Here is a 69,057-nt window from a genome sequence, read left to right on the forward strand (position 1 = left end):
TGCCGCACCAGCTCTCAGCAGACCCCAGTGCTCCTGAACGCAAAGCTCTGACCCTGCTGATGCGCTTTAGGCTTTAGGCCTGCTTCCAAGGTCCTAAAGGCCAGGCCTGGCCGGGCGCGGTGGCTCAAGCCTATAATCCCAGCACTTTGGGAGGCCGAGACGGGCGGATCACGAGCTCAGGAGATCGAGACCATCCTGGCTAACACGGTGAAACCCCATCTCTACTAAAAATTACAAAAAACTAGCCGGGAGAGGTGGCGGGTGCCTGTAGTCCCAGCTACTCGGGAGGCTGAGGCAGGAGAATGGCATGAACCCGGGAGGCGGAGCTTGCAGTGAGCCGAGATCCGGCCACTGCACTCCAGCCTGGGTGACAGAGCAAGACTCCGTCTCAAAAAAAAAAAAAAAGGCCAGGCCTTTCTGAGAGGACTAAGGACATTTTGGTGAAAACTGATTTGGTTTGTATGACAGAGGGGCTCTTTTGTTGACTGATACTTTCCTTTTTAAAGACACAGAAAAGGCTGGGCACAGTGGCTCATGCCTGTAATCGAGACTATCCTGGCCAACATGGTGAAACCCTGTCGCTACTAAAAATACAAAAATTAGCCAGGCATGCGGCATGTGCCTGTAGTCCCAGCTACCCAGGAGGCTGAGGCAGGAAAATCACTGGAACCTGGGAGGCGGAGCTTGCAGTGAGCCGAGATTGTGCCACTGCACTCCAGCCTGGGCAACAGAGCAAGACTCCATCTCAAAAAAAAAAAAAAAAAGGACACAGAAGAACACGGAATGTGTTTGATATGAACCAAGTATTTTGAGATCCTGACACCTGCAGAGACCTGAAGACACTGAGGGGGCACAGGATGGCTCAGGCAGCACCTCACTCTGGAGTGGCGTGCTTCCTTCCTGGCTCACCACCCAGCCACACCCACGGGACAGGCTAGGATGCTCCCAGATGCTGCAGCACTCAAGGAGGTCCTGCTGGGAATGCCAGGCAACCTCAGGCAGATGAGGGAGCCAGGGCACTTTGAGCTCGAGGCACAGACCCTCATTCCAGGGGTGCATGCCTCTCATGCAGGAGACACCAGCTCTTGGTGACACGGGCCACAGGCATCCACTCCTGGCTGAGCTGGAGAGAAAACTGGCCGGGAAGCTGATCAAATGTCTCCACGACAGTTTAAAGCAGCAGCCGGTGGGGCTGGAAAGATTGCAGGGATGCTGGTCTGGAATCCATCCTGCACTGGGGACTTCCAGAGCATGACCTGTCCAAGAGGGGCTGAAGGCCACCGGCTCTCAGGACCCCAGGGGTCAGGGCCACCTAGTTGTTTCCTTGCCCACAGGAGAGCTTACCGCAGCAGGTGGGACTGGACAGCCCTCCTCTTCCCTCCAGCTGCAGCCACTTCCTCCCGTGCATCCACTCTACACCCTTCTCCGTGGTGATGGCAAACTACACAGCAGCTCAGAGCTGCCTTTAGACCCCTGGCCCTGAAACTGCCATGGCTGAAGGTTTCTAGAGAGCACCTGTGGCCCCCCAGGATGGCTGCACAGGCTCCCTGCCTGCTTGGCCCTCCGTGACCACCCTAAGGTCCAGCTCGGTGGCCCAAATGCCTGCCCCCCAGGCCCTGTGCCCTGCAGCCAACAGCTCACAGCCATGGGGCTGTCCTTTGCAGACTCGGCACCCACATGCCCAGCCTGGGCCTCTGAGGCCTCCCCTGCTGGCCTGCAGCCATGCCAAGTGCTTCATCTGGTAGGTCTAGGCATTCTCAAGGGACAGCTGTTCCCAGGGTCGTCAGCCAGATCCCAGAAACTAAGCCCCCGCCTCCCTCTCCCCCAAATGAAACCAGAGCTCCCAAGGGGCTGCTTGTGGCTCACTCTTTAATAAATGCCCTGAAACATGGAGCTCACACTTCAGTGGGAAGGGGGAAGCCAGTGGGTGAACAGGAGGCTGCACCCCACGACTGACAGCAAGTCACTCTCACTGCAAACACAGGCAGTGCCGAAACCCAGCACACATATGCAGAACTCTGCTCTGCTGGCTTTTGAGCCCTGAGCTGGCCCTACCCCACGCTCCTGGAGGGCTCTGAGGACGAACAGAGGTGGGGAAACATGGACAATGGGCACAGCCTTCCACAAGCCTCCAGCATGGGATACCTGGTGGCTCAGCCCTGTGTGCTCCTCCATGCACAGAAATCCACATGCCACCTGATCCAATGTCCCAGACCCCTCTAAACCACGCACAACCCCACCCTGAGACATGCTGGAAACAAGCACAGTGAAACAACTCCCAAAGCCCGAGCCCCAGCCTGCAGACCCTGGACACCGCCCAGCTTCCAGGCACAGGGACCAACCCCCCATGAGGCTCATGCTGGGCAGAGTGGGGTGCAAGGCACAGAAGCTGCCAGTGCTGGCCAGAGACACTGTCCCATCCTCCCAGACAACCCTGTGTGGAGCCACAATTGGGGCCCGGCGCCACCTGGAGCTCAGCACTCACACAGTGGGCTCCTCTGGGGCCACAGGAAGCCGAGCGAGAAAACAACCCACGTGCCTGGGGCCCTTGAGCATGGGCGGGGCCAGGCAGGGCACCTACAAGGGGGACTTTCCCAGATGGGAACCAGGGTTCCCACCCAGTAGGCACAGCAGACAGATGGAATGGGAAGACCCCCGACAGAGGACAGAGGCCCCAGGCCCCAGCCTCCCCATAAGCCTGCACCAGCCAAGGCTTCGGGCTACTTGGAGACTGTAGGCCACCAGTCTGGCACAGATGCGGCTAAGGCCACCTGAGCACCCTCAGAGGCTCTGATGTGCAGAGGACCCTTGATCTTCTCTGACCACAGCAGGGCCAGCCCCACGTTGCCCTGGCCGGCCCTGAACTTGCCCACAGTCTGTCCTGACGCAGTCAGCACCGTGGCACCGGGGGTGATGCCACTGGCAGGAAGGGGGTCCAAGAACCTGACAGGGAAGAGGCGCTTGCGGATGACGCCCATGTGGTGGGTGCGGGCTGTCAGCTCCTGGCCGATGTAGCAGCCTTTGGTGAAGCTCACGCCGTTCATGAAGGCCAGGTTGGACTCCAGCGGCAAGGCCACCCCAGGAGGCAAGTCTCCGACCCCCTCAGGAACGCCTGCAGGGATCGGAGGAGGGAAACCAGCGAGAACTGAACATCATCTAGCCCTACCCATGCAATCCAGTCCTGCGCGCCCACCCTGCCCATACCTTGCAGGTATCGGTGCTGGTGATAATCCCACAGGTCCCCGAGCCGGCCCCCCGACACCAGGGCTGGGCCTTCGTCCTGGGTGAGGAGCCGCCACCCCATGCGTGCTGTTCGCGGGTCGCGGATGAGGATGGCAGCAGCCCCTGCACTCTCCTGCAACGGTGCATTCCCGCAGGCCTCAGGGGAACTGGGCAACACCGCCCATACTCGCAGCTCCGGGTGCGGCTCCACCGTGACCTTCCGCCGGATCCTGTACAGCGCCAGGTGCTTCTGCAGTGCGCCCTGCACGGAGCTGTCACACTCCAGGAGAAAGCCAGACACCTCCTCCGAGTGTTCCTGGAGCCTGCAGGGAGAGAGGCAGGGGTGCATGCCAGCTCACCAAGTGCATGGGCCAGAAAGGGCTGCATGACGGAGCTAGCCTTACCCGGGCAGAGGAGTACACCGTGGACCAATGCGAGGAGCCCTGCCCTGGGCCACAAGGGACTGCACCTTCAAGGCAAGCGCCTGGGTCACCACGAGCAGGGAGCCACGCCCACAGCAAGCCACGCCCATAGCCACACCCGGCAGCACCTCCCAAGGTGCGCATCACAGCTAGATGTGAGCACCATGGAGAACAGCGCAGAGTGCCGTGCCCACAGCAATGCCAGGATACGTGCAGACAATGCACATCAGGCCAGGCAGGGCACACCTGGACCAGCGCATGGAGAGCCCTGCCCACAGCCACGCGGAGCTGCGCCTCCAGAGCTCTCCTCTAAGCAGGCAGAGACAAGCTCACAGGGGCTAGCGCAGACAGACCCTGTTTGCCCAGGGACTGGCAGAACTACAATAGCCTGCCCAAGGGCATCGTCTGTAGTAGTCCCAAAGCCTAGGGAAGAAATGACAACAGTCCACTGGATGCGGGAGCAGGGACGGGCAGGGCCCCACAGCGGAACGGTATGCACAGCCACTGAGAACCAGACCTGCCTGTTCCAGCCCAGGGAAGCCATCGAGGAGCCCGAGGGTCCTAAGGTGGGCAGGAGGGAGGAGCAAGGAGCCCAGGAGGAGGTCAGGGAGGTACAATATGCCTGAAGACCACTCTACCTATGTCCACCACCTGCCTCCCCAAGTCAAGTCTCAGAACCCAACCCCAGAGCCATTCTGACCTGCACTCCAGGCAGCCCTCCTCAGAGGATTTGGGCAGGCACCACACGAATGACCCCTGACCAGATGGATGGTGGGGAGAGGAGAGGCCCGGGCAGTGTGGGGCATGTCAGGTGGGGGGCACTAAGTGGAGATACCTCGGGTGCAGCCACCTCCATGGCTAGGGTTGATTGCAGGTGTGGACTGCACAAGGCTTCACAGACCGGTGAGAGCTGAGACAGGGAGGTAATAAGACCCCCAGAGGGCCTACCAGAGAGGAGCCCACAAGCTGGTGGCCCAGCCCCTTCCAGCCAGAAGAGGGCTCAGTCCTTGCCAGCCGCCCAGAGCTTCAGGTGCCAAGTGGGGGCCTGCTGCCCTCATCTCTGCAGTCTCACTCTACCCTGTGATCATGCCCACGTGCCAGCAGCCACAGAGAATGTTCACACTCATCACCCAGAACCAGTGGGCACAGGTCTCACTGAGGACCCTGATGCAGGGAGGGTGGGCATGCCAGCTGTGACAGCCAGTGGAGCTGGCCCGCCCTCCAAGACAGTGGTCACAGGACATCAAAAACAACACTGGCAAGGGAGGGGAACATACGTCATTTACACATGTGGGGCTAAGATGATGGGAGGAACAGCAAGGACAGCACAGAGGGGCAGCCGCAGGTGTGGTGCGAAAAGGTCACCACGCCACCAGGGAAACACAGGCAATGTGTCCCAGACAGACGCAGTGGCAAACCCAAACGCTGGCCAGCACAAGGAGAAACCAGGTCACTGGCATGCTGCTAGTGTGGAGGCAAAACGGGCGTCCCTCTGGAAGACACGGTGCAAGTCCTCACAATATCAAACAAGCAACTACCCTGTGACCTGGCTCTCTCACTTCCGGGCATGGATCACTGAGAAATGAACACTGCAGTTCACACAAAACCTGCTGCAGCGAAAGCTCACAGCAGTCAGCTCTACTAGTAATGGCCAAAAGGGGAGAATCAAGGTGCCACCACACGACAGGGGACTTCTCAGCAAGAACAGGGAGCCGGAGATGGACAGAAGTGGGCGGATCTGAGGGCACTATGGTGAGGGAAAAGGGTAAGGGCAAAAAATAACAGGCCGGTGCATCCATCTATGACACTCCTGAAATGACACAATTTTACAGCTGGAGAACAGGTTTCGGGGTGTTGGGGGTGCCCATTCAGGGGCAGGAGCAGGAAGCCGCATGGGCCTGATCATGGCCACAGGTATTCGCATGTTAGAAAATCACAGTTATACACATGCATGCACACACGCACAAAGTAAGACACGCAAATCCAGAGACCCCAGATGTGCCCTGTGTGTGCAATCAGGGGAACTGGGGAGGGGTCTATGCGATCTCCTCCCACAGGTTGTTTTGGTTTTTTTTTTTTTTTTTGCAACTTCCTGCAAATCTATAATTATTTCAAAATAAGAAGTGGGAAAAAAAAAAAAAAAACAAGGAGCTTCCCCTGCAGAGGTGTCCGAGCACTACAAGAGGGAAGGCAGCAGGCAGTCCTTTCATCCCAGCCATCTGACATCAGCAAGTTTTTAACCACATGCATGCGTATTTGTATTTTTAAAGTCTACATTAGGGTCAGCAGACAAAGATGGACTAAAACACAGGTGAGCAGGGGACCCGGGCGGAGGGACAGATGTGAGGTCATGGGCACAGGGTGCTGGGCACCGGACAGGCAGGGAGGAGCTGAGCAGCGCCAGGCAGAGTAGAGGGACAAAGTAAGGGAACTAGAGTGGAGCTGAGGGATCGCAGGTCCAGGTTCTAGTAAGCTGGGCACACAGGCACAGGGGAGGCCACAGAGTCCTACAGGGCAAGGGCAGGAGCTGGGGCAGGACAGGCAGGGTGGGGCCAGGGTGCCCCATGGGTCCATCAGTCGAGAGTGGAGCCCAGAGAAGATTAAGCTGAGGGCCCCTGCACTCTGAGGTGGGGCTGGCTCAGCTGCCTGCCTTGGCTGGAACCCCCACCCATGCTGAAATCCCCTGCTGCCCCCATCTGCTGAGCACTCCCTGGCCTCCCACAGGGTGGATGTCCTCACAGGACCCAGGTTCTGGGGTCAAGGGCACTTTCCAGCCCTCTGTGCCGGTGACTGTCTACCAAGCAGCTTCTCAGGACCAACTGAGCTGGGACGTGACCCCCAGGCCCACCCCAACCCCTGCCACACCTGAAGACTGCCAGGAGACTAGCCGCAAAGGAGAGCCCTGGCCTGGGGAGCTTTCTCAGCCTCATCGTTATCCATGGTGGGGGCTGTCCAGATGCTGAGCAGCACCCCTTGCCTTACCACATCCCATCATGACAACCAAAAATATTTCCAGATACCACCGAGGGGCACAGGGGACAGGGTTGCCAGAGAAAATACAGGGCACCTGGTTAAATCAGAATTTCACATCAACGACCAATGACTTTTTTAGTGCACCCCAAATACCGCACAAGATGTACGTACAAATCATCCGTTGCTCGTCTGAGATGGACCTGGGTGTCCTGTGCTTTTGTTTGCTGAGCCCAGAAGCCCCGGTGGGAGTAAGGGTGCAGGAAGTGGAGGGAGATCAGGGGTGGCTCTGGCCCAGCCAACTGAGAGAAAGGGTCCCCTAGCCATCAGACCCAAGGGTTTCCAGTCATGTTCAGGAAAACACTGCCCTGGGGCCCGGCCTGACAAGTCTCTCCTGCCCCTCAGTGCTGGACAGACACAAGGCCACAGCCCTGACACTCTTGGGCCTGCTGAGCCCTGCACTGAGTCCACATCCTTGCCCCGGCCAGATCACAGCAAGGCCACTGGACCACAATCCTACCTGCGACATGACCCTACAGCCTCTCTCTGCCTCCTACGTGAAGAGAGATCAAAACCAACTGACAGAAAAGGACCCCAAGGAGGCCAGGCATGGTGGCTCATGCCTGCAATCCCAATACTTTGCAAAGCTGAGGCAGGAGACTCGCCTGAGCCCAGAAGTTCAAGACTAGCCCGAGCAACATAGTGAGATCTCAACTACCTGTAGTCCTGGCTACTTGGGAGGCTGAGGTGGGAGGATCACTTCAGCCCAGAAGTTTGAAGGTACAGTGAGCTACAACTGTACCACTGCACTCCAGCCTGGGCGACAAAGCAAGGCTCCATCTAAAAAGAATGCTGGCGCGGTGGCTCAAGCCTGTAATCCCAACACTTTGGGAGGCCGAGACAGGCAGATCACAAGGTCAGGAGATTGAGACCATCCTGGCTAACACAGTGAAACCCCGTTTCTAATAAAAAAATACAAAAAACTAGCCGGGCGTGGTGGCGGGCGCCTGTGGTCCCAGCTACTCGGGAGGCTGAGGCAGGAGAATGGCGTAAACCTAGGAAGCGGAGCTTGCAGTGAGCTGAGATCCAGCCACTGCACTCCAGCCTGGGCGACAGAGCGAGAGTCCATCTTAAAAAAACAAAACAAAAAAAAAATTAGCTGTCAAGCTATGAAAAAACATGGAGGAATCTAAACGCATTATCACTAAGTGAAGGATGCCAATGTGAAGAGGCTACAGATGCATGAGTCCAACTACAGGACATTCTGGAAAGCGTGAAACTATGGAGACACTAAAAACATCAGTGGTGGCCAGGAGTTATGGGAGATGGATGGATGGGCAGGGCACAGAGGATTTCAGGGCAGTGACACTACTGTATGTGATGCTACAATGGTGGACATGTGTCATCATACATTTGCCTAACTTATTAACACACCAAGCCAAGAGTGACCCTCATGAAAACTATGCACTCCAAGTGATGATGGTACGTCAACACAGGTTCATCAATTGTGGCGAAAACAGCACTTTGGTGGGGGATGTTGATGATAGGGGAAGTTGTGGGGTAATATGGGAAATCTCTGCACATTCTGCTGTTTTGTTGAGAACCTAAAACTGCTATAAAAAGCAACTCCCATTAAAAGACAACAACCAAAAAACTATAGCTTCATCTGAAAGAAGGCACTACATCCAGGAAACAAGAATAGGGGGCTTTAAGGAAGCAATGGCTCAGGATGATATATTAGCAAGTATCAGAATTGAAATAAAAAATCTTAGAGTCAGAAAAAACCCACAGAGGAATGATGGGCAGGGAATGACCAGAGAAGCAGGAACACAAGGAGGCTTCCAGCGAGAGGTGGCCCCTGACCTGTAGGCTGCCCTCTCCCCAGAGGAGTGACCAGAGAGGGCAAACCACAGAGAGAGAGGTCAACAGCCAACAGCAGCCCGACAAGGAAAAGAGTGTAACCTCATGAACTGAACTAAACATGCCCAATGAGCGCAGCCCTAAGCCCACCCATGCCACAGAGCTGGGAGGGGTGGCATCTGGACACCTGTCGCCCACCACCCCCTGGGGAGCCAATTGAGGTGACCTTGTCGTGTCCTTCTTCTGATGGCTGAGGAGAAACAGGGCCATGAATTCCAACAGAACTGAAGCTACAGGGTTTCAAGTATTATTACACGGATGCTGAATCCCATGGAGGATGGTCCTGCCCCACCCAACCCCTCAGAGTGGAGCTCCCTGGCCTGTGACTTTGTGTCACATCTCAGAAGCGAGACCAGAGGTGGATGATATCACCCCTCAGTGCTGAGCTGGGGAAGAACAGAGCCACCTCCAGTACCCTCAGCACTCAGAACAGTGGCGGACACACCAGACACCCAGCACAAGCGAAGAAAATTAACTCCTCCTGCAGACCTCGAGGACAGAGACCACTACAATGAGAGCAAATAGAAAGCCACAGAAAAGCCACCAAGCATATGCTTGGTAAGGGGAACTGGGGCCCAACAGATCTACAGATAAGCTCTAGACTAGGCAAGAAAGGATGAAGAGGAAAAAACCCTGAGACGCAGAAAGGACAGACAGTTGACCCTTTAACTATGCAAGGGCTAGGGGCACTGGTCCCCACACAGTTGAAAACCCACCTTTAAGCTTTGACTCCCCAAAGGCTTAACTACTAACAGATTCCTGTTGACTGGAAGCCTTATGTATAACATACGCAGTCAAGTTGCACATATTTTCTGTTTTATGCTATTATATACTGTATTACAATACAGTAAGCTACAAATCCCAGAAAGAAAATCCTAAGGAAGAGGAAATGCAGTTCCTCTTCACTGAATGGAAATGGATCACCATAAATGTCTTCATCCTCATGGTCTCCATGTTGAGTAGGCTGAGAAGGAGGAAGGAGAGCAAAGGTTGATCTTGCCATCTCAGGGTGGCAGAGGTGAAGGAAAATCCATATATAGGTGACCTACGCAGTGCAAAGTCAGCTGTACTTTATACCATAGAACAATTATTAAGAACAGGAATTCAATAGAACTAGGACTCAAAGGGAAAAGAATAAAAGAGGACTATAGAAATATGGAAGGGAATTTGGGGACCAAAAACAACATCACTGTAAGGCTAACATGTGAACAGCACAGTACTGACATAGAAGGCTCAAAATAATCAAAGACTATAGTTCTTAAGATGAAGAAATTAAAGTAGCTAGACAAAATGTAATGAATACATAAGACAAACAATGATGACTACATCTCTGAACTGGGACATGAAGATTTAAGCCTATTGAGCTAGGGTGGGCACACTTTTTCTGTAAAGGGCCAGTGAATAACTTAGGCTTGAGGGCCACACTCATGCCACAACTCTGCCACTCTAGGCAAAAGCAGCCCCAGGCCGGGTGCAGTGGCTCATGCCTGTAATCCCACCACTTTGGGAGGCCGAGGCGAGTGGATCACCTGAGGTCAGGAGTTTGAAAACAGTCTGGCCAATATGGTGAAACTCTGTCTCTACTAAAAACACAAAAATTAGCCGGGCATGGTGGCAGGCACCTGTAGTCCCAGTTACTCAGGAGGCTGAGGCGGGAGAATCTCTTGAACCCTGGAGGCAGAGGTTGCAGTGAGCCAAGATTGTGCCATTGCACTCCGCCTGGACAACAAAAGCAAAACTCTGTCTCAAAAAAAAAGCAGCCCCAGACCACATGGAATCCAATGGGCGGGGTTCCCAGAGAGTTTTATTATAAATACAGGTAATGGGCTGAGTCTGACCTAAGGGCCATATTTCACCAACTCCTGTTCTACATTTAAAGAGCGCACTAAATGCCCAGCAATGTGATATGGAAAAAGACCAAACTAAGACACATCAGCAAGACATTTCACGACATCAAAGATAAAGAAAAGTTTCGAAAAGCTTACAGAGAAAAACACAGTTCACATACAAATAAGAACGGCACTAGACTTCTCAGAAAAGCTGGCAGCGAGAAAACAAAGTTGTGATGTGAACATTCTTGGTGACAATTTCCAAGCTAGATTTTCACACCCAGCCAGGATATCAGGTAAAGCCACTGGCAGAGACACAATGAGTCCAAAAATTCACCCCACGTAGCTCAGGAAGTCGTTAAAAAGGTGTCCATCCCCTGAAACCAAAACACAGGAGTAAGCTGAAGAGGACAAGAACAGGAGAGACAGCAGGCAGGCGGCCGCGAGCCAGATCCACTTCACCCGGCGGAGGTTTCAGGGATCCAGGTCCCTAGAAGCCGGGCAAGGGAAACCCCAGGCTGTAGGCTGTCACGGCCCTGACCCGGCATGAACATCACTGACAGTCGTGATATCAGCACAGATGACAGAACCAAATGCCAGTGTGACCAGCAATGGTGAGATCTGGGAGGGGACACAGAGAAAAACAAGGTAAACAGAACCCACGAGTGTCACCACAAGCTGTCACTCAGAAACACAGCTCTGCCACCAGGCGGGGGCCCTGAACCCCTTGTCCCTGCGGAGGGAGAAGGGTCACCAGGTGGCCCACTTGGGAGGTGCCCACCTAGAGATGCCTCTGCTCTGATATGGTAGGCGGGCACCCAGGTCTCCCCTGGATGAGTCGCTGAACCATCCCTGGGTGTCAAGCCGAGTCCTCCTCTGGGTGCTGGGCCCTGGGTGAGCTTCCCCTGGGTGTCTATCCCAAGCGGAATCTCCTGGGTGCCCGACCCTGAGTGCCAGTCGCTGGCCCACCCGCCCTTGAACTTCCACCCCATCCCGGCCCTCCCCAGGTGCCCACCTCCCACGCCTTCTGCAGGCCCCGGGCGCCCGCCTTTCCCCTGGGTGCCGGTCCCTGAACACTCCCCTGGGTGCCCGCCCCCTAGCGCCCTCCTAACACGCGCTCACCCGTACAAGATAACATCATAGAGCGTCCGGCCCTGCACGTTCAGGAAGTGGGCGTAGCCCGCGCGCGCAAGAGGCGGGGCCCCCCGGGCCGCGGGACCCGGAAGCGGCAGTTCATTGGTCAGCAGCCCTAGCAGGAAGGGCGCCGCGTCGGGGCCGCGCACGCGCAGCAGGGTGCGCCCATCCAGCCGGAAGCAGGCCCAGGTCGCTGCGGCCGTTGGGTCGCCACCAGGACTGCGGAAGCTGTGGGCCAGGCGGCACCTTGGGGCCGCGCGCAGCCACCAGCGCCAGGCCGGGCCGCCGCGCCCCGGAGCCGCGCCTCGAAGCAGCGCCGCGGCCGCCATCTTGGACAAGAGTGCGGCAGCCGGAAGGGCCCACGGAAGCAGGAGGGGCGGGTGCCACAGCGGCCCCTGGCGGCGGCCGCCGGAGGGAGGCGGGAAGGGGCGGGCGCAGAGTGCGTGCGTGAGGGGTGAACGAAACGTGCGTGCTTGAGGGGAGGAGCAGTGCGAGTCGGGGCCAACAGAGCGTGCGTGCGTGAGGAGCAGGTCCGCCCGGGCTGGAAGGGGCGGGCGGGGCGAGCGTGCCTGCTGGGTGGGTGGAGCATGCGTGGGGGGCGGAGCATCGTGCGCGGGGTGTGTTTCGGGGCGGGGGCTCGACCTATCCGTCAGCACGTAGGCTCCACCCTCGGCAGGTAACGAGATTTCTGCCCACCTCTTAAGCGCCTTCTTGTGTTCTATTCGGGGCATGCCTCGCTTTCACCCACCCGTGTCGGGCACCGCCACCCATCTCGAGAACCTCTTCATCCTCCCAACCTGAAACTCCCTGTTAAACACCCACTTCCCAGCCCCATTGTACCCTCTGGTTCCATGAGCATGCCTCCTCTAGGGACTTTACAGGAGTAGAATCCTACGGGGTTTGTCCTTTGCGACGGCTTATTTAACTCAGCATAGTATTCTCAAAGTCCATCCACGGTCTAGCATGTGTCAGCTTTTTTTTTTTTTTTTTTTTTTTTTGTGAAGACAGGGTCTTGGTTACGTTGCCCAGGCTGGTCTCAAGGTCCGGAACTCAAGCAATCCTCCCGCCTCAGCTTCTTAGTAACTGGAACTACAAGCGCGAGCCACCAGGCCAGCTAATTTTTGTATTTTTTTGTAGAAATGGTCTCCCCATGTTGTCCAGGCTGGTCTTGAACTCCTGGGCTCAAGTGATTCACTGGCTTCGGCCTCCCAAAATGCTGGGATTACAGGGGTGAGCTACTGCGCTGGCCACTTCCTCTTTTTATAAGGGTACCTACTAGCTTGCCAGCTGTCCACGTGTGATTGTTGTGTCATTTATTTGCTGGACAATTGGGGCATCAGCTGCAGGTGGCAGGAGGCTCCATCCCCAAGTGACTCCACGGATAAGGACAGGCACCATCCAGCGCACAACCCCTCCACACCCCTAATCAATGCAACATGACGAGACACAATCACAGCTTCCAATCACATCCTTGGTAACTTCCGCTTTTTTCAGGCCAGGGTCAACCCCGTCATGTGTCTATAGTCCTCTTTAGTGCAGGACTCCAAGCTCCCACGGGGCCCAACCTGTCCTGCAGGACGTCCTTCCGATGATTCTTGTCTTCTCTTCACAGCTGAACTCACAGAGGACAATTTAGGCAGGAACCGCACACTGCTATGACATATCCACCCCACTGTGCTTTCTTGAGGAGTGATGCCCCATGCCCCCGCTGAGCAGCCCTGTACAGTGGCCACTTTCCCTGGTAGTAAGTGATGCATCTACAAGGTGGCCCCAGCAGCCTTCAGCCCTAGAGTCTGCCCTAGTCCAAACCATCCCCGTCTTTCTGGCCTCCATGGGCCCGTGCACCCTGTTGCATTCCTCTCTCCATAGTCCTCAACTCAAAGCACCAAAGAAACCTTACTCAATGTGTCTTTATGGTGCAGAGTCCTGGCAAGCAGAGGTCTTTGTGTAGCTGTTGAATAAAAAAATTCCTCGTGATGCATAGTAACATCAGTGAGGAAGACTGCACCAAGGCGCATCATGTGGTGTGGGGCCCTGCCTGGCAGCCTTGGTGGAGATGGAGCTCAACCCCAACACAGCAGGGAAGGGGGTGGAGAAGCCGAGGAGCAGCGTGGGGTCAGTGGGTGGGAATGACTAAGGAGACATCAGGGCTGAGGGGTCTGGCTAAACCCACCTCACAGGGTCCTTGCTCTAGGCAGGCAGGGTGATCAGACGTCACCAGGGGACGGTGGAGGATGAGGGACCCAATCAGATGTCATGGAGGGTGAGATATCCAGGGTGTGGTGTTCTGGCTAAACTGATTCAGTAGGGCTCTTACTAAAACTGGATTTTCCAAGCAAGTGCCCACACATGGGCCTAGGAGAAGGTTCCGGATCCTGGCCGGAGTTTGGCCAAGCAGAGAATCCCTGCCATAGCTCCCTGCCGTGTCCCGAGGGCCTGGGCCAGCACCCAGCATGCCTTAGGGGCTCAGGTGACATTCAGCAGTCAGCGAATTCCCGCAGGCCCTGGTCATGGCCACGGAGGCCCTGCCGTTAGTCCACTCCCTTCACTGCAGCCTCCTCGTCTCTGGAGCTCCTACTTGCCCTTCTGAACCCTCCTCACAGCATCCCCACCTGCCCCAAGCCCTGTGAGGCCCTGGATCCCTGCCTGCCCAACGAGGCGAGGGTCACGGCATGGTGAGGGGCCTGGAGAGAATCAGCCGGGTCCCCCAAGGTCCCTGGGCCTCAGTCCCCCGCCAGCCGCCAGCTTCCTGACTGAGATAGGCCAGGCCTAGAATGTGCTCCCTAGCCACTGGCTGTAGCCACCACCCCTTCCTCTGTTGGAGCCTGGCGTTCCTGAGGGTGACCCGGTATCCCCCCCCACCCCCGCCCCGGGCAGCCCCATATGGACAGAGCGGAAGGCAGGCAGGATGAAACCTGGGGCAGGGGGTGGCGCGGACAACACTCACAGGCGGGGGTCGAATTCCTCTAGCCTCACGTCAGCCTGGTCCTCAGCCAGAGGAGGAATTTGCTTCCACCCCTGCACAGGCAGCAGGAAAGGCGTGTGGCAACCTGGTGCCCCGGGCCAGGCCCAGTGGCTTCCAATCCGTCCTGCCTAGGCCCCCCACCACAAAGAAGCCGCCACCACCATCAGGGGCTCCTTCAGTTCAAATGGACTCAAAGGAAACATAAGAGAGCTTTCAAGCTCCAGAGTCCCAGGGGCCACTTTCCAGTGCCAGAGCCATGTGAGGCCATAGCTCCAGGCCACCTCCAAGAAGCCTTCCTGGACCCTCTACGCCAGCCTGGCCAGCCACCGGGGCTGCTGTTCCCCTTATCAGCAGGCAGGGGACTGGGGCCTGGCACCTGGGGGAGGAAACCCCGCCCCCGTCCTGGCTTCAGGGACCAGGCTGCAGCTGGGGCCAGGGGAGTGAGAACTGGAAAATGTCTGGGCATAGGGGTGGCAGCCCCTGCTTCCCAGGTACTGTGGGGGCAGGGGGAAGGTGGTTTCCTGTTATTCTCGCCTCAGGGCTTCCTCCCTTCCTAGAGGAAGGAGAGCGCCACTGCCCTATTCTGGGGGCGTCTCTGAGCAGCTGGCCCCTCACCCCACTATGCACACCCATGAGCAGCCGAGAGTTTTGGCTGAGGTTGTGGAAACGGATGGAGGTGAGACGTGGAGTCCCACCCCGCCAGCCTGCTCCAGCACCGCCTGCTCTGGCTCTGTCCTGCTGTGTATATGGCTGGGCCCAACAGTGACTGGCCCCCCTGCCAACCTGCCCTAGAGCTCAGAAGATGCAGGACAGAGGAGGGAGGGGGACTATGGTATCAGCAGTGCCAGGCTCAGCTCATCACCATCGTGGCCACCCCAGGTGGCTGGGGAAACCAAGGCATGGGTTTTCTAAAAGTGACTGATAAGCGCCAGGAGTGTGGGAGGGGTTTAGCCTTTGGGGGTCTGCAGACTGGAGCAACTTAGATACCACGTCCCGCTGTAGTGGGAGACGCCAGCCCTGCTTGGTGGTGTGGGGCTCAGGCATAACATTGTGGGAATGTCCAGATTATCAAGGACTTGGTCTTAGAGGGAGGATTAGCAGATGGCGTGGAGGCTGGGGCTTGCACAGCCTTTCCTGGCTAAGGCCATGCCGCTGGGAGGGTGTAGTAACAGAGCCTAAGCCCACCAGCAGATGCTCACAAACCTGACATGGCCCACCTACCCCCAAGTCTCCAAGAAGGGAGGTCTGTCCCCAGGGTCCCGTCTCCCCTTCTCTTGTGACAATCCAGCTTCCCAGGGGGCATATACCCTCTAATACCAGCAGAGTTGTCCCCTCAAAACTCCTGTGTTGAAGTCCTAACCTCCAAGAACTTTAGAATGTGGCTATAATTGGAGACAAAGCCTTTAAAGAGATGATTAAGTTAAAATGAGTTCATTGGGGTGGGTCCTAATCCCCGGTGGCTGGTGTCCTTAAAAGAAGAGGAGATTAGGACACAGATGCACACAGAGGGACAGCCGTGTGAGAACACAGCGGGGAGATGGCATCCATGGGCCAAGGAGGAAGGCTGCAGGAGGAACCAGGCTTGCCCACACCTTAATCTTGGCCTTCCCTTCTAGGACTGTGAGATAATCAGTGTCTGTTGTTTAAGGCACCCAGTGCATGGTGTGGTGGTATGGCAGTCCCAACAGGCACACTCTCCAGGTTAGAGATCATTTCCAGCTTCCCTCAAAGCTGAGGTGCCCTTTGAACAGCTCTGGCTGAGGGATGTGTACTAGCCAGGGTTCTCCAAAGAAACAAAACCACAGGAAATATAGACATAGATACTATATACTATTTTTATATCTATATTTAGATATATAGCCAAAGACTAAAGTTTCCCAAAGAAGAAGCAGTTCTGCCTCCAGTCCACCTGTGATGGCTAATTTTATTTACTTTGAGACAGGGTCTTGCTGTGTTGCCCAGGCTGGAGTGCAGTGGTGCAATCACAGCTCACTGCAACCTCTACCTCCCTAGCTCAAGTGATCCTCCCACCCCAGCCTCCTGAGTAGCTGGGATCACAGGTGCACACCACCACGCCCAGCTGCTTTTTAATTTTTTGTAGACATGGGGACTGTGTTGCTTAGGCTGGTTTTGAACTCCTGGGCTCAAGTGATGCTCCCACCTCAGCCTCCCAAGGTGCCGGGATTACAGATGTGAGACAGTTCCTGGCCTGTGATGGTTCATTTTATGTGTCTATTTGACTGGGCCACAGGGTTCCCAGATATGGGGTCACACATTATTCTAGGTATGTCTGTTTGGGCATTTCCAGATGACACTAAGATTTGAATAGATGGGCTGAGGAAAGCAGATTGGCCTCCCAATGTGGGTGGCCTCATCTGATCAGGCAAAGGCCTGAACAGAACGAAAGGTGGAGGAAGGGTGAGCCATGCACAGTTGCCCAGCATGGCTGGACACCACGGCCCCCCACCACAGGGACCTGGCCTCCCCCGTGACAGCACCACCAGCAGCACAGCCCCAAACCCTTCCTGTCTTGGAGAGGCTCCTGGTGTGTCCTCACTGGAGTGGACACCTGTTGGGGATGGTGTTTGCTTTTCTTCCCTGAGGCTACACTTTCAGCATTGCTGTCCGTGGCTCCATGAGTCGGGGCTCACCTGGGGCCAGAGGTCCGCCAGGCAAGCCCCAGAAAGGAGAGGGACGCAGTTTGCAGTTGGCATCTGCCTGGGGTCGGGCTTAGGTGAGACTCAGGGCTCAGCCCGGGCTTGAGTCTTGGCTGGGGGACAACACGGAGAGAGGGCTATGCAGCCCAGGAGGGGCAGCCGGCCAGGCTGCACCAGGCCTAAGGGAGGCTGGGGGATAGCCAGTCACCTGGAGTGTGCTCCAGGGGCTAATGAGCCCCCTGGCCCCTCGCCAAAGCCACCCCTGCAGGCTCTGGCCGATGTCCTGGTCATGACGGGGCCTGAGACAGCCACCCTCCATCCACTGAGCTGCAGCCCAACCTGAGGCTCTGAGTGTGTTCTTTCTTTCTCACCATCAGTGCACTCCACCCAGTCCCACCCACCCCTGCCCCCGGCACGCTGCCTGGCACCGAGCAGGCCCCGAGTGTTGTCTGACAAGCTACAGGGGCTCGCCTGTGACCATACTCCCCTGCCTGTCCCTAGGGAGGGGTCTCTTCTCCCAGCCAGCCTGGAGCTAAGCCATGTCTCCCCATGTGGTAGCCATGCACACACACCCATGCATACACACATAAACATACACCCAGACATGCACACAATGCACATACGTGTGCATGCGGTCACACACATAGCCACACGTACACATGCATACACATGCACATGCATACACATGCACACACAATGTTATAAACAAGTTAGTTTTATTTTACTCCCTTTCTTCTTGAGGCTGGGTCTGAATTAGGGAGGAGGGCAGACAGGCCACAGACAGGAACCCCAGAGCCCCATTCCCATAGCATGGAGCCCCCAGGCCCTGACCACCACCCGTTGGGTCCAAGATGCAGGGCATGGTCAACATCTTTGCAGAACTTCAAGTCTCCCAGAGGAAGGGAAGGCTGGCATCGCAGAAGCTCAAAGAGGGTGTGGTCCTGTCCACCCCTGGCTCCCAGCTCCCAGTCTGTCTCAGTTTGGGGCTGGGAGGGGGAGGGCTGAAGGAGCCCCGTTCCTTGTTCAACAGAGCCCTCCCTGTTGCAGGGAATGGGGATACACACCCCCACACTCCCACCAACTGATGCCCATACCAGGCACCCTAGGGCCTCCATGGCTTGCTGCAGGGAAGCTCAAAGGGAAGAGCTGGCATCCCAGAGGATGTATTCCAGCTCAGGACAGGGGTGGAATCAATGCCCCAGCCCCCCTGGGGTTCAGACCACAGCAGAGGGCCCTTCCTGGCTCCTAGACCCTCTCTCCAACCCACCTTGGCCCCAGTAGTGAGCAAGCCAGAGCACTCCTCTGCCGCTTTCAGCCCCTTCCCTGAGCAGCCTGGCTGCCCCTCTGGGCAGAGTCTGCCTGAGACCTCCGGCTAAGGAGAAGGCTGAGGAGAAGGGGTCGCAGATTTCCACCGGAGCCCCCCAACCCTCCTCCTCCCTGGCCCAGCTCGCAAGCCAGCGCCCTCAGATCCACACGGTGGTCTTCCCGTCCCTGCTGCTGGCACTGCCCTTCTCGGAGCCAGCCCTGGGCTTGGCTCCTGGCCGCTCGTGAGTGCCAGGCCGGCCCTGCTCCCCGACGGTGCCCGCAGAGGTAGCACTGCCCGTCCCGGACGTGGGGGCGCCTGCCCTGAGAGGCCCCCGGGAGGCCGCAGGGAGGCCGACACACGGCGAACTGTCCCGGTCGCGGTCCCCAGCTGCTGCCCCGTCGCGCAGCGCCTGCAGGGCCAGGTTTGCCAGGTTCTGGTCGTGCGCCCGAGCGCGCTCGGTCGCCCGCACTACCAGGCTGTAGTCGGGCGGGCAGGCCAAGCCAGCGGCAGCGGCAGGGAAGGCGCAGGGCGGGGGCCGCGGCGCGGGGGCGGGGGCGGGGGCGGAGGCCGGGGGGCCGCGACGGCCGCGCACAGCGTCCTGCGCGCTGCCCAAGCCCAGGTGGGCCATCTCGCAGAGGTTGAGGAGTAGGCACAGGCAGCTGACCACGTACATAACCAGAAGGAAGACCGTCTTCTCAGTAGGGCGCGACACGAAGCAGTCCACCACATGCGGGCAGGGCTGGCGGCTGCAAGGAAAGAACGGCCGCACCTCAAAGCCGTACAGCAGGTACTGGCCCACCAGGAAGGCCACCTCGAAAGCTGCCCTGGCCACCAGCTGGGCCACGTACACGCGCATCAGGCCCTCCCGCTGGATGCGCCTCCGCCCATCGTGTTGCCCGGCCGTGCCCGGGGTCCCCGTCGCCTTGCCGTCAGCGCCGGCCCCCTTAGTGCACGCCTCCTCCGCACCTGCTTCCTCCGCTTCCTCGCCGGCGCCTTCGGCTGCTCCAGTCTCCTCCTCCTCCTCCTCCTCTCCCAGACCCAGCATGGGCTCCTCCTCGCCCAGGTCGGCGGGCTCAGGCCAGCCGGCGTGCGGGGGCGGCAGGTGCGCTCGGGGCGCGCGGCGGGGCCCCGGGCGGCGGCGGAGGGCGCGGCGCCGCTCCTGCTCAGACGCACGGGCCAGGCGGTGCACGGCGTAGCCCAGGTACATGACCGAGGGCGTGGAGATGACCACGATCTGGAAGACCCAGAAGCGCACGTGCGACAGGGGCGCGAAGGCGTCGTAGCAGACGTTGTCGCAGCCTGGCTGCCGCGTGTTGCAGGTGAACTTGGCCTGCTCGTCCGAGTAGATGGCCTCGCCGCCCACAGCCGTCAGCACTATGCGGAAGACCACCAGCACCGTGAGCCACACCTTACCCACGAAGGTGGAGTGGTTGTGGATCTCCTCCAGCAGCCGCGTCAAGAAGCTCCAGCTCATGTTGGTCATAGGGGCGGGCGGGCGGGTCCTGTGGGGCGGAGTGGGGGTCAGCCAGGGGCCCGCACTTAGGAGCCCGCGGAGCTCAGAGCTCAGAGCTGGGGCTCCAGGTTTGCCTTGCGGCTGGCCCCTCTGCTTACACAGCCGATGACGTGGAGCTTGCCACCTTAAACGGAAGTGGAAGCCCCCACCTGATCCGCCCCTGCTTGTGCAGATGCAGGGCCCCAGCTGGGTGAGCTGCCTTCAGGAGGCAGATGGGGACACTGAGGCAAGCACTACTCAAATGTGGGGACTGGTGGTCTCAGTGTCCGCTGCACCCATGACCACCAGCCCAGCCCCAGCCGCATCCAGGTTGTTGGAGAGGGTCCCACAGAGTTTCAGCATCCGAAGGGTCTCCCCAGCCTGCCTAGCTACTCAATCCCTCCTGGCCCCTCCAGCTCCCTAGACCCCAAGACCCTGCAGCCCCATCAGCCTTCAGTCCTTCACAGCCCCCCGTGCCTGCCCCACCATCAGATCCCAGACCCCAAAGTGCCACCAGTCCACAATCCCCATAGCCCCTCGGCCGCCAGAGGCCCTGCTCAGCCTCCCTCCACACCCAGGACAGGGGTCGTCAGGGTCCCTCCGCCTCCGCAAAATCCTCCATCCTCCCTCCAGCCCCCGGCTGGTCCCGCTGCCCTTTTCAGGTGCCCAGGGTTCCAGGGCTCCGCCCGCCCAATCTAGGTTCCTGGTCCTCCATGATCTCAACCCAGACCGTCCCCAGCTGGGGTCAGGATGAAGCCAGGCGTCCGTCCAGGAGGGACGGTGTCCAGCGAGGTTATAGACCCAGTAATGCAAAGCCACACTCAGCACCTGCGACCCTCAGAGACAGCTATGCCACAGGCCAGCCAAGCCCAAGGTGGGCAAGTGCCCCCAGGAGAGGGCTGTGCAGCAGGGACTGTGTTCCAAGGAGGGAGAGCTCCTACAGCTCCCCTGCCCACCCTCTCCTGGTGGTTTCCCTGGGGCCAGTACCTGCTCCTGGGTCGCTGGGGCAGGAGACCCCTTAGCTCCCTCTGCCTCTGGCCCTCTCCCTGTACCTGGCCTGGGAGGCAGCGGTGGCAGGTGTGGGACCAGCAGCAGTCGCTGGTGAGGCTCCCGGCCTCTTTATGCAGCTGAGGCCTCCCCACCCGGGGCAGGAAGAGGGGGCAGTCAGGGTTCCTGGGGAAGTGGCCCTGCTTCCTCACATCTGTGCAGTACCCCTCAGAGCCACACATTCACATGTGCACACACACTACATATCCACAGACACATGTACACATGCACACACGTGCATATGCATGAACATGCACAATGCATATGCAGATACACATGCACACACACATGCATACACGTACACATGCACAGATACACATGCAAACAGGGTCAATGCAAACACAGATGTGTATGTGCAAACTATCACCAGTGTACATCCACAGACATGCCTGTTTGCACTCACATGCAGACACACATGCATGAAAAAACAGTGCCACATACACACTTGTGCATATGCACACACATGCAGACATATGTATGCACAACCACATACACATATATGCACACACATGCAAACAGACCCGTGCACTCACACACACATGTGATCAGGCACACGCATATGCACAGGCTGGCACACTCCAGCCCTGGGGCCACCTCCCCTATCCCCCTGGCTCTGGTAGGCAGGGCCCCCCTCCCTCCCCGCCTGACCCATCACAGCAGGCTGAGGCCCACTGATTCCAGCCCGACAGGAACCTGAGACAGAGCAGGCTCAAAGGAGAGATGGGGCAGGAGGCCTTCGGTGCCAGGGCCGGCCTGCCCAGCTGTGTGGGGGCAATATTGAACAAATAGCTCTCTGGGGGCAGCCTGCAGTGATGGCGCCTGCCATTGCCCATGGTGTGAGCACTCTCATTGTGGCTGACTGCCGAGTGGCTTCCTTGATTCAGCTGAGGAAATGGCGCCATCAGCTAGCTCTGGTGACCACCGTGGCTCGGCCCTGGGCTGATGTGCCCTGGTGTCTGAGAGCTGGCGCTTCGCTCTGGAGTGCTGTGTCACTTGCACCCACATAGTGGTCCTGGGAATAGCCTGGAAGAACCCAGGTCCTGGTCTGAGGGCCACACCTATGGGGACTCCCAGATCCACACCTCCAGCCCGTAATTCTCTCCGGGGCCTGCTTCTACCCCCAACATGGGCACTCAGATGCCCAGCAGGCACAGCCAGTGCCAGAGGGCCACACCCAAATGCCACTCTGCCCTGCAGAGCATCTTCTCCACCCCAGCCAATCCTGAGCCTGGCTCCCCCGGCCCCGCCTGCAGGGCCTCAGGCACTTCACTCCTTGCCTGCAAGCCTGGGGAGCATTAGGACACCCACCCAGCAGGCCTCCTGCCCCGTCCCTGACTCCTAACCAGAGCAAATGCCGTGGCCTCGCCTGCCCCAGTGCCAGGTCCCCTGCCCCCACTCCACACCTGGCTCCAGATATCCCCTCGTGTGCTCTGCCCACGGCTCCCACACTGGCTGGAGCCCACTCCCACCAGGAGCCTTTGCTGCCTGGCCCCGCCACACACACATGCACAGGCGCACACACACAGGTTCAGCCCTTCCCTGAGGCTGTCGCTGTGTCACGGCCTTCCACACTGCTGGTGACTATTCCATGTGATCACAGCTGGAGACCGCAAGGTGTCTCACAGAGACGTGGGCAGTTTTATAGAAAATATAGATGTGTGAATGCACCTGGGTTCAGACACACACCTTTGCTCTGGTGCCTGCAAAGGCCTCAATGCAAAAACACCCTAGGAGCAAGAACCTACCTGGGGCCCAGGCCTTGGTTCCTACCTCCACTCCCAATCACAGGAATCAGGAACCCCTAGTGGGGGACTGGCAGACCCTAGGGCTGGGGCTGCGAAAGTACAGGGGAGCCTGGAGTAAACTGTAGTGTCAAGAGAGGAAGTCAGTGCAAGCAGCACCTGCATGTACAGCGCCCAGTGCCTGAGACTGGATCCCTCTAAGCAGTGAAAGAAATCAAGTAGTCTTGTGTTACAGATTACAGACTGACATAGATTAGAAGCCAAGGTACCTGACTGAATGTATAACCAAATGGGGGACAGGAGACAGCTCCCCTGTGCACAGTCAATCCAAAGCAGCCATGTGGACACCCTGTACTGGAGGGGAGCGTGACCCCCAGCCCTACCTGTGGGCTGCACCTGGTAACCTGGCTTCAGAGGGTGTGGGAGGGAAAGGGGGAGAACGCCTCTGCAGCACGAATCCTACACCAACCCTGGCCAGGCAGCCAAGGTGCCATCACAAGCATCGTGGATGGTGTGGATGCTTCACAGCATCTCATGGGAAGGTTACATCAACTCCACGGTCTTCCTCTCAAAATCCATCCCCCTGAGGACTCATAAGGAAACATGAGGCTGAAAGGGATCCCACCCAAGGGGCATCCTACAGAACATCTGGCCAGTGTTCATCCAGACAGTAAGGACATCCCATACAAGGAGACCCAGGAGGCTGCTGCAACCAAGAGGAGCCCAGGAAGACACGGTGACTGATGCCATGTGGGATCCATGGTGGGGCAGAAAAGGACCCTGAGGGGAGAGGCAAGGACATCTGCATACAGCAAGGACCTCAGTTAACCCCAGCTCATTGATACTGGTCCATTCATTATGAGGAGCATGTCACGCTAATGCAAGACGTCAGCAACGGGGAAACTGGGTGTGGGGTCTATAAGAAGTCTGCACTATCCTCACAACATTTCTGCAAATCTTTTTTTTTTTTTGAGATGGAGTCTCGCTCTGTCTCCCAGGCTGGAGTGCAGTGGCATGATCTCAGCTCACTGCAAGCTCCGCCTCCCAGGTTCACGCCATTCTCCTGCCTCAGCCTCCCAAGTAGCTGGGACTATAGGCGCCCACCACCACACCCAGCTAATTTTTTGAAGTTTTTTAGTAGAGACAGGGTTTCACCGTGTTAGCCAGGATGGTCTCGATCTCCTGACCTCGTGATCCGCCCGCCTCGGCCTTCCAAAGCTCTGGGATTAGAGGCGTGAGCCACCACGCCCAGCCATTTCTGTAAATCTTACTGAGCTCAAGCAATTCTCCCACCTTGGCCTCCTGAGTAGCTGGGACTACAGGCACATGCCACCATGCTGGCAATTTTTATTTATTTATTTTAAGAAATGTGCTCTTAATACAAAAATTAGCCAGGCATGGTGGTGCACTTGTAGTTCCAGCTACTCGGGAAGCTTAGGTGGGAGAATCGCTTGAACCCAGGAAGGGAAGATAGCAGTGACCCGAGATCACACCACTGCACTCGAGCCTGGGTGACAGAGCGAGACCCTATCTCCTTTTTTTTTTTTTTTTGATAGTAGCCCCCTACCCTGATGCCCAGAGCCCAGCTCTGTGGTGGCAGCTCCCGTACCTGTCCTCCATGTCCCTGCCTGAGCCCCCAGCTGCCTGTCCTGGACAGCCCAGGCCCTGGGATAGTGCTGCAGAATGAGGTTGTCAGCAGGGGTTTGGTGGAGGCCCTCAGGAGGAGAGGGGAGGGGTGCTGGCCTCCAGGGAGCCAGGCCCGCGATTTGTAGACTATGTGCACACAAGTCCAAGAGATCTCACCCCAAAGCTACACCTCCAGGGTGCCCAGAATGAGGATTGGTGGGGAGGGGCTTCAGCTTGGTCAAAGAGCTGGAAGCACCCTTGGGCTTCAAAGTCTGGGAGGAGGGAGCTGCTGGGGTTAGTAATGTATGTCAGGGAGAGGTAGGGGGGTGGGGTGGCCACAGGAGGCCAGCAGCCAGGACGCTGCCTGGCCCAGGTCTCGGAGTAGTAAGGCAGGGTCAGCCCCAGGGAAGGCTGTGGGAAGTAGAGGAGGATGTGGGCATTGGTGGAGGGCCGGGAGCTCACAGGGTTCTCATACTGGGGACCAGGGTCTCACGGGGGCTTGCTATTAGGCCAGGGTGTAAAAGGGGGCCTCACAGTGGGGACGGTCTCACCCTGGTGCCATCAGGGACTCACAGGAAGGGCTTCAAAGGGTGTGCGGCAAGAGCCAAGGGGCTCACCACGGGGGCTCACAGTGGGGGCCACCTCTGGGAAGGGTTTCAGGGCAAGCAGGCCCAAGCCGAGGCCACCTGTCTGCAAACCTGGCTGGGCCAGCTCTGACCGGTGTCCTGGTGTCCTGGCACCTCAGGACACCAGTCAGAGCTGGACCTCCTCCCCCATCAACCTCCTGCTCATCCTGGGTCTGAATGAGGGTCCTGGGACACAGTGGAACAAGCCCCGCACTGCCAGGTCTGTAGCACAGGGTCAGGGGCCCAGGTATTTCATTCCATCTGCAGACCCTCCCAGGGCAGGCCACGAAGCACGGGTGTTTTCTGCAGTTTAGGGCAGCCACCAGACAGGTACCCACGCACACAGTTCACCAGGTGGGACCCTGGGGCAGGCTCCTCCCCTCCCTGAAAATGATGGGACCCCAGCGCATGGCAGGCACTGTGCTGTCACTTGTCCACTCAGTCCAAAGCAGATTCCCAGTCCCACTTCCCTGGGGCTCCTGCAGGCACAGTCCCCTCCTACCCCTGCACTCCACTGCGGGGCCCTGTGTGGGGACGGTCCTCACTCAGGGGGGGTACAGCGCTCACCCACCCTCAGGCCTCAATTTCTCCTCACCCCCAACAGGCCGTAGCCCCCTACCCTGATGCCCAGAGCTCAGCTCTGTGGTGGCAGCTCCCGTACCTGTCCTCCATGTCCCTGCCTGAGCCCCCAGCTGCCTGTCCTGGACAGCCCAGGCCCTGGGATGGTCAGCCCCAAGTGCACCCTCAGTCATGCTCCTCTGGATGCCCTGGTCCAGAGGGAGGTGCAGAGCTCGGCCCCCCAGGACCCAAGCCCCAAGCCTGGAACCCTCCTTCCACACCCACTCTGCCCCAGCAGCTCCGTGGCCGGCCTCGCTGTCCTGCCTGTGCAGCTTGTAGGCCCACTGGCTGTGGGCACCAGCCATCCTCATGCATCCTTCACATGTACACACAGTGCACGCTCCTCCCTCCAACCCTCCACACATAAGCAGTGCACACTCCCACATGTACACTGCTGCCCGAGCTCAACATAGAGCTGGGCTCACACACTCACTCTCACACATAGCCATGAACCCTCCCTATTCAGACTCAGCCTCACCACACGCCTCCTTCAGGGAGTTTCCCCCAGGCCCAGGAATGCAAGGTGCCCCCACCAAGACCCCAAGTGCCTGCCCACATCATGGCTCCCCTCACATGGCCTGCCACAGCTCCTAAACTGACCAGATCCCCAGGAGCCCAAGAGCACGGGTATGGTGCTCAGGAATGCCAGGGGAGTGAGGGAACACTGAGGAACATGGTGTAGGGGTATGAGTCTGTGGGGTCCCCAGCCCCTGCCAGGGCCGTGCACAGGTGCAGCTGGTGAGGCAACATCCAGGCTGGTGCCTCCTCCCCCATGGAGCCCTCTTCCCCCTCGGGTTGTTGGCAATTGACACTGTCAATGTGTGGGCCCTCCTGCAGCCCGTTCTCAAGTCCCCTCCCTCGGGGTCCCAAGCAGGTACAGAGCTGTCAGGCCCAGAAGTGAGGGGCTGTTCCTCCCCTGGAGGTGGACCAAGGGGTCAAGTTAGGCCTGGGTCAGGCTGGGAGTGTGTCATCACTGCAGTTTGGACAGCTCCCCCCGGCCAGCCTCCTGGGCTGTTGCAGGCCTGGAGCTGACCACACATCCTCCAGAAATGGAGCCCTGGGGGGTATGCATGGTGGGAGTGAGGGGGTGATGCTTACCCCAGCCTCCTAAGCCTGTCCCTGCTCTCCACCTGCTCCCCTCAGGGTCCACGAACCCGTCTCTTCCCTCCTGAATGCCCAGCAGCCAGGAATCCTGGGCTCACTGCCATCCAGCTCCGGGATGGGGGCCCCCATGCCTGGGCTGTGGCCTCCCTGTGCATCAGCCCTGGGGTGCTCCACCCTCCCCGCGGGATACGGGCCTCCCACTCCTCAGCCATGCTGCCCCTTCCTTGCACTGAGGGCCTGCTCCAGCACCCCAGGGGGGGCCTCCACCCAGTTAATCACAGCACTGACGAGCACTGGGGATGGCTCCTTGACCACAGGGTCTGCTGCGCTTCAGGCCTAGGCTGGGCCCCAGTGCAAGCTTATTGGCTTGTGGTCTTCTATGAAGGAGACTGAGCAGGGCCCCAGGTCTGTCTGTGCAAGGGGCAGGCCAGCCCCCTCATGTCCAGGTGGCCGCTGAGGGTAGGAGAGTGGGCCTGGACACAATGCAGCTGGCTGGTGTTTCAGAGGCCAGCCCTACCGCTGCCTGAGGGGCCCCAGCTGCTGGGGGAAGTACTGAAGGCAGCCCCCTCCCACTTGCCAGCTGTCCCAGAGCAGACCCCGCAAGTTGGTGCCCATCCTGCGGTGAAGGCAGCTGGGCCTGAAGGACACAGACACGGAGCCGGGGGACACCCCACCATCTGCGTGGAGCAGCGGAGCCCAGGAGAGGGTGGCAGGCGCAAGGAGTGCACCCTCCTGGGGCTGGTCCTCAGGAAGCCCTCCCTCCTTCGGGGACTCAAGGTCAGGAGCACAGGGTGAGGCTGTCTCCTGGGGCAACAGCCCCCAGCCCCATGAGGTACATACATGGACCCCAGCACCCTACCTTTTCCAGGCCAGAAAATTCCAGTCTCCCTCAGACCCCTTCCACCTGCTTGGATGCTGGTCCTCCCCGAGGGTGTGTGGCCGAGCCAGGGCCACCTCTCGCCACCAAGCACAATGGGGGCTGGAGGAGGGGCCCTCAAGGGCCCCATTGTTCCCCCCTCAGCCTCAGGGTCTGAATCCCTGATTGTCCTGCGGGGCAGGGCAGCGGGCAGGGCTTTCCAGGCCCAAGCAGGTCAGAGGCCAGCCCCAGCCTCCGAAGCTCAGTCCACCTGTCCTGGAGCAAGCCTCTGGGGGCTGCCCGGGCCCTTCCCTGCCCTCCTCTCCCCTCCCCTCCCCTGCCCAGCCGCCTGGGCGGCTCTGGACTGTATCCTCCGGAGGCCCCAGTCTGGGCTCTGGGCGGGGACTCTGCTCCCCGCCCCCATTTCCGGCCGGGCGCCCTGCCTGCCTCCCTCTCTCCCACCCATCTGTCTGCACCCCACCCCAGAAGCACCTCACCTAGGATCAGAACAGGGCTGGGGCTGACCCTAGGGGTGGCCGGCAGCACCACCCTGTGCCGCCTTAGACAGGCAGGCTGGGGGAGCACAGGGGAAGGAGGGAGGTGGCCTGACCACAGGCTCCCCACACACAACACACAGCCCCTAGGGCCGCGAGGGGAGGGGCATCTCCCTCAAGGAATCCCCTATGCCTTGAGGTCTAGAACCTCCAGCTGTCAGAGCTCAGAGGCCTCTCCTGGAAGCTCTGGCCCATGCCAGATCCACAGGAGCTCGGGCACCAAGAGGCACCCCTCAGGGCCCACCCCTGCAGCCTCAGGCTGCCCGGTGCAGCCGCTGCCTGCTCTCCACTTGCTGGCCCACCAGGCGGGTTGGGACCAGCCCTGCCACCTTCCCTGGCTGCCAGTCAAGCATGATGCTGCCTTGGGGTGGCAGCCAGGAGCCGACAGGCAGCAGATGCCTAGGCAAAGGCCACCTGGTGGTCCTCCTTGGGGCTGGTGGTTAGGGTGGGCTGCTGGAGCTCCGGGCCTGATCAGGATGGGGCCCGATCAGGATGGGGCTCCACCAACCTCGGGGCCACGTTCCACTCATTTATGGACTTTCTAATCCAACAGTTATTTTATTAGGATATCAGCCCCGGGTCCAGCATGAGAGATAGGAACAGGGGACAGCCCGGTGGGGCTGGGTCGGGGGTCACCCCAGGATGTTCCAACCACAGGGGCAGCATCCCCTCCACTCCATGTGCTGGCCAAGGGCACAGAGCTGCCGTTATCACCTGCCAAGGAGGTGGCTCAGTGCTGCTGCCCTGGTCCTGTATGGGCCTGGGGTGCCGAGAACAGAGAGCAAGCCTCAGGCGCCAGTCCTTTGAGCTTTCTTGATTTCCTGCCAGTGAGAAAGAAAGAGAGTTGGGAGGGCTGGTATCCAGGAAGGGCTGGGCTTCCTGCTCTCCCTCCACAGTGGACCTTGGTGTCTCATGCCAGTGCTTGGGTAGGACTGTCCCATCTGACCTCAGTGGCCTCCTGGACAACAAAGGCCTGGCCCCAAGGCCTCCCCTTGGGCCTTGCCCAGGTAGGCACAAGGACGGGCCCACCTCAGAGAGCGCCTCCTTCAGCTCCGCGTAGGCCTGGTCCAGACTGTCGTTGATGATGACCACATCAAAAAGACCGGGCTCCTTGCCTGTGGGTGGGGCCTGGGGTCAGGGCACAGTGAGCCCATGCAGCCCCACCCCAAGTCCCACATGACCCCCAGAACAGCCCACTGGCTTGCGGCTGTCCTCGCTGTGGCTGTGTGACAGCTTTCCAGCCCAGCTGGGCCTGTGCAGGGTAGGGAAGGGCCGCCCCCTGGGACTCAGTCCTCAGGTACCCCTCCTGCTCTCTCTGGAGCCCCAAACCTTGGGTCTGGACACCAGCAACCATCAGGACTCTGGTTAGGGGTTGCAGTGTCCTCTACACACACAGCAGAACATTAAATGCCCTCTTCCTGTGGGCTGCAGTCAGACCCAGAGGGGAAGCGACAGCTGTAAGAGGATGTACATGACACCCCCGGGGCTAGAAGGTAGGGGACATCTCATGGGACCCTGGGTGATGGGGGGTCTGGGGGCCCTCACGGAGACTCTAGGTAACAGAAGGAAATCTGAGAACCCTCAATGAGACCCTTGGTGACTGGGGTGAGTTCTGGGGACACTCACGGGGACTCTAGGTGTTGGGAGGTAGCTGGGAGGTCTGAGGACCCTCACAGGGACTCCGGATGTCAGAAGGTCTGGGGACCCACAGGGTCCCTGGTGCCAAAGGTCTCAGAACCCCGACTCCCCTCCTGGCATGCCCTGGTAGTCCCACGGCACACTCACTGCTCTCCATGTCGGCCCGGGCAGCAGCCAGCCGCTTCGCCAGGCTCTCCTCCGTTTCAGTGTTGCGCTGCCGCAGCCGCTGCTCCTAAAAAGGGGGTGGCAGTCAGAGCCTGGCATGCCCTGACCCCCAGCCCCCAACCCTGCCCAGCACACACCAGCACATGCAGTGAGGGCGGCTGCACAGAGATGTAGATGGGCCGCAGATCGGTGGCCTTGATGTTCCGCACACCCTGCAGGTCCACGTCCAGCACGCAGATGCGGTTCATGGCCTGCACGGCCTGCACCGCCGCCTTGCTGGAGGCAGGTGCCAGGTCAGGAGGGGTGCCAAGGCTCTCCGAGGCCTACAAGAGCTTCAGGGACACCCAGGTCCTCCCAGGCCCAGCATTCTCCTCCCACAGCTAAGCCTAGACCTGGCATGAACCCAGCACCCCACAGCACCTCAAACCTGCTACCCCCACACCCTGCCCCACCAACAGGGAACACAGACCACCCACTCTCCAAGGTGCCTGTAATAAGCACGAGGTGTCCTGTGTACCCTTCACCCTGCCAGGACAACGCATGGTGGCAGGACTGGGCCCAGTAGTCTCGTGAAAGAGCCACCACAGGGCCACAGACCTGGGAGCCTGGCCCTGGGCCACGACCTGGCCACATTCATAACCATGGGGCGGGTGGTGTGGATGGCGGGCAGGCAGCAGGCACTACCTGAACCCCTGCCGCCCACAGCAATCCCGGGAGCCCACCCGCACCCACGCGTGGCCCACCTCGTGCCATACAGGTTCCCTGAGAACTCGGCATGCTCAATGAAGTCACCGGCTGCTATGTCACGCTGCATCACCTCCCTGGTTACAAAGTAGTAATCTGGGGAAGAGGAGGGGCAGTCCAGAGGGCAGACTGGACCTGCACCAGGGCTTCCAGGGCCAGCCGCCCCCAACCCAGGCATGCTTGCAGGCCCCTCCTACGCCCACGACTGCTTCGGTCAGATCCTTGCCGGGCAGGAGACGTCTGAGGACCCCTCAAGTGCTGCCAAGTGCTTGAGCCAGACACCATTTCTCACACTGTCCTCACTGATGGAGATACGAGACTGGGTTCCAGCGGGGGAGTTGGGAGTTGGTGGTGGGGGGAGTGGGGACTGGAGATCAACAGGTGCTGGGGGAAGGTGGTGGGGGAACTGGTGACCATCAGGTTACAGAGGGGATGATGTGGTGGGGTGACTGGAGACCACTGGGTTGCACATTACGGGGCAGGGGTGCTGTTGGGAAGGGGGTCCCTTGTCTTGAATCAGGCAGGCAGAGTAGCCCTTTTTGCCAGGACCCCAGAAGACAGCTCAAAAGTGCTGATAAGCCCAGGACAGGGCTGGGGACAGCAGCACTGTGGCCGCCTCCAGGGTGGGAGGAAGACAGCCCCAGGCCTTGGCTGGCCTCTCACACTGTACCCAAGGAAGGCGACACCGCACTGTGACACTGACACCCTGATTTAGCTCACTGGCTCTTGGAGGCAAGGACCCATCTCACAGATGAGGGATCAACGGGGGCAGGAGATGGGCAGCACAGCCAACACAGCTGTAGGGCCCAGTAGCCCTGCTCACACTGGGGGTGCTCCAGCCACAGGGCCCCACCCCACTCACCTTTGCCATTCTCCTCGCCAGGCCTCGGGTTCCTTGTGGTATCTAGCAGAGAGACCTGTCACCCATCAGGGACTGCTCAGAGCGCACTGCCCCACCCAGCGTTCCCCTTGCGGTCCCGACAGCACTTGAGCCCCAGGATGCAGGCAGCCAGTGGAGCACACAGCTGGGAAGGCGCAGGAGTCTACAAGGCGAGGGTTCTCCCAGAAAGAGACACTGCAGCCCAGTTATCAGCACTCAACAGACCCAGGGAAGGGAGACACAGGCACGCAGGACAGCAGGAGTGCAATAACCTCAGGTTCTGTGTGGTAGGAAGTGGGCAAGAGTGCGGACAGTCTGCAGGGTAAGTGTGCCTGTTGGGTTCAGGCTCCTGGCCTGCTCACAGGCTGCTGGGACTACTCAGCAGCCTTGAGGTCTACGCATCCCGCCGCAAGAGCCCTGGACTCACGGGACACGCTGAAGCCAAAGATGCCGCTGTGCTCCTGGAGCAGCCTCTTCAGCAGGGTGCTCTTCCCAGCTCCCGAAGGCCCGCTCAGCACCACAGGCCTGGGGCCCGACATGCCTGGGGGTGAGAGGAGAGGCTGTGGATAGCAGTGTGGCCTCTGGCCCCCACCTGCTGAGCTGCCTCTGCCTTCATGGCAGGAAAGGGCTGACCCAGGGATGGAGACATTGGCCTGAGAGTCTCCTGAGAGCCTGGGTATTCTTCCCCCTGAGCTCTGTCACATTGGAAGGCCCGGCATGCACAGAGTGGCCCTCAGACCAGGATCTGGGCACACGGGAGACGAATGGAAGGCCAGCTTTACTGGGTTCTCAGCAGGGGAGCCCCCCACTGAAATCCACCACCACTGAACCCACTGACCCTGTCAGCCTCCCCAGGGGTCCCTGGTAAGCGATGCTGTCTACTCTGATCACACCCTACCCGGGCGCTACCGTCCCCACCTGGTGGAGTCACCTCCAAGCCCTCTGGGAGCCTGCCCTGAGACCCCCACCCCACCCAGGAGCCCAGCCATTTGCTCCCATGCATGATGCTGAGTGCTGGGCTGCTAGGTCTGGAATGGAAATGTCCCTGTCCCACCTCTGTCCTCTGGCATCATACCCTCCAGATATGGCCTTGTCAAGATCTGCTGAATCTATGCCCATTCCAGGAACTTCTCATCGGACTTGGGACTCCTATCTGTGATGCTGGTAATGCCAGGAGGGGGTTGGAGGTCTCCCTCCCAGCCTCCAAGGGGACGGCAAACAGGATCCTAGCTTGGACACTTGTGGCAGGTGAGGGCCCGGGAGCTGGCCTTTGCTTGGTGGGAATCCTCCCCAGGAACAGCGCCTACCTGTTTGCTGGGGTGCAGCCTCTGTGGCCAGCCTGGGGCGGGTCTGTCTGCTGGACTGAGAGCTGAGGGTGCTGAGTCCCTAATCCCCACCACGCCTGCTTCTGGCCCCACCCTTCTAAGCCAGGAATAAATCCCCAGGGGGCCTGGCCTTCGGCCCTTGCAGGGAAGCAGCCCTGTCCACCTGCTCTGCGGCTGTGCAGGAAGGAAAAGACGGCTCCAGCTCCTGTCCCAAGACCTGCACCTGCCCTGACCTCCCAGCCCACGTGAGCTGCACACAGGGCCAGGGCAGCGTCTTCGAGTTGGGGTGGAGAGCAGAGCTGAGGAGTGGTGCCATGCACTGCAGCTGTGTTCAGGGACCGGGGCAGAGGGAAGTGGACAGACCCCTGGTGACGCGCAAACCTTGGACACAACTCAGGCAAGGCGTGGATGGCCTCCTCCTGTTTGGGGTACAGCCGCCTGTGGGCAGACGAGCAGACAGCGGGAAGGACCTGAGGATGCCCTCCTAATCCCCAATTTAGGCCACCGAGGTAATCTCACAAATGCACCACAGCTGCAACTCCATCATGCACAGGGACACCCACCACACACATGCCACTCCCAAGCACAAAGGTATGCAGGATGTGTGCACAAACCTACCACAAACACACACACATGCATGCACACACAGCACACACATGCACACAAATGCACACACACCACACATGTGTACCCACACAGGCACACATGCACACGCATACATGTCATTGATTGACCCCAGACCCCCAGTTAAAAAGACTCAGGAGGAAGGGAACTGCAGGGCACCCACCCAGAAGTCCATGTGCTCTCCGTAAGGGATAGACTCCTCCCTCCTTACTGCCTCTTCTGGGCTTTTTGTCACAAGCACATGTCGTTTTCATCTCAGCATGCCCTCCATGCCCTCCTGGCTCTCCCACCCACAGAACTTGCTCCTGCGCTTAGCTCAGGCCTCTCCAGCCCTGCCACCTCCCCTATGTGCCAGCCAACCATCAGCACGCACCACAGTGGCCAGGGTTCTTCATCCATTCAGCTTCTCCCAGACAGTGAGCCCTGCAACCCCCACAGCCTGGTTCCCATAATACACTAGCTAGGAGCCCCCCAGAGTCTCCCACAATCAATGAGCCATGCCACTTGCATGAATTTCTGGAGCCCCTGCTTCTCGCCAGGGTGGAAGGGGTGCAGTTCTCAGGACACATCCAGCAATAGCTACACACCTACTTGAAGCATCACGATCACAGAAATTAAGACTTGATGATCTTATGGTGACTTTTCCAATACGAAGGAGAAAAAGTTAAGCTAGATCATGCGCTTCAAAGAACCCGATATGGGAGCACTACTCAGACGGGCTGGACCCCATGTGAGCTTCTGCCCTGTTGCTCCAGAGCTGGCCCTTCTTAAGGTCACTCCACCCTGCCAACCCACAGCCAGCATGGCACTGGTGGGCCCAACAGGGCTACCCCGAGGCTGGTCCTGCCCTGTTTCCCCCAGCCCCTGGCTCCAAGCTTTTCGGGTCTGAACCTAGACGGTACGTGACTACAATTTACATGGAAGGAAACACAGCAGTGACCTCCACTGACCAGGCCTCCCCTCCTTCCTCCTGAGGGAGCACTAAGCTACCAAGGTGAGGCTGGACCCACAGGCAGAAGATACCAGTTCGCCCAGCTGCTGCCAGGCAGGGGTCCAGGCTCCAGCCTCGCCAAGGGCATTGTCTGCGCAGCTGTGCCCACTCTCACCCAGCACAGGGCACGAGGCACACACGGTACACCAATTGCCAAGAACTCTGGGCGGGCCAACATTCTGCTCTTCCTGGGTCCCGAGTTCGGCTCTGCCCAAGCGTGAGGGCACAATGAGCAGACTATTGGGGGCCCTGGCCAGCCAGAGAGTGCAGAGGGCAGACAGTGAGTGGATGCGGGCCTTGCAGAAGCACAGCCACACCACCACTGGAGACAAGGTGGGGGCACAGGATGCCTGCCTGCCTGCCTGGGGAGAGACCAGTGGCAGAGTGGACACCAAAGCCACCTTTCATGGAGCACAACCAAGGGAGAAAATTGTGGCCCAGGCCTCATGGCTCCTACAATCTTGGGGTGGAAATCACAGAACCTGACTTTGCCCTGACCAGAATACACATGCCAAAGGTGTCTTCCTGTGGGCAGAGAGAAGCATTCCAGCAAACAACATTCTATGTTCTCCACTCTCATCAACCCACAGTCGCAAACCCCAGTCAGCTGCCTGGCAAGAAACCACACAACCCACAACTGTAAGGACCTGCCAGGCACGTGGTCTCCACAGGAGCTCCGAGATGGAAGGTCTCCTGGGAGCCGCCGGCGCACATCCACGTTCCGGAATGATCTCTGCCAGAACGCTCCCTGGACTGGGCTCCCATGCTGCCCCAGCAGCCGCTTTCCTGGAAAGGCACTTCCTGCTCTGGCGGCAGAATCTCCTCCTTCCGGCTTCCAACCATCCTAAGGACTGAACAGAGTCACCACCTTGCCCTCTGCCCACTGTTCCAGGAAATGCTAATAGAGGGCTCGACCTTCTGAGAACCGAGAGAAGTCAGCCCCTGCCTGGCCTCTCGTAAGACACAATACACTAGACGTGGGCCTGGGCTCTGGGCTGGGTCGGCTGGATGAAGGGGAGGTTGGTGGTCCAGGCGGCTGCTCTTGGATGCAGGGTCTCTGGGCACACATCCGGGTAGCACACGTCCTAGCCTTCAGCAACCTCATTTTAAATGGGACCACACCAGGAGCAGCCAGGGCGCTTTCGTTTTCACTTTCTTTCCCCCAGGGGGACAGGAACATTCCTTTACCTCCTGGGGAAACCGGGCCCTTCCAGAGCCACAGACGCGTGAAAACCCCAGCCCTTCACGATGCTGCGCGGCTATGTTTGGGTCTGTCCATCAGGGAGAAAGAAAAACAGGCCGAGTCTTGCACAGGGTCCTCGACAGCAACCCCGGGCAAAGGGCAGAGCAAGCCTGAGACAGGAAGGGGCCATGAGCTCAGGGAAGCAGAGCAGGACCCAGCCCGGGGTACCAGGACTGGCCTCTTTCAAGCAGAGGCGAAACCGAGGCCCACAACATGCAGGGTCAAAATCAACTTTAAGGCACCTGCTTCCCACCCCAGTCCTTACTGGGGCATACTTCTACGGCGACGCTCAAGAATGGCAGCTGGGCAACTTCAAGAACCTCAGCCCAGACTCTGGCCTTGGGAGAATCCAAACCCCAAATGCCACATTCATGCGTCGGGAGAAAGGTCTGCAGTTTCCCCAAGTCCCTATCTCTGCGCCGTGCCGCGGGGCAGGCAGAATCCTGGGAGCCCCGGAATAGCCAGCTCCATCCGCCCAGGACCCCCGGGTTTGCAGAGTAAGGTGGGAACCAGAGCGCACACCGCGCCGGGCCAGCGATAGGGACTCCCGGCTGCTGTCTTTGGCGGCGTGCCCAGCTGTCGGGAAGACACCGAGCGCTCCTACGCGCCAGAGGAGCAGCTCGACGCTGCGAGAACTGCCGGTCCGCTCAGCTCCTGAGGAGCGCCCCGCCCTCCGGGACAAGGACTCCCCCACGTTGCCCGCCCGTCCGCCCTCCAGAGCTCCCCAGTTCTCAGGGTCCACAGTTGAACGTGTCACAGGGTGTCCCGGCTAGAAGCAGATCCGGAGAAGGCGTGGACTGGGCGACCGCAAAGCGCAGGGGCCGCTGCCGCCTCGGCCGCGAGTCACCCTCGCGACTGTGCTCGTCGTACTCACCATCCGGTGGGGCCCGGCCCAGGGCGGCCGCAGCCAGCCCGGCCAGCGGGCGCCGCAGCATCTGGGACCACCTCCTCCGCCCACTGAACCTACGTCACAGCCCCGCACCGGCCCACCTCTGCACGCGCGAGAGACTGACGTCATGAGGCGCCTGCCCCGCCCATGTCTGACTCGTTTCTCCCCGCCTCTTAGGGAAGTACTTACCTCAGTGCCGCGCTGGCCCCGCCTCCACTTGCGCCGGCCTGTCGCCACCGCAGGGGCGTTCACCACACCGCCCTCCCAGCCCGCCTCCTCCCGCTTACGTCACAGCGCGGCGCCGGCCCGCCTCCTCACAGCGCCAACTAACGCCACGACCCGCCGGCCCCGCCCACGGTGTACTTGTCCCTCCCTGTCCTTCGGAGAAGTACCTCAGTGCAGCGCAGGCCGGGCTTTCATCTGCTACGTCACAGCGCTGCGCCAGCCCGCCTCCTCCCCCTTATGTCACAGCGCCGTTTTCGTCCTCCATCGACACTGCAGGGGCCTAACCAACGACTCCGCCAACCCGTTCCAAGCCGGCCACTCTTCAAAAACCATTAATTGGGAAATGTGGCCGGGCGCGTGGCTTACCTCTGTGATCCGAGCTCTTTGGGAGGCCGAGGCGGGAGGATCGCGTGAGGCCAGAAGTTGGAGACCAGCCTGAGGATCATAGGGAAACCCCTTCTGTATAAAAAATTTAAAAAGATTTTTTGTGCCTGTAGCCCTTGCTACTCGGGAGGCTGACGTGGAACAGTCGCTTGGGCCTGGGAAGTCGAGGCTGCAGTGAGCGGTGTTCGTGTCACTGCACTCCAGTCTGTGTGACAGATCGAGACCTTATTTTTTTCTTTTTTGAAACGGAGTTTCGGTTTTGTCACCCAGGCTGGAGTTCAATGGCGCCATCTCGGCTCACTGCAACCTCCGCCACCTAGATTCAAGCGATTCTCCTGCCTCAGCCTCCCGAGTAGCTGGGATTACAGGCGGCCGCCACCAGGCCCGGCTAATTTTTGTGTTTTTAGTAGAGACGGGGTTTCACCATGTTGGCCAGGCTGGTCTTGAACTCAACCTCAGGTGATCCACCAACCCTGACCTCCCAAAGTGCTGGGATTACAAGCGTTAGCCACCTCACCTGGCCATGAGACTCTATTTCTAAAAATTATTTTAAAGTTTATTTATTTTTTGTTTTTTTGCTTTTTTGAGACGGAGTCTCGCTCTGTCTCCCAGGCTGGAGTGCAGTGGCCGGATCTCAGCTCACTGCAAGCTCTGCCTCCCGGGTTTACGCTATTCTCCTGCCTCAGCCTCTCGAGTAGCTGGGACTACAGGTGCCCGTCACCTCGCCCGGCTAGTTTTTTCTATTTTTTTAGTAGAAACGGGGTTTCACCATGTTAGCCAGGATGGTCTCGATCTCCTGACCTCGTGATCGGCCCGTCTTGGCCTCCCAAAGTGCTGGGATTACAGGCTTGAGCCACAGCGCCCGGCCTATTTTAAATTTTTAAAAAAGTGTTATTGAAGGCCGGGTGCGGTGGCTCACACCTGTAATGCCAGCACTTTGGGAGTCCGAGGCAGGCAGGTCACCTAAGGCCAGGAGTTTGGGACCAGCCTGGCCAACATGGTGAAACTCTGTGTGTACTAAAAATACAAGATCAGCTAGGTGTGGTGGTGTGCCCCTGTAATTCCAGCTACTGGGGAGGCTAAGGCAGGAAGATCACTTGAACCTGGGAGGCGGAGGTTGCAGTGAGCCGAAATGGAGCCATGGCACTGCAGCCTAGATGACAGAGTGAGACTCCGTCTCAAAAAGAAAAAAAAAAAAAAATTGAATGTGAACTGCAGGAGGGCAAGAAAAAAAGTAAAACTTTAAAAAATACAACTTTAAAAAAATATGTTGGGGCCAGGCTCTTGTACCATGGCTCATGCCTGCAGTCCCAGCACTCTTGGAGGCCAAGGCAGATGGATCACTTGCCCAGGAGTTGGAGACCAGCCTGGGCAACATGGCAAAGCCTCGTCTCTATTTTTTAAAATACTACTAATAAAACAGTTTGTTGGACAAGGGATTGCAACCTGGCATATATGTGCTATGTCGGACCATGGGTGCTGCATTGGGGGAGGTGGGCAAGGAGAAGCTTTTTAGGCAAAAAAGGGAAAGTTCACTGTCAGAGGCAAAATTATGTCATATGTGTTCATTGATTTCGTTGGCTTTTATTCGTGATTCATGAATTGAGGCAGCCTTCATTCTACAAAATAGAATAAAAGCCCTTGCCTGAATTAACCAGGCGTGGTGGCGGGCGCCTGTATTCCCAGCTGCTCGGGAGGCTGAGGCAGGCAAATGGTGTGAACCCGGGAGGTGGAACTTGCAGTGAGCCAAAATGCGCCACTGCGCTCCAGACTGGGCGGCAGAGCGAGACTCCATCTCAAAAAAATAAAAATAAAAACCCCCTGCCTGGGCGATATCAGAACCATGGGTTTTGTAAGGTGAAGAGAATAAGGAAACAAGATAGAAAAATAACAGATTGGTAACCTTAGCTTGCTTCAGGTTACTCTTTTGTAAGGGTTAGAGAGCAAAAGGGACTTTCTTATTATGCCGACTGAGGAAAAACTAATCTGTTTTGGGATTTATTTTCATATGTGGTATTTAACATAAGTGATTTAATTTTGGTTTGGTCTGGTCTATTGGAACCTAGCGCAAGAGCTCAGTCCAAAACAATGGCCTCCCATGATTTTTTAAAAACAATTTTTACCCATTTTGATCCGGCTGTCACCTAGCTTGACCAAAACTTAAAAATGCCTCTCTCAGTTACTATCAGTTTGGGTTTCTGATCTCAACACGTCATCACGTCATTGATAGGTTACAGTGTCTTCATGATCATGCCTTTTTTTTTTTTTTTTTTTTTTTTTTGATGGAGTCTTTCCCTGTCACCCAATGCAATAGCACAATCTCGGCTCACTGCAACCTCCGCCTTCTGGGTTCAAACAATTCTGCTGCCTCAGCCTCCTGAGCAGCTGGGATTACAGGTGCCCGCCACCATGCCCAGCTGATTTTTGTATTTTTAGTACAGACGGAGTTTCACCATGTTGGCTAGGCTGGTCTCAAACTTCTGACATCATGATCTGCCCTACTCAGCCACCCAAAGTGATGGGATTACAGGCGTGAGCCACCACGCCTGGCCATGATCATGCATTTCTTTGAGTTTTTGTCATTCCAGCTGAAGAGGGACCATTTGATGTTCAATGGATGGTCACATGCAAACACTTAAAACATTTGAAAGGATACAGTGCACCAGGGAGACCACTATTGTGACTGTCAGGAGGATAATACCAAGGGTTTGGAGTATGTTCCTTAGCCAGGGTCCCCATGAACCCAACCAACGAAAACTGAATAGATCAAACTATATAAAATGGGTCTACCCATTTTAACCAAGTAGCCTGTTTGTTAATTTTTTGCAACTGAGTCTACAATACCTGATGTATTTATCCTTGTGCAACAAGATGTGCCAGAAACCACACAAGACCCCTTCGTGTTCAGCTAGTAGGTAATCTATGTAAAATTAAGGCAGGGAGTGAGAAAAAGTGGGTCTGGTTTGCTTTGGTGCCAAACAGTTGCATCAGGGATGTTGCCAAACTTACCCACTAAATAAACTAAAAAGTCTGTTGGGTCATAAAGATCAGAGTCTGGCCCGACAGACCCAATATTTTTATCAGGTAACCCACAGAAGCTACTGGTGTGAAATTCTAACTACTGAAAGAGGTAGGCATGAGCAAGGAAAAATTGAGAGGGGCAAGAGGCTAGTCCTGTTTGGATATCTGGGGAAAAGCATCACAGTGTAAAATTGTCAACTTCTGGTCCTGATTTGTAATATGACTGTCTCTGGTTATGACAACAGGTGGTTTGGTGAACTCTGTATGGTCCACACGTTGGCATGAGACTTGTCCCTTGATGTTTACATCAAGTTGTCCAGCTTAGTAGTTTTGTTCTTAAGGTGGAGAGTTGTCAACATGTATTGGAGGAAACAAGAAGAATTCAGGGTCCAGTCCATTCTGCAGGTAGATAACAAAAACTCTAGAACAACAAACAAGGCTACAATCTAATAACAAGTGTACTATAATGTTCTTTCTTCTGAAACATACATTTTCTCTTTACAGTTGCCCCTCATTTCTACCAGAGATAATCAGAGTAAGACTAATTTGTTTGCAAAATGTTTAGCCTCATCAAATTGCTCCGCTTATTTAGAGAAGTTCAGTGAGAATAGCAATCAACCACATAGGCTCTTTTGAAGTTTGCTTGGCTGGAACTTTAGATCAGGAATCTCAGAATGAACTTTTAAAAATCTTTCAACGCTAGGAAGCCAGTGTAGACAGAATGTGTCTGTAAGTACTGCAGGCAAAGTCTGTATCTACAGTCTCAATTTCGATATCCCAGTCATAATATATCCAATATTTCTAATTGTGTCCTGTTATAAAGAGGGAAGATTCTCCTCCTCCTTCTTCCTCTTCTTTCTTCTTTCTTCCTCTTCTTCTGTCAGGGCCTCACTCTGTTGCCCAGGCTGGAGCACAGTGGTGCAATAATAGCTCCCTAGAGCCTTAACCTTCTAGCCTCAAGTGATCTTCCCTCCCATCTCAGCCTCCCAAAGTGTTGGGATTAATCCCTCACTTTTGGGAGACTGAGATGCCCAGCCAACAGCAGATTCTATTGAACATATGTAAATAATTATTTTGTCATAAAAATAAGAATCCTCATGAGTAGTTTCTAAATTCTGGAAGGATCAGGTAGGGAGAAAAAAGCAAATGTCTCCATTTTTGTTCACAAAGGTATAAGTTACCAAATTGCCTTAAGCTATAGATAGCCTAAAAGAAATGTTTCCTTAAATCTGAAAAACGAAAGAACCAGCAATATTTTTGAATTTTAAAAAGACATAGAAACCCATAATTCGTCAGTCCATTTAGTCTCATGTGATTAATTTTTGTCCTGCTTGATGTTGGGTTAGTAATTTGGTGAGTCTAGTTTTTCCCTTAGAGTTCTAGAAATTCTTACCCAGCCCAATGGTATGATCTTAAAATCATCAGAAACCTGTACTTGTCACAGTCTTTTCCATCTGTGGTGTCCTGATATAGAGATGTTGTCCACAGTTCCTAGGTCATAGTTCTTTGTCCACAGTTCCTAGGTCATAGTTCTAAGAACCATTGTTACAGTCTTTTGTTATAATGTTGGGTGCTTTGGGTCTCAGGAGACAGAATATCTCTGCCCTTCTCTTTCATTTGCCCAAGGCAGGACTCTAATCTGATTGTGGATCAAAAGACCCTCATTCCAGAAAGGGCCCTTCCCCATACTCTGGAGGAAGGACGTGGAGATGTCTTGCTAGGTTTAGATCAGACTTTTTAAAAAAAATTCAATCATGTTTTGACACAGTTGTCCATGCTTCTATCATGGACAACCAATAAAGTATAGAAGGCCCACAGGGCAGGGTTTGGGGGGCATCCAGAGAGCTGAACATGTGAAGGCTGAGAGAAAGGTGAAGAAGAACTCATCTACAGGCTGGGAGGATGTTGCACCCTAACTCCATGAGGACAGAAGCTCCTGTGCTTAGGACCCTTCCAGACCTCACCTTATGCGCCTCTTCATCTTGCTGTTGATTTGTATCCTTAAAAATACCCTTTTTAATAAACCAGCAAACGTAAGTGTTATCTTAACCCAACTGCCACCACACTGCCATCATGGACACCAGCCACGTGCAGCCTATCAAGCTGGCCAGGGTCACCAAGGTTCTGGGCAGAACTGGCTCTAAGGGACAGTGCACGCAGATGCGCATGGAATTTATGGAGGATACGAGCTGCTCCATCATCCACAATGTAAAAGGCTCCATGTGCGAGGGCTTTGTGCTCACCCTGTTGGAGTCAGAGCCAGAGGTCGGGAGGTTGCACTGACCTTGGCTGCTCGCTGGGTCTTGGATGTTGGGTTTGACCACTTGACCGGTGAGAATGGTGTGCTGCATTCTCCTTTATTTTATTCTTGGCCTGCCACACAGGAATTCAGATGAGTCTTTAAATAAAGCGTTTGTGTTTCAAGTTAAAACAAAAATTGGCTGGGCATGGTGGCTCACGCCTATAATCCCAGCACTTTGGGAGGCCAAGGCAGGCAGATCACCTGAGGTCAGGCGTTTAAGACCAGCCTGGCCTACATGGCAAAACCTCGTCTCTACTAAAAATATAAAAGTTAGTTGGGCATGGTGGTGGGCGCCTGTGATCCCAGCTACTCAGGAGGCTGAAGCAGGAGAATCGCTTGAACCCGGGAGGCGGAGGTTGCAGTGAGTCGAGATCATGCCACTGTACTCCAGCCTGGGCAACGGAGCAAGACTCTGTCTCAAAACAGAAACAAAAACAAAAAACAAAACGAAACAAAAAACATGTTTCCCTGAGTTCCGTGAGCCACTCTAGCAAATTAATAAAACCTAAAGAGAGGGTTGTGGCACCCCCAGCTTGAAGCCAATTGGTCAGACTTTCCTGAGACCTGGACTTGCAACTGGTGTCTGAGAGTGTCGGGGGCAGTCTTGAGGACTGAGCCCCAAGCCTGTGAAATCTGACACTATCTCCAGGTAGATAGTGTTAGAATTGAATTGGAGGACACCTCGCTGGTGTCTGCTGCCTGGTGTGTGGTGAAAAACCCTACACCTTTCATCACAGAAGTCTTCTGTGTTCTTCTGTGAGAACAAAGGAAAAACCCGATTTGAGAGAGTTTTTCCCAAAGCACCAAGGTTTCCATGCATCTCCTTGAAGACACAACCACTTTAGGATTATAGTTGCTTGCAAAACACTTTTAGAAAAGCATGATTGTAAACCAATTAACTGTGAACAACCAGACTTTAAATGGCCATAGGTAAAGATCTGATGAGAGTGCCTAATAATAATGTTTCAGTTGACAAGAAAATTTAATTATTTCTGTGGCATACAACAATTTAACAAAATAACCAAAATCATGGCTAACATACCGGAGTCTTAGGAATTTTATACAATTTATGAAACACATATTAATAACACGTTCATACAAAAATAATTCAAAGATGGCTTAGCATCAGTTATTTGACAATACTTCCCATATAGTTTTGTTTTGAGACAGAGTCTAGCTCTGACACCCAGTGTCACCCACTCTGTACTCTGGGTGACAGAGTACAGTGCTGCAATCTTGGCTCACTGCAACCTCCATCTACCGGGCTCAAGCAATCCTCCCACCTCAGCCTTTCGAGTAGCTGGGACCACAGTTGTGTGCCACCATGCCTGGCTAATCTTTTGTTTTTTGGTAGAGATGGGGTTTCACCATGTTGCCCAGGCTGGTCTTGAACTCCTGAGCTCAAGAGATCCATCCACCATGGCCCCTCAAAGTGCTGGAATTACAGGTGTGAGCCACCATGCCTGGCCCCCATATAATTTAATATGCCAAATGAAAATAATTGGTTTGATATATCTCTTTTGGATGTTCCAGAGGCCTTCTGGAATATCCCAAAATTAGCTTGACTCAAAAAGACTTAATTTAGAATTGGATTTTGGGAAATTTGTCAAAATGTAAAAAAGTTTAAAACACTTGATTAAAATAGGATCACAGGTCACTGTGGAATAACAGTCATTGATTTAACCAGAGTAATAAAATACTTCAAAAGGCAAATATAGGTTATAGAGTTGTCAACAAAAACTTAGGTATTTAATGTTGTGAAGACTCACTTAAATAATCAAAGACCCAGGTTGGGCATGGTGGCTCACACCTGTAATCTCAGCATTTTGGGAGCCTGAGGCGGGTGGATTTCTTGAGTTCACGAGTTTGAGACCAGCCTGGGCAACATAGTGAAACCTTATCTTGACAAAAAATACAAAAATTAGCCGGGCCTGGTGGTGTGCACCTGTAGTCCCAGCTACTTGAGAGGCTGAGGTGGGAGGATGCATGAGCCTAGGTGACAGAGGTTGCAGTGAGCCAGGATGGTGCCACTGCCCTCCAGCCTGGGCAATAGAGCCAGACATCGTCTCAAAAATAAATAACTAAATAAAAATAAAAAATAAAGACCTAATAAAAGCCAAAGCACAAAAAATTATCTTGATAAAACACAAAATCTTCTTTTCCCACACCAACTGAAAGGAAAAAGAATCCTTCACATTCTCAGACCAATACTCCAAGAAAACTTTGTCATCTTAACAATGAGCAAATACTACTTTTGCACCAGTGTACTATTAATGCTAAAGCTAATTTTAATAAAACCATTCAAATAAATCCATTCAATTTCAGTCAGGTTTGAGAACACAAAATTTCCACCAACCATTTATAACCCCTTTGTTAAACAAAAATGTGTTCTTCATATCTTTTCCTATCAAACACATATTTTTTCCCTTGCAGACAAAGTTGTTTTCTTTCTAGTAGTTTAATCCCATATGTTATTATAACTTTTAACTGTTAGAATCTTAATTTCTAGAATACTAGCAAGCATTGTGGTGAACTTATATCAGCATTCTCCATTTCATAATTTCCGGAAACAATATTTCATATTACTAGACCTAAATACACTTAGCTTCTCTATACCATATAAAAACACAATGCCAAAGTGTTTAAACTTATGCTTAGTAATTAATGTTTCAGTATGCTAACTTACTTAAGACATATGTATACCCATGTGAAGGAAGCATCTGGATGAAGTCCATCTGCCAAACCCTGTGTGGCCCATTAGGCAGGTCAGAATGGCCAAGGGCAGTTCACACTGGTTTTCCAGGTTTGATTTCAAAGCAGGTCTGGCAGGCGAGGTAAGCCCTTTTAGCAAGTCCATTGACATGGCCCTACCAGTACTGTTTCATAAAAATGATCCTCTTTTCCACAGCCCCATGGCTCAATTCATGCACAATACTTAACAGAAATTTCATGGAGAAAAGTAAAAGTACAGGCCTTTTACTTGGTCCATACCAGAGTTCCTCTCTATCACTGAACCATCAGCCTGTATTTTTCCCATTGTGTTTTTTTTTTTTTTTTTTGGCCTCTGGTGCTCAGTAATGTTCATCTTTAGTCATTGTTCTAAGATCATATCCTTTGGAAATCTTTCCAACTGGGTAACTCCATGACAGAGAATTGATCAGTAGGACTTTTTTTTTTTTTTTTTTTTTTTGAGACGGAGTCTGGCTCTGCCGCCCGGGCTGGAGTGCAATGGCCGAATCTCAGCTCACGGCAAGCTCCGCCTCCCAGGTTTACGCCATTCTCCTGCCTCAGCCTCCCGAGTAGTTGGGACTACAGGCGCCTGCCACCTCGCCCGGCTAGTTTTTTTGTATTCCTTAGTAGAGACGGGGTTGCACCGTGTTAGCCAGGATGGTCTCGATCTCCTGACCTCGTGATCCACCCGTCTCGGCCTCCCAAAGTGCTGGGATTACAGGCTTGAGCCACCACGCCTGGCCAGATCAGTAGGCTCTTAAGGGCAGCATTCTTAGCAACATTCTCAGCAAGGTGGTGTCCTCTAGCCTCCATGGAATCTAGTTTCAAATGGCCTGGAACCTTTATCATGGCCACAGCAGCAGGTATTTGTATTGCATATAATAAATCATAAGGTTCATTACTGAAAGTGAGGAAACCTGTTTCCACAACATTCCAAAATCATAAGCAACTCCAAATGCTTACCTGCTATCTGTACAAAGATTAGCAGATTTTCCCTTAGTGAGAAGGCAGGCTCCAGTGAGGGCAAATAGCTCCACCTGCTGGGCTCGAGTGGCTGAAGGCCAAGCGACTGCTTTCCCAACCTCAAAGCAAGTGGGCGTAGGATATTCACCGTGATCATCCTGGAAGTATGAACCATCTGTGAACCAGGATAGCTTCACATTGTCCAGGGGAGTTTTCTGTAAATCCTTTCGGGGAATCATAAGATGATCCACTGGCCGGGCGTGGTGGCTCAAGCCTGTAATCCCAGGAATTTGGGAGGCCGAGGCGGGCGGATCACAAGGTCAGGAGATCGAGACCATCCTGGCTAACACGGTGAAACCCCGTCTCTACTAAAAATACAAAAAAAATTAGCCGGATGTGGTGGCGGGTGCCTGTGGTCCCAGCTACTCAGGAGGCTGAGGCAGGAGAATGACGTGAACCTGGGAGGAAGAGCTTGCAGTGAGCTGAGATCAGGCCACTGCACTCCAGCCTGGGTGACAGAGCGAGACTCTGTCTCAAAATAAATACATAAATAAATAAATAAATAAATAAGTAAATAAATAAATAAATAAATAAATGATGATCCACTAAAATTAGACAGTCATGTGGCATCTCATCCCAGAGTAGAGAGGAAGGAGAGTGGCAGGATTAGGTTTATTACAGCAAGAGAAAGTAATATGGGGAGTGGTTAACAGAAGGATCTCATAAAAGGTGAGGTGGATAGAAGAAAATGTCGCACAAAAATGGCCCAAGGAGATCCCCTGATGACTTCTTTGGTGGATTTGACCCACAGGGTGGTGGTACGGATAGCCCTCAGACAAGGAGGAGATCTGCAAGCTCCCAGGTCCCACTGTTCACTGTAGTATCATACGGGAATATGCTGATTTCTATGCTTTTAAAACTTTTTCAATTTAAATTTTCTTCAGAGACAGAGTCTCACTCTGTCACTCAGGCTGGAGTGCAGTGGCATGATCACAGCTCACTGCAGCCTTCAACTCCTAGGTTTAAGTGCTCCTTCCACCTCAGCCTCCCAAGTAGGTGGGACTACAGGTGTGCTACTATGCCAGGCTAATATTTAATTTTTGTGTGTGTGGTGAGGGGTCTCGTTATGTTGCTAAGGCTAGTCTCAAACTCCTGTCTTAAGTGATCCTTCTACCTCAGCCCCCCAACCATGGCCAGCTGCGTGCTTTTCAGTTAAAACTGTCAGGGTGCTTCCTTTTTTTTCATATACAGAAAGGAAGAATTGGGGGTTGCATCACTTCTCGGCCTTTTGGCTAAGATCAAGTGAAGAAGGGGAGTTGCCTTAGTCTCCTGTTGATGTGACTGAATACCTGAGACTGGGTAATTTATAAAGAAAAAGAATTTATTTATCACAGTTCTGGAAGCTGGGAAGTCCGAAGTCAAGGGGGCATATCTGGTGAGGGCCTTCTTGCTGGTGGGGACTCCCTGCAGAGTGCTAGGGGAGGTGGCTCAGGACATCACATGGTGAGGGGGGTGGTCTCTCTTCCTCTTATGAAGACAGCAGTCTCACTCCCAGAATAGCTCAGTAATCCATTAACCCATCAAGCCCCAAATCCATGAATAGATTAACTCATTCACGAGAGCAGAACCCTCATGACCTAATCACCTCCTAAAGGCAATACTTCTCAATCCTGCTGTATTGAGGATTAAGTTTCATCATGAGTTTTGGAGAAGACAAACATTCAAACCATAGCAGTTGATAATTAGGGTGTCCCAAGGCTGGGGGATTTAATAAAATTCCCTGTTTGCTTGTCAAAAGCCATATCTTCTGGGTCTTCCCAAACAATGGGGTCAGGTTTGGTGGTTTTAGCAGAGGCGTTGGGCCAGAAGAGAAGACCTGGGGATACAGCAAACCTGAGAAATCCACAGAGCTGGTGCTCAGTTCTGGATTTATAGAGAATTATAGGGATTATACGGGATTATAAAATGTCTTGTATGCAGTCTAGGTCTGAGTGTGGTCCACTTTCTGAAATTAGGTGGCCTAAATATTTTTCCTGGGTTTTTACCCGTTGTAATTTTTCCTTAGAAACTTAATGGCCTTTACCAGATAAGAGTTTTAACAAGTGTACACTGTCTTCCTCACATGCTGCCTATAAGGGAGAACAGTGGAGGTCATCCACATATTGCAATAAAGTGGACCCATGAGGAAAGTGACATCCTTCAGGTTGGCCTTCAGAATTTGGAAGTAAGAAGGGCTCTCAGTGAAGCGCTGGACATGACCGTCCAGGTACACTGTTGGCCTTCCCAAGTGAAAGCAAAAGGCCTTGACTGGCCTGGCTGACCTGATGTTAAAGAAGGCACTGCACAGATAAATTGCAGTGAAGAACTTACCATCAGTTGGGATTGAGGTGAGCAAAGTATGGGGGTTTGAGACACCTGAGTGGTGAAGTGCAACCATATTGTTTATTGCACAAAGGTCTTGAACAAATCTCTACTCACAGCCATTAAGTTTCTTTACTGGCATAATTGAAGTGTTAAAGAACTGTGGTACACGACATCACAAGATTTTGTGCCTTATAAGCTGCAGTGATGGATTTTATGACCAATAGATCTTCCTTGTTTGAGGTAATTTAAAGAGTCAGGAAGTTCCAGGATTGAGTCAGTTTGACCTGGTTTGTCAAATCCAAAAATTATTTTCCCCTTTTGGGAGAAAGAAACTCCTGCATGATGTTTGTTTGCAGGCCAGGCACTCTGGTTCCTGCCTGTAATCCCGGTACTTTAGGAGACCAAGACAGGCAGATCATTTGAGGCTAGGAGTTCGAGACCAGCCTGGCCAACATGGCAAAAACCCATCTCCATTAATATAAAAAATATTTTTTAAAAAAAGTATTGACCAAGAAGGTGGACAGGAGCTGAATTACTAAGAACAAAGGAGATCCTGTAAGAGACTGAGGCAGAAAAGGATAGACAGGACTACAAAGACATCCTGAGGTTTGTTGTAGACTGAACACTATTTGTATTTATGCTTCAAGGCAGAGGCTGGTTGAGGTTAGTGGAGCTGAACCCTGGAAGTGTGGCTCCAGTAACTATAAGGACAGTTAGGACCTCATTCTTGATATTAAGAGTTATTTCCCTAACATGGTTGTGGGGAGGGATGAGAAGAATCCCTATAATTCTTTGGAGTCCATTATTGAGAGTTGATATAGTTTTAATGTCCTGCCCCAATTTCATGTTGAATTGTAATCCCCAGGCTGGGCGCAGTGGCTCATACCTGTAATCCCAAGACTCTGGGAGGCTGAGGCAGGTTGATTGTCTGGGCTCAGGAGTTTGAGACCAGTGTGGGCAACATGGCAAAACCCTGTCTCTACCAAAAATACAAAAAAACTAGCCAGGCATGGTAATGTGCGCCTGTGGTCCCAGCTACTCAGGAGACTGAGGTGGAAAGATTGCTTAAGCCTGGGAGGCAGAGGTTGCAGTGAGCTGAGATTTTGCTACCGCATTCCAACCTGAGTAACAGGAATCGAGAGAGAGAGAGAAAGAGAGAGAGAGAGAGAGAGAGAGAAGGAAGGAAGGAAGGAAGGAGAGAGAAAGAAAGAAAGAAAGAGAAAGAAAGAAAAAGAAAGAAAGAAAGAAAGAAAGAAAGAAAGAAAGAAAGAAAGAAAGAAAGAAAGAAAGAAAGAGAGAGAGAGAGAAAGAGAGAGAGAGAAAGAAAGAAAATTGCAATCTCTAGCTAGTATTGGAGGTGGGGCCTGGTGGGAGGTAATTGGATCACAGGGGTGGATGTCTCATGAATGGTTTAGCACCATCCTCTTGGTGCAGTCCTCATGATAGCAAGTGAGTTCTCGAGAGATCTGGTTGTTTAAAAGTGTGTGGCACCTCCCCCATGCTCTCTTGCTGCTATTTCACCTTCCGCCATGAATGGGAGCTTCCTGAGTCCTCTCCAGAAGCAGATGCTGCATGTTTCTTGCACATCCTGCAGAACTGTGAGCCAATTAATCCTTTTTTCTTAAAAATTACACAGTCTTGGGTATTTATAGCAATTCAAGAACAGCCTAATAAAGGAATATATACCTTGAGGGTTTTGAGGGAGGGGTCTTTAACTCTCTTTAACTTACAGCAACCTCTCTTCCAGTGTCCAGTTTTTTACAATAATGGTAGGGGCCAGGAGGATTTTGTTTGGGGGCTTCCGTTTGTTGTAGCTGGTGGTTGAGGATTTTGATAATTTTCTTTTTATTGGTATCTTCATGGAGCTGATTGGCCAACCTTACTAAATGTGGAGTGGACATGGCTCCCCATTCCATGTGGGTTATTTTAACAGGTTGGGAAAATTCTCAAGTTAGGCTATTCACAAACATAGAATTAAAGGCTACTCGGGTAGAATAAACATTTACAGAAGTCCAGAATTGTCCTTAAAGACAATGCGGAGTCAATTGTAATAATTCTGAACTGGTTCATTTGGTTTTGGGTACAAGTTGAATCTTGTTCCAATCTATGGCTTTAAGGAAAACTTAAAGATAGCTCTGGGGTTCTTTAGATTGGGAGCTTGTTCCTAGTATTGGGGCATTTGTCTAGTTCAGATGGGATCCAGTTAGCTTTAGCCATCCAATGTTGGGCTTGGCCTTCATCAACAAGTGTATGAAGCAGCTGGTATAGATTGGGGAAGCCGAACTGATAGGCCTGGATTACCATGTTGAATTCATCAGCAAATCAGTTATGGTCTTCAGTGACTTTTGGGAATTCCTTGGCAATGGCTCCGAATTCAACCTTCGTCCAAGCCTTGGTCAAAGGAACATAGGAGACTTGGGATTTAGCTGGGTCATCAGTGCTCATAGGAAGGGCTGTAGGAAGGGGAGGAGGAGGTTCCAGGGAGGAGAGAGTCTGTGCCTCTAAGGCTTTTCCTTTCTTTTCTTTTCTTTTTTTTTTTTGGCCTCTTTTAATTGTTTACTTGTCTCAACTGGCTTTGAGACAGCGTTTTGTATAGAGGTAATTTCTGAGTCCTAAATGTGCTTTGAAGCCTCAAGATGCCAATTGTAATATGTCTCCCATTCAGACTGATGCTATAGCCACGGTCTCCGAATTTAGTTCTCAGAATTTAGTCTCCTAATTTAGTTGCAGTTTGATCTCCTAATTTAGTCTCCTAATTTAGTTGCAGTTTGATCTGCAAATGGCCATTGGAGCTCCAAATTATCCTTGGTGTAATTTGTCCATTGGTTTAAAAGGGTGCACAAGGGTGAGCCTGAATGTCTGGACATGGAGCTGACTGGGGTCCTGAAGGAGGGTTGCCCTGCATGCTTTAGAATTTGGGAATCCCACTCCCTTTCTTAATCTCTCAAAAGCAAAAAGAAAATCCTATTGGTCCTTTGAGGAAACTAAAACTCAGGAACAAAGTGTTCTGCTTTCATAAGTATGCCTTTCACGGGATGCTTGTTTTGCTTGGTGGATGGCCTTTGCTCTAAGTTGTCTGACCTGTGACCACGAAGCCCTTGTTATACATAAATTCTCTTGAAACTGGTAGGCCCCCAGTGGTAATATTGCCTATCTGTGACCAGTTTGTCCTTTCAAAGGAGTCTTTGACTTTGGAGACTCTAATCTGTTATAAAATGGTGGTGAGCACCCCAGTGACTCTTAAGTGTTCAACCGTGTCTAACAATGTTGTGTTATTTTGCTCTCAAATGATGTTTAGAAACAACGAAAACAAGGGGAAAAGGTCTAATTTGCATGCAAGCAGCCAAAAATGAAACCAAAAGAATACTCACCATGTGGAGGCTAAAGCAACTCCATCTTGGATGCCAGTCTTCCATGCTCACTTCTGATTAACCCCAGTTCTGGGACTTGTAGGAGTGTGGACTCACCGCATATCCTGCTATAGGTCAAAACAGTCTCTTCACATTATCATAAATGTGACCATAAATCCTGCCTTTTGGAAAATTCTTATCTTTCCCTGCAGGGTTGACTTCAACTGCTCTACATATTCCTTCCTTATAAAGGCCTGAGTCTGGGGGGTAACAGTGCAGGGATCCACCATCTGCAGGCTGCCTGAGTCATGGCTTTTGTCCATAAGTCTCTATCAAATTTTCTTCCTGAGATTTCAGATTTGTCAGCCTCTTTCTTCAGCCTCTCAGCTCCCCCGGCCTTTTGCAAGTAGGTTTGCATAGGCTGTTCCAGTGCAGAACACACAAGAAAGGACGTGGTGTCAACAGAAACAAATCCCGAATAAAGTCAGAGAGTTCAACCAAAAGGAGGGAGTTTGAATCCAAGACAGAAGTAAACCACACAGAAGAAAGATTACTCATGGAAGCTGAGAGCGCAATGGACTCAGGTGGGTACTGCATACAGTTCCAGAGGTTGCCGATCTGGGAAAAGCTCCTCCTTTCTGTGTCTGCCTGAAGTTGTTAGCAGTGGTGAATCTGTATGGGTCTGCACCGACCTGAATTCTTGACACACCAAGGCAAGTTTCAGAGCAGGAATGAAAGTTTATTGTTAAAAAGTTCTAGAGCAGGAATGAAAGGAAGTAAAGTATACTTGGAAGAGGACCATGAGGGCAACTTGAGAGATTCAAGTGTGCGATCTGACCTTCAACTTGGGGTCTTATACATTGGCATGTTTCTGAGATCTTGCATCTCTTCTCCCCTGATTCTTCCCTTGGGGTGGGTGGTCCACATGCTCAGTAGCCTGCAAGCACTTGGGAAGGGCCACATGCACAGTGTGTTTACTGAAATTTTATGCATGCTCATCTGAGGCATTCTTCCCTTACCAGTTGAGTGTTCCTAGAGGAAGGTCATACACCAATTAAACTCTGCCATTTTGCCTCTTAGTGCTCCTGCTTGACCCTACTCACCCAACTCCTGAGATCTTATTTGGAAGCTGCTGTTTAACAGCTTCAGGTGTTATCTGTCTATTAGGAGATGGCTTTCCCTGGCACCAGCTGCAATCAATTATTTTAAAGCAACAGTTTAGCAACCGCCTGATCATCACCTGGTGATCATCTGACATTCCTGGTTTGGGAGAGGGCCTCTCCTGCCCTGCTTATGTCTGCCTAACTACCTACTGTAACAAAATGAGCAAGAGAGACCAACTCTCAAAACAAAGAGTTTATTTGTGAATAGCCAAGGAATTGTAATCTGGGATGCATGTGCTTTGGTGGACCATAAGCATATTTGAGGGGTTGGGACAAGAGGAAGCTTTTGAAAGCAAAAAAGAGTAAGCACATGTAAGATATTTTGAAACAGAAACTCTTGTTCACAGGGGCTTGTTGCAGATGGTGTTTGTTCATTGGTGGTGCTGGCTGTTGCTAGCAGAGGTGTAACTGAACTCAGGTCTAGGCCACTTGAATCTTGAAAGGCAAAAACTCAAGAGACAAGCTTTGGTAAAAGGAAAGTTAGCTTTATTCAAGATGCCAGCAACCCAGGGAAGGCAGTGAACTAGGGTTAAAGGCCACCATTCTGAGTCATGCTTCTAAATCAGAGGTTGTTAAGGGAAATTAGGGAAAATAATGAAAACATTCTTGTGAAATGTGGGCATTCTCAGGTGGGCGGTTAATCCTTGCCTTCTTGGTCAATGCTTTGTGGCCTTCTGTGGGTATGGTCAGGCCGGCCAATTCATTCCCAGAGTTGTTTGTTGGCATGTTTTTAAAAATCTCTGTTGAAGGTCCTCTTTTTCTGAGGCCATTTTTAGTGAATAATCTAAAGACTCAAGCAAAGTAATAATTGTATTCAAGCAAGCAAGTTTTCTTCTAACATGGAGTCAGTACTGTTATAGAGGCTCTTCTATGAAGAGCCTCTTCTTCCATGGAAGTGACTTAACTGAAAGTTCTGATAGAGAAAGTCACCTACTTATGTCACAGCTCTGCACTGGCCCACCCCACTTGCCCCTGCAGTGACATAGGTCACCACTGTGCAGGCCTGGCTTTAGTCAACCCATGCCACCCCCTTGGGTTTTCAGCCTTATTGAGACTGGCTTTCTAGAAGAAAACATTTTATTTGGGAATAGCAAAAGATTGCAACCAAAGGTATGCATGTGTGATATTGTGAAATATACATATTTAGGTTTTGTCTCCATATTGGGGCCTCAGAAACAGATATCCCCAAAATATGGTGTCAAAACATGTGGAAATGAAGAAGCTGCAAGGTCTCTCTGACCTTCCCCACCTCATGTCTCCCAATTCTCTGTCTCTCCCAAAGCACAGGATAAAGTTGTTCTCTGAAGCTCCCTTTTCTGCCTAAAGAAGAAAACAATTACCTCTGGTCCCTTCCCTGAGTTTTTATTAACTGAATTCATATTGCAGGGAGAAAGTCTGAAGTCAATCCACCTGGACAGATGTCACAAACCACCGCCTACCCTGTGAGCCCAACAGACTTCATGGAGGCTACTGTATGCTCTTCAAGCCCTTTGAACTCCCCTAAAAATCATTTACTGAGCTCCTAAAATCATTTATGCTTCCCCATCTCCCTTGCCCCTAAGGGCATATATCCATCTGTACCCCACTCAGTGGTGGGGTAGTCACTCTGAGATTTTTCTCCCATCATATTAATAAATTTGTGTGTCATATATATTCCTCTGTTTTGTCAGATGATTTTTAGCAAATCTTGAGGGTGAAAGCCCTTTTCTGGCATACAACACCTAAAGTCCTTGAAATCTCTATAAGTAAGGGATTTTTTGTATGCTAATGAGTTGACTGGTGGCTGGCAGCCCCTAGGTAGCTTCAGAATGGGGCTAGTCACTGAAAAGATCAAGGCAGGATTGGAATTTTCATCCTCATCCCCATCTCCCCATGTCTGGGGCGGGGAAAGGGACTGAAGGTTAAACTGAGTACCTGTGGCCAGTGATTTAGTCAATCATGCCTAAGTAATGAAGCCTCCATAAACACCACAAAAGGACTAGGTTTGGAGAGCTTGGGTAGCTGAACACGTGGAGGTTCATGGAGGGTGGCTGACCCACAGAAAGTGTGGAGCTTTCAGCCCTATAACTCGCCCTGCGTATCCCTTCATCTCTATGCTTTATAATTAACCAGGAAACTTAAGTGTTTGAGTTCTGTGAGCCGCTCTAGCAAATTAATTGAATCCAAAGGGGGTCCTAGGATCCATACTTTATTGCTGGTAGGCCAGAATACAGGTAAAGCAACCTGGGCTCGAGACTGGCATTCAAATAGAGTCGAGCTGAACAAAGGAAACCCAGCTGCTATCTGCTGAAGAACTGATTGCTTGCTTAGTGTGTGGGGAGAAATACCCATCTGGTGTCAGAAGCACGTTGTGATAGCCAATAATTAAAGAATTTTTTTAAAAGTGTGTTCTGAGAGTATAATGTGAAAAACTGTGTTTGTTTTAATCCACTCAGCATGCTATGAAAGTCATAGGCCCACCTGAGGAAAACTGGGAAAAAAGGGAGTTTTACAGACAAACAGAAATCCCTGTAAACTGCTTTGAAACTATCAACCTAAGAAAAAAAGTGGAGAAAATTATCTCTAAATATGTTGAGTTTACTCAGGAATGAGAAATGAGGATTATAATTCAGAATGCACAGAAGAGTGTGTTAAAGTGAACTATATATGGCCTGAGGGCTCCATACTTCTATATTTGAGTTTTTGTGGATGAACTGCAACCTAGTTTAATAGGTAGATAGGACTGAAAACTTAGGAGTATGAACCTGTAACAATAACAAAGTCTGGGCCAATCCCAGTTGCCCTACTTCAACCATTCATACCCTGCTGTGTGTTCAAACTGTGTTCAAATAAGGCAAATACTAACCTGTAACCAATCCAACTGTTCTGTACCTCACTTTCGATTTCTGTACATCATTTCCCTTTTTCTGTCTATAAATCTTCTTCCACCACGTGGCTGCACTGGAGTCTCTGTGACTCTGCTGTGATTCTGGGGGCTGCCCAATTCACAAATCATTCATTGCTCAGTTAAACTCCTTTAAATTTAATTTGGCTGAAACTTCTCTTTTATCAGGTGGTGTCAGAAGTGGGATTCGAGGTAGGGCTTCTAGCAACCCCCAGGAGTGCTGAGTGAATATGCAAAGTACCTGCAGGACCCACTTGTGTCCACTAATCTCTTGGAGCAGCTGAGGATTGTGGGTAAGCTCTCGGATTTCAGAGCTCCACAGATTTGTGTTTTGAGCTCTCTGAGTTTCTTTGAGCAAATTTCTGATTCCAAACTGGGTTTGGAAGTCATGACAGAAACTGGGCTGGGTGGCTGGGCATGGTGGCTCACCCCTGTAATCCCAGCACTTTGGGAGGCCGAGGCAGGCAGATCACGAGGTCAGGAGATTGAGACCATCCTGGCTAACACGGTGAAACCCCGTCTCTACTAAAAATACAAAAAATTAGCCAGGTGTGGTGGCAGGTGCCTGTTGTTCCAGCTACTCGGAAGGCTGAGGCAGGAGAATGGCATGAACCTGGGAGGTGGAGCTTGCAGTGAGCTGAGATGGTGCCACTGCACTCCAGCCTGGGCGACAGAGCGAGACTCCGTCTCAGAAAAAAAAAAAGAAACTTGCCTGGGTACAGGAATGGATTTGATCTGGGAATTAACTGGCTTTGATCCAGCTAGAGGCCTTTTACATACGACTGGGTCAGAAACAAACTGGTAGTAAGCAGTAATATTGCATGGGTTATACAATTTGGCTTTTGAAAATTCACAGGGATTTTTGTGTTCTACCCCTTTGTTTCATTTTTCTTGTGCACTTAGGTAGGAAAAATCACTGGCTAAGTTAATTAAGAGAACCTGAGAATAAAGCCAATATTTTAGGTAAAAATAGGAGTCTTAATTTCTGGAAAACTGAGTTCCTTTTGGGTTACACATTTGGCCTAGGAGGCAGCAAAGTCTTACAGAAATGGCAAAATCTTACTAGAGATAACTTACAGTGGAATGTTCTGAATGAGCAATGCATTGAAGTACATTTAAAAATAAGGGCTCTCAAAAAAGTCCCTTTTGGCTAAGAACAGGTTAGGCACTACGGAATGTTAACTGCTATTCTCTTTGGAATAACCTGCCTTGCACTCTTTGCTGATGGTTGAGGGTGACAGGATTAGGCATGTATGTACAGGATAGTGGCACATGGGGAGCTTTTTCCTCCCGAAAGGGGAAACTTGAGAGCTGATGGGACTGCGGGAAAAGATATCTTTGCTACTGACAAACAGCCACCTGAACTTTGCAGCATTGCTGCAATGAGTCAGTCTTTCTCTGGCCTCCTTGAGCTCTTCACCTTCCCCATCCTGCCACAGGTAATACTTTTCTTTCTCTACCTTTCCTTTCCTATCTTTTCTGTTACTCAGGGCAACCATCTGGCCCAGAGACCATACGTTGAAACTCCTAGTTGGAGGTTGGATTAAAGATGATGGGGCCCATCTGGGGACAAATTTAAGACTTGCCAGTTTGATATTGGCTGCTAAGCAGAGTGACTAATGTCTGTGTTTTATCACACATATTTTGCTCTGGCCAGAATGGAAACAGAAAATTTTCCTTTATGTTGTGTCTTGGCCCCCAGGGCTATGGTGCAGCCAGCTGGGTCATTAGGGCCAGAGAAAGAGAACCCAGAAGCCTGTCATGCCAGCAAAAGGGTAAGAATTTCTTCCCAGTCAGACTTCTGGTCTCTCTCTCTCTCTCTCTCTCCCCACTCCTTCCCTCCCCCCCTCTCTCTCTGTGCAAACTCATTGAATGAATGGTAAAAATCACTGTTTATCTCCTCTGTAAATTTTGATTAATGGAAGAAAGGATTTGTGAGGCTAGTCTTAAACTGTAGCAAATCTGGTGTGCTTTGCGTGCCTTTCTGTATTGTTCTGTCACGAAGAGGGGTACCTTAGGATAGACGCCTGTAAGCCCACTTTTCAAGACGGTTCAGCAAATTGGTCAGTTATGTCCTTGGGAGCTTGACCTTGTAATTATGTGACCATGCTTTCTCTTTTCACAATGGCGGGCCAGGTTCAGGGTTCAATCCCTAGATTAGGGGATGAGCCTTTCTCATTAATATTTGGGTGACCTTTGCCATTTTTAAATTCTCTTCCCCTCCACAAACTGTCTTGAATTTTCCCTTCTCAGAGCACCTATGAGGTTATTTTTGGTAAAGTTTAAAAGCCAGAAATATCAGCCATTTGGCCTGGCTAAAGTCAGGTAATAAGAAATTTTAGAAGGACTTTATTAAAGAGTTCTATGGTTAAAAGTCAGCTTAATTAAAAGCAGATATTCAAGCTCTAACAGCCTGGGGCTCCTTGGGGAAAACAAGAGGCACCAGAAACCCTTTCCTGGCCCTGTTCTTCCAAGGACTCCACCCTAAAGCAAATAATCCAATTAAGAAACTTAAAAACTGACACACACACACAAAAAAATCTTACAACTACTGTAGTAATCTTCCTCTGTCTGTCTGTGTAATTATATATGTGTTGTTGTGTGTGTAATGTTTACATAAAAGATCTCTGATTGACTTGAACAAAAATAGGCACTTAAATCAAATATTTTAAAAGAAAAATAAAAACTGTAATGCCTTTTAATTCAGGTAACTTTAGTAATCTTTGGAAAATAAAAACAGCTTTAAAAATTATTGAAAAAATAAAGACATTTATTTTAGCCTAAAATTTATTTATTTAGTATTTAGTGTTTAGTCTAAATTATGCAGGTCAGATATTAGGTTTTCTTCATACTTTAAGGTCATAAACTGCTTTGACTTTTGAAAATTGTTCAACTAATTTTGGAGACATTAAATTCTAAATAAGGCCTGGGAATATGTGGAATTAGCTATGCCCCCTAGCTATGAAAAGAAGTTTATAAAGAAAAGAGACTTTATATAAGAAAGTGTCTTGTAAGATAAATTCTTGTCCTAAAGTAAAATGACTGGTTGTTTAAAAGAGGGATGTTTAAGACAAGCCACGAAGTCCAAGCATGTCATAGATGCTCTGTGTAAGTTGTGAAATGATTCATAAAAGAAAATTTATGCACCAAAAGTGAAAGTTGCTAAGAATTACCATTATAACATGTAATTCAAACTACTGAAAAAAATAGGTTTTAAGTGTTTTTGGTTAAGAGATTATAAGAGGGCATGGTAAAATAAATTTTTGCCTAATTTAGAGGGTTAAAGGATTGTTTTAAATTAAATTAAACTAAAGGTTTAAAGAAATTGTGGAATGGAAAATTAACCTTGTAAAAGAAATTCTATGTGTGAAAATATTGACTAAATTTAAAGGGGTATTAATTTTTTTTCCCTAAAATGAACATCTAAATAAAAGCACAACAGGGTTTTCTTAAAGCACTAATCTGCTCTTTGACAAAAATTTGTAAAGGATTATAAAAGGTTTATGAAAATCTCGCTTTATGGTCAAACTGATTAAGACTGGATATGTTTGTCTATGAGGTTATATTAAAAACTGTGGTTGACATTAATAGTCCACTAATGCAAGGGTGAAATGTGGCTTTCTCTCTTGAACAAAATTTTCATGTAATATTGAAAGATAATGAAAGATTTTGTTTGCCTTTTAAATACACTACCAAAAAAAGAAAAAATAGGTGGGAGGGAATACACAAGACAGATTATTTGGAAAGGTAAGTCTTCTATTAATGAGTAAAGGTTTTTGCCTTTTGAAAAATTTTTGAGTCATCATTTTGGCTAAATGAATGACTTATGGTAAACTGGAATTCTAGTTCATAATATCAAATATTTTAAACCTTTAACATTTTTTGTTTTTTGAGATGGAGTTGCGCTCTTGTTGCCCAGGCTGGAGTGCAATAACATGATCTAGCTCACTGCAACCTCCACCTCCTGGGTTCAAGTTATTCTCCTGCCTCAGCCTCCCGAGTAGCTAGGATTACAGGCATGCACCACCACACCTGGCTAATTTTGTATTTTTAGTAGAGACAGGGTTTCTCCATGTTGGTCAGGCTGACCTGGAACTCCCAATCTCAGGTGAACCACCTGCCTTGGCCTCCCAAAGTGCTGGGATTACAGGCATGAGCCACCAGGCCCAGCCTTAAACCTTTAACACATTTAATAGTCTTCCCAAAATCAAATTTCATCTTCAAAATGGTCTTTTCTCTGTTTTTTCTTTTCTTTTTTTTTTTTTTTGAGATGTAGTCTTGCCCTGTCAGCCAGGCTGGAGTGCAGTGGCATGATTTTGGCTCACTGCAACCTCCATCTCCTGGGTTGAAGCAATTCTCTTGCCTCAGCCTCCCAAGTAGCTGGGACTATAGGCGTGCACCACTATGCTTTGCTAAATTTAGTATTTTTAGTAGAGATGGGGTTTCACCATGTTGGCCAGGGTGGTCTCAAATTTCTGACCTCAAGTGATCTGCCTGCCTCAGCTTCCCAAAGTGCTAGGATTACTAGGAGTACAGGTGTGAGCCACCACATCCAGCCCAAGATGGTCTTTCTTCTTCTTTTTTTTTTTTTTTTTTTTTGACTGGAGCTTCATTCTTGTTGCCTAGGCTGGAGTGCAATGGTGCAATCTTGGCTCACTGCAACCCCCCCTTCTCCTGGGTTCACGCAATTCTCCTGCCTCAGCCTCCTGAGTAGCTAGAATTACAGGCACCTGCCACCATGCCCAGCTAATTTTTTGTGTTTTTAGTAGAGACGGGGTTTCACCATGTTGGCCGGGCTAGTCTCAAACTCCTGGCGTCAGGTGATTCACCCACCTCAGCTTCCCAAAATGCTGGGATTGCAGGCATGAGTCACCGTGCCCGGCCCCAAAATGGTCTTTTCTGGCCTGTAACTTTGGAATGCTCCAGAGGGCCCCTAAAACATCCAAAAGAGAGGTAAACATAATTATTTAACATGTTAAGTTACATGGAAGCATTGTCAAAATAAAAATAATATTTAATCATCAGTTTATATTTTAGTGGACAATAATATATGTTCCAAAATTGTAGGCCAGGCACAGTGGCTCACACCTGTAATTCCCGCACTTTGGGAGGCCAAGGCGGGTGGATCACGAGGTCAGAAGATCGAGACCATCCTAGCTAACATGTTGAAACCCCATCTCTACTAAAAATACAAAAAATAAGCCAGGCGTGGTGGCGGGTGCCTGTAGTCCCAGGTACTCGGGGAGGCTGAGGCAGGAGAATGGCGTGAACCCAGGAGGCGGAGCTTGCAGTGAGCCGAGATGGTGCCACTGCACTCCAGCCTGGGCTACAGAGCAAGACTTCATCTCAAAAAAAAAAAATTTTTATAGGATTTCTAAAATTCTAATATGTCTGAGTATATACTGTCAATCATAATTATGGTTATTATGTTATTATACATGACAGAAATAACCAGATTCCCTTGAATAAAACTGCTAACCCGAGTGGAACAGAAAAAATTAACTAAATACAGGCCAGGCACAGTGACTCACACTTGTTATCCAGCACTTTGGGAAGCCAACGTGGGCAGATCACCTGACAGGATCAGGAGTTCGAGACCAGCCTGGCCAACATGGCAAAACCCCATATCTACTAAAAATACAAAAATTAGCTGGGTATGCAGTGCAAGTCTGTAATCTCAACTACTTGGGAGGCTGAGGCAGGAGGATCACTTGAACCCAGGAGGTGGAGGCTGCAGTGCACCAAGATCATGCCGCTGCAGTGCACCAAGATCATGCCACTGCACTCCAGCCTGGACAACAGAGTGAGACTCTGTCTCAAAAAAAAAAAAGAAAAAATTATTTAAATTCCAAGAAAATACTTTGCCAGATTTTCATGTTAAACCAGCCAATACTAAAATTGTTTAGATATACAATTTGAACTTCAAGGTCTGAGTCAAATTACCTATGATAACCCATTAGTTATCAGTGCTATGTACCTAAATTGGAAAAAAAACTGGTATTCAAGAGGACATAAGTCCAATGTTAAGCATGGACTCATGGAAAACCAGGATGGCCACCTTGTCCCTCTTGAGACTCCAAGGCTTTTGTTATTAAAGGTTCTGGATTTTATGACTCATCATGGAAAAGATAAAATGATCCAAATTGAATATACTGATGTGGTTAATTTGTAAATTGCAAAAACTGTTTAAAACCAGTGCTTCCACAGTTGCCAGGGACAGCAGAGCTGAGGCTGCTCTCCTGGACACTGAGCAGAGTCCTGTGGCTCTCGGGCCTTTTTGAGTGAGGAGCTGCTGGGCAGCCCGGGATCATGGAAGAGAAAGCGCTAGAGGTTTATGATTTGATTCAAACTATCTGGGACCTAGAAAAGCTCAATACATTAGAAGAACTGGAATTGGTAAAGGAAAGTTACATGGAAGTTAAGGAGATAAATGAAAAAGACTATCTGGTTATTACCAAGTTTACACCAGAGTACCTCATTGATATTTGGCGATTCTTATGGGGCTGTGCTTAAGAATAAAACTTCAGCGGTGTTTACCATTTAAACATAAGTTGGAAATCTACATTTCTGAAGGAACCCACTCAACAGAAGAAGACATCAGCACACAGATAAACAACAAAGAGCAAGTGGAGGCTGCAATGGAAAACCTCAGCTTATGGGAAACTGTGGAACAGTGTGTCCTTGAACCTGACTGGTAGGTATTTTAAGAGTCACTAAGCTGTAATTGATATATTTGTTTAAACTCTTTGTATAATGTCAAAGACTCACGTTTAACACATAGATGATTTGTACCTCAGATCATTTTTTAAAGGATTATTTCTAAGCAAGATTTAATTTTAAGGTAGTACCTAATTTGTTCAGTGTATAACATTCTCAGGATCTGTAACACTTAAATGATCAGACAGAATAATATTTTCTAGTTATTATGTGTAAGATGAGTTGCTATTTTTCTGATGCTCATTCTGATACAAACACTTTTCATGTCCAATATCTACTCTGCCCAAATGTACTCAATTTAAATAATTACTCTGTAAAATAAATAAGCAGATGATTCTTGTTTAAAAAAAAAAAAAAAAAAAAAAAGCAGCCAGGCACAGTGGCTCACGCCTGTAATCCCAGCACTTTGGGAGGCCAAAGTGAGGATCACAAAGTCAGGAGTTCAAGACTAGCCTGGCCAATATGGTGAAACCCTGTCTCTACTAAAAATGTAAAAATTAGCTGGGTGTGGTGGCGGGTGCCTGTAGTACCAGCTACTCAGAAGGCTGAGGCAGGAGAATCGCTTGAACCCAGGAGATGGAGGTTGCAGTGAGCCGAAATCAGGCCCCTGTACTCCAGCCTGGGCGACAGAGCAAGACTCCATCTCAAAAAAAATAAATAAATAAAAATAAAAAATAAAACCAGTGGTTGGTTCCATATTCCTGGGAAGGTAATCAAACCTTCAGGTACATTTGGCTACCTGAAGCCAATGGGTCATTTAAACATGTATAAATGAATTTCATTGCACTGTCATTTTCAATGCATGTTTTATGTTATAGCAGCTAATTACTATGCCAGAGTATATTTTCACCAGATAAAGAAAACTTTTTATGATTCACTGAGGACAATCAACCCCTTCACAATCTAGAACCTGAAGACTGAATCCTCTGAGAACATCAGAGAAAGACTGTCCTTCTATACTGCGACAAAACTTTGGAACCTTGAACCTTGGGTTCATAAACAACTGAGAGGGGTCCCTCTACACTCGTGGAACTGTACACCTTTCAGAATCCTTAAGGTAAAACTAACCCAGAAAGTTTCTTCCCAGAAGAAGTTGGCATCCTTGACGTGAACAGCTTTTCCCAAGATCACGGATCAAGACTTCTATCATAAGACTCTTATCTTTGAATATTTTTTCCCTGTTTATGCCTCTATGAACAATAGAAAATGGGTTCTATTATGTTCAGTTATACGGTATACTTTTATTTGTGAAGGATTTTGCAGCCAGCCTTATACATGAATAATCTTATACTTTGATAAAGACAAGATGAAGGCCCAATGTAGGTGAAAAACTTTAATTATACATACATTTCCTCATAATCAGTAAAAACTCCTCTTAACCCACATCATGGGTTTTTTTTTTTTTTTTTTTTTTTTTTTAGGCCGAGTCTCGCTCTGTCACCCAGGCTGGAGTGCAGTGGCCGGATCTCAGCTCACTGCAAGCTCCGCCTCCCGGGTTCCCGCCATTCTCCTGCCTCAGCCTCCCGAGTAGCTGGGACTACAGGCGCCCGCCACCTCGCCCGGCTAGTTTTTTGTATTTTTTTAGTAGAGACGGGGTTTCATTGTGTTAGCCAGGATGGTCTCGATCTCCTGACCTCGTGATCCGCCCGTCTCGGCCTCCCAAAGTGCTGGGATTACAAGCTTGAGCCACCGCGCCCGGCCCACATCATGGGTTTTAACGGAATCTCTTTAGAGAACATTGCCAGGGGGCCTTCACTTTTCTAGAAGGACGTCATTTGTTAGGTCCTTTTTCCTTGGTTTAGAATAAAATAGGCAATAATTTAAAATGTATCCCTCATAATAGGCTCTCTAGCAGATTCTACTGTAAAGGCTATCATTACACAACAGACTTTAAATTCTCTTGTGAAAGTTATGCTAAATAATAGAATTAGCTAAACAGAAAAGTACCTGTGCAGCTGCTGGCACTTGTGGCCTATGGAGGAATACATTAAATGTAGATTGTAAACAGGCCGGGCGCGGTGGCTCACGCCTGTAATCCCAGCACTTTGGGAGGCTGAGGTGGGCGGATCACGAGGTCAGGAGATCGAGACCATCCTGGCTAACACAGTGAAACCCTGTCTTTACTAAAAATACAAAAAATTAGCCAGGCATGGTGGCGGGCGCCTGTAGTCCCAGCTACTCTGGAGGCTGAGGCAGGAGAATGGCATGAACCCAGGAGGCAGAGCTTGCAGTGAGCCGAGATTGTGCCACTGCACTCCAGCCTGGGTGACAGAGCGAGACTCTGTCTCAAAAAAAAAAAAAAAAAAAAAAAAAAAGAAATTCAGTTGTAGAGGATTAATGAAAAGATCATTTAGTCAAGCAAGTAGACCCTTTATCTCACTCATTCTTTAATCTATTTAATTTTAGGCGGTTTGGTTTATGGGGACCCTGGGTAACGAGCACACTCCAAACTCTTGGTATTATCCTCCCAATAGGCATAATAATAGTCTCCCTGGTGCACTGTATTCTCTCTAAGGTTTTAAATGTTTGCATGCAGCCATCTCTAGAACCTCAAATGGTCTCTCTTCAACTGGAATGAAAGAGCTGAAAGAAATATGTGACCATGAGGATACCATAACCTATGAATGATGTGCTGACACCAGAAACCCAAAATGATGGTAACAGAGTGATGCTAAGGCCCCAAATTTTGGTCACACTCTCACCTAAGTGAGAACCTGACCAAAAAGGGGGAATTTTTTTAAAAAAACACAATTATGGGAGGCCATTGTTTTGGACTAAGCTCATGCACTAGGTCCCAACAGGCCAAACCAAACTAAAATGGAGTCACTCATGCTACATGTAACATAATCAAACTAAGGATACACATAATACTAGAACAGACCAGGTTTTTTCTCCTGTAAACAGAATGTTCCAGCATAAAGACATACCCTCTACTCAGTCTTTGTTCCTACCTTTGGAAAACTCATTGTTCTACTGTTTCCCAGTGGGTTTCAGGAGCAAATAAGTACATCTACAATGGTGAGAGTGACAACAACTAAAGTTTTGGTCAATCTCTCAAAATTGAGAAAATGACCAAAAGAGGGGAGTTGTTGAAGCGAACTAAACATGGCCTGAGAAGGACTTCATACTTCTATATTTGAGTTCTTGCGGATGAACTGCAACCTAGCTTAAGGTAGATAGATTGAAAACCTAACAGGAGTATGCAACTGTAACAATAGCTGCCTCCTGGCCAATCCCAGAGGCTGCACTTCAACCATTCATATACTGCTGAGTGTTCAAACTGTGTTCAAATAAGGCAAACACAACCTGAAAACAATCCAGACGTTTTGTACTTCACTTCCAATTTCTGTACATCATTTACCTTTTGTTTGTCTACAAATCTTCCACCACGTGGCTGCACTGGAGTCTCTGTGAATCTGCTGTGATTCTGGGGGCTGCGTGATTAGTGATTCGTTCATTGCTCAATTAAACTTTAAATTTAATTCAGCTGAAGTTTTTATTGTATCAAGTGTAAACCAAAAATAAAAAAAACTTATAAGGCTCCCCAGCCATCTTTTTTTTTTCTTTTTTTTTTTCTTTTTTTTTTTGAGACGGAGTCTGGCTCTGTCCCCCGGGCTGGAGTGCAGTGGCCGGATCTCAGCTCACTGCAAGCTCTGCCTCCCGGGTTCACGCCATTCTCCTGCCTCAGCCTCCCGAGTAGCTGGGACTACAGGTGCCCGCCACCTCGCCTGGGTAGTTTTTTGTATTTTTTAGTAGAGACGGGGTTTCACCGTGTTAGCCAGGATGGTCTCGATCTCCTGACCTCGTGATCCGCCCGTCTCGGCCTCCCAAAGTGCTGGGATTACAGGCAAGGCTCCCCAGCCATCTAAATAGACTTCCCCCTTGGCCAGGGAACTCTTAATTTTCTTTCTTTTTTTTTTTTTGACGGAGTCTTGCTCTGTCACCCAGGCTGGAGTGCAGTGGTGTGATCTCTGCTCACTGCAACCTCTACCTCCCGGGTTCAAGTGATTCTCCCGCATCAGCCTCCCAAGTAGCTGGGATTACAGGCGCGCATCACCATGCCTGGCTAATTTTTGTATGTTTTTTAGTAGATACTGGGTTTCACCATGTTGTCCAGGCTGGTCTTGAACTCCTGACCTCAAGTGATTCACCTGCCTCTGCCTCCCAAAGTGTTGAGATTACAGGTGTCAGCCACCGTGCCTGGCCTGGAACTCTTAAAATTTAACCTGAAAGACTGGTTCAGGCCATGATAAGAAGTGGGGGTCAGACATGCCTCATTATACCTCTCTGGCATTAACATCAACATAGACTCTAAGTCTGATAAACATTTTACAACCTATTCTCTCTGAAGTTTAATAGCTGAAAGCTTCCTCTGCAAATAAGAACTTTGGTCTCCACAATCACATATATATATATATATATATATTTTTTTTTTTTTTTGAGATGGAGTCTCACTCTGTCACCTAGGCTGGAGTGCAGTGGTGCAATCTCAGCTCACTGCAACCTCTGCCTCCCGGGTTCAAGTGATTCTCCTGCCTCAGCTCCCTGAGTAACTGGGATTACAGGCACACACCACCACGCCCGGCTAATTTTTGTATTTTTAGTGGAGAGGAGGTTTCATCATGTTGGTCAGGCTGGTCTCAAACTCCTGACCTCGTGATCCGCCTGCCTCAGGGTCCCAAGGTGCTGGGATTACAGACGTGAGCCACTGTACCTGGCCCACAGTCTTTTATCTTAACCCAGACATTCCTTTCTGTTAATCCCTGGTCTTTAGGTAAATTCAGCCAATTGTCAAACAAAATTTTTAAGTCCACCTATAAGCTGGAAGCCACCATCCTCGACCCCCGCGTTGAGTTGTCATGCCTTTCTGAACCAAACCAATATAGGTTTTAAATGTATTTGATTAGGCCGGGCGCGGTGGCTCAAGCCTGTAATCCCAGCACTTTGGGAGGCCGAGACGGGCGGATCACGAGGTCAGGAGATCGAGACCATCCTGGCTAACACGGTGAAACCCCGTCTCTACTAAAAAATACAAAAAACTAGCCGGGCGAGGTGGCGGGCGCCTGTAGTCCCAGATACTCGGGAGGCTGAGGCAGGAGAATGGCATAAACCTGGGAGGCGGAGCTTGCAGTGAGCTGAGATCCGGCCACTGTACTCCAGCCTGGGCGACAGAGCAAGACTCCGTCTCAAAAAAAAAAAAAAAAAAAAAAGTATTTGATTGATGCCTCATGCCTCCCTAAAACGTACAAAACCAAGCTGCACCCTAACCACCTTGGGAACATGTTCTCAGGACCTCTGTCCTGAGGGCTGTGTCACAGGCCATGGTTACTCATATTTGGCTCAGAATAAATCTCTTGAAATATTTTACAGTTTGAGTCTTTTTGTCAACAACAGCAAGCCACCAGCACTCCTGGTGAGGGAAGGGTAGAGGGAACTTTTTATCAGCGAAATGGGAGAGGTTCACAGAAGCTGCTTAGAAAGAGTTCATTGGTTCCAGAGGCCCAACGCCAAAGCTCAAAGTTGTCCTCAGTTCATTGGTGGAGCTGCCATTACTGGGCAAATGTTTCTTCCGAGCATCTTATCTGAATTACTGTAGTCACAAAGATCGTCTAAATTTTATCAAAGTAGGAGACCCGCGAATGACACAAAAGGGTTTCTTGCGGGGTTTTTCGAAAGTCCTTGTAAATAGTTCTTATCTCACACACTAAGCCTGAGCCTCCTGTCCTTCCCAGCCCTGTCTGTCTGGGCCTGACAACGTGATTTCATTCCTTATTTGTAACTTTCACGAAACAAAGGCCCTGGTCTCATGAACTCACTGCACAAAGTGACCCTGGTTCGCTGGGGGCAGATAAGCGATGCTATCTGCCTGCCCTGGTCCAAACATCTCATCTGGAATACTGCAGGCCAGTGGAAATGCCCGGAATAAACTCTGCTTACAAGGTAATAGCGAGCCTCACTGGCATTTCAGAAATGCGTGACAGCTGCTTCCTTAGAGCCCTCCCCACTCCATTTTGGTTACGTTGTGACATAAATTACTCCATTTTGAACTACAGGGTCATTCCTCAGCCCCCACCAACCCCGCGGATCCCCCCTCAGCCCTGCTGTATCAGCCTTTCAGATCCTCCTTCAGCCTCTCAGGTCCCCCTCAGCCCGCTGTGTCCCTCTTCAGCACCACCTTGAACTTTCCTTATCCCCAGAGATCCTCCCTCGGCCTCCCTTGATTCCCACCTCAGCGCCCAAGGATCCTCCCTCACTGCCCCCTGGGACCTCCCTCAGTTCTGCGGATCCCTCCTCAGCCTCTTGGGACCTCTCTCACCCCTTCTAGATCCTTCCTCAGCCCCGCAGATCCTTCCGCAGCTCCCCCT

The 69,057-nt window shown here is 51.8% G+C and overlaps 3 protein-coding genes across 19 annotated transcripts; all 3 read right to left on the reverse strand.

Annotated features, from left to right (window-relative positions):
* Positions 1-1,852: 1,852 nt before the first annotated feature.
* IBA57 (IBA57, iron-sulfur cluster assembly) lies at positions 1,853-11,909 on the reverse strand. 2 transcript variants are annotated; one of them, XM_025399670.1, is made up of 3 exons: positions 11,486-11,909; positions 3,205-3,545; positions 1,853-3,112 (listed from the first exon to the last, which is right to left on the reverse strand). In XM_025399670.1, the coding sequence occupies exons 1-3, from the start codon at positions 11,824-11,826 to the stop codon at positions 2,721-2,723; spliced, it is 1,074 nt and encodes a 357-aa protein (XP_025255455.1). In that variant the 5' UTR covers positions 11,827-11,909; the 3' UTR covers positions 1,853-2,720. The 2 variants fall into 2 exon arrangements, with proteins under 2 accessions (XP_025255455.1, XP_025255463.1); XM_025399678.1 differs by lacking the exon at positions 11,486-11,909 and adding an exon at positions 3,627-3,681.
* A 5,909-nt stretch (positions 11,910-17,818) lies between these two features.
* Positions 17,819-27,833, reverse strand: GJC2 (gap junction protein gamma 2). The gene is made up of 2 exons (XM_025377982.1): positions 27,540-27,833; positions 17,819-19,927 (listed from the first exon to the last, which is right to left on the reverse strand). Exon 2 carries the CDS (start codon positions 19,906-19,908, stop codon positions 18,583-18,585), a length of 1,326 nt encoding a protein of 441 aa, XP_025233767.1. The 5' UTR covers positions 19,909-19,927; positions 27,540-27,833; the 3' UTR covers positions 17,819-18,582.
* On the reverse strand, positions 25,765-37,287 carry GUK1 (guanylate kinase 1). Of its 16 annotated transcripts, none has more exons than XR_003118466.1 (9): positions 36,575-36,710; positions 31,945-32,058; positions 31,500-31,541; positions 30,637-30,733; positions 30,031-30,169; positions 29,876-29,960; positions 29,120-29,205; positions 28,699-28,911; positions 25,765-25,777 (listed from the first exon to the last, which is right to left on the reverse strand). XR_003118466.1 is itself a non-coding variant. In XM_025378034.1 (9 exons), the coding sequence occupies exons 3-9, from the start codon at positions 32,054-32,056 to the stop codon at positions 28,879-28,881; spliced, it is 594 nt and encodes a 197-aa protein (XP_025233819.1). In that variant the 5' UTR covers positions 32,057-32,058; positions 35,646-35,810; positions 36,575-36,710; the 3' UTR covers positions 28,624-28,878. The 16 variants fall into 16 exon arrangements, 15 of the variants coding, with proteins under 15 accessions (XP_025233819.1, XP_025233826.1, XP_025233810.1 ...); XM_025378034.1 differs by lacking the exon at positions 25,765-25,777 and adding an exon at positions 35,646-35,810 and having other exon boundaries at positions 28,624-28,911; XM_025378041.1 differs by lacking the exons at positions 25,765-25,777; positions 36,575-36,710 and adding an exon at positions 36,779-37,287 and having other exon boundaries at positions 28,624-28,911.
* Between the last annotated feature and the right edge of the window lie 31,770 nt (positions 37,288-69,057).

Source organism: Theropithecus gelada, chromosome 1 (genome assembly GCF_003255815.1).
Source record: "Theropithecus gelada isolate Dixy chromosome 1, Tgel_1.0, whole genome shotgun sequence".
In the NCBI taxonomy this organism is placed as follows: Eukaryota; Metazoa; Chordata; class Mammalia; order Primates; family Cercopithecidae; genus Theropithecus; species Theropithecus gelada.

Excerpts from the sequence above, each read along its gene's own strand:
- IBA57 (XM_025399670.1), bottom strand. The coding sequence starts at position 11,826 with ATGGCGGCCGCGGCGCTGCTTCGAGGCGCGGCTCCGGGGCGCGGCGGC. Across the intron at positions 3,546-11,485 it reads TATGATGTTATCTTGTACGG|GCTCCAGGAACACTCGGAGG; the intron begins GTGAGCGCGTGT and ends CTCTCCCTGCAG. Across the intron at positions 3,113-3,204 it reads CCAGCACCGATACCTGCAAG|GCGTTCCTGAGGGGGTCGGA; the intron begins GTATGGGCAGGG and ends CGATCCCTGCAG.
- GJC2 (XM_025377982.1), bottom strand. The coding sequence starts at position 19,908 with ATGACCAACATGAGCTGGAGCTTCTTGACGCGGCTGCTGGAGGAGATC.
- GUK1 (XM_025377983.1), bottom strand. The coding sequence starts at position 36,635 with ATGCTGCGGCGCCCGCTGGCCGGGCTGGCTGCGGCCGCCCTGGGCCGG. Across the intron at positions 32,059-36,574 it reads GGGCCGGGCCCCACCGGATG|GCATGTCGGGCCCCAGGCCT; the intron begins GTGAGTACGACG and ends TCTCACCCCCAG. Across the intron at positions 29,961-30,030 it reads CGCCCTCACTGCATGTGCTG|GAGCAGCGGCTGCGGCAGCG; the intron begins GTGTGTGCTGGG and ends CCCCCTTTTTAG.